Source organism: Engraulis encrasicolus, chromosome 21, assembly GCF_034702125.1.
Source record: "Engraulis encrasicolus isolate BLACKSEA-1 chromosome 21, IST_EnEncr_1.0, whole genome shotgun sequence".
Classification (NCBI taxonomy): Eukaryota; Metazoa; Chordata; class Actinopteri; order Clupeiformes; family Engraulidae; genus Engraulis; species Engraulis encrasicolus.
Window position 1 is genome coordinate 23,110,598 of NC_085877.1, and position 71,900 is coordinate 23,182,497.

The 71,900-nt window shown below is 41.2% G+C and overlaps 4 protein-coding genes across 5 annotated transcripts in view; all 4 read right to left on the reverse strand.

Annotated features, from left to right (window-relative positions):
* Positions 1–13,276: 13,276 nt before the first annotated feature.
* Positions 13,277–31,726, reverse strand: LOC134437297 (uncharacterized). Its single transcript, XM_063186790.1, has 12 exons — positions 31,585–31,726; positions 29,239–29,394; positions 27,379–27,483; positions 18,210–18,494; positions 16,979–17,242; positions 16,584–16,607; positions 16,397–16,483; positions 15,636–15,752; positions 14,516–14,540; positions 14,327–14,403; positions 13,674–13,748; positions 13,277–13,323 (listed from the first exon to the last, which is right to left on the reverse strand). The coding sequence occupies exons 1-12, from the start codon at positions 31,724–31,726 to the stop codon at positions 13,277–13,279; spliced, it is 1,404 nt and encodes a 467-aa protein (XP_063042860.1).
* Positions 31,727–39,522: 7,796 nt separating this feature from the next.
* LOC134437298 (uncharacterized) lies at positions 39,523–58,394 on the reverse strand. Its single transcript, XM_063186791.1, has 13 exons — positions 58,246–58,394; positions 46,088–46,123; positions 45,450–45,722; positions 45,135–45,293; positions 45,008–45,026; positions 44,209–44,276; positions 43,708–43,752; positions 42,972–43,037; positions 42,576–42,641; positions 40,883–40,948; positions 40,248–40,313; positions 40,041–40,106; positions 39,523–39,787 (listed from the first exon to the last, which is right to left on the reverse strand). Exons 1-13 carry the CDS (start codon positions 58,370–58,372, stop codon positions 39,747–39,749), a joined length of 1,098 nt encoding a protein of 365 aa, XP_063042861.1. The 5' UTR covers positions 58,373–58,394; the 3' UTR covers positions 39,523–39,746.
* On the reverse strand, positions 48,906–54,108 carry LOC134436995 (uncharacterized). Of its 2 annotated transcripts, none has more exons than XM_063186426.1 (17): positions 53,765–54,108; positions 53,474–53,643; positions 53,275–53,373; positions 52,941–53,179; positions 52,683–52,858; positions 52,462–52,561; positions 52,204–52,348; positions 51,741–51,940; positions 51,511–51,628; positions 51,316–51,407; positions 51,058–51,169; positions 50,753–50,842; positions 50,472–50,654; positions 50,021–50,173; positions 49,654–49,866; positions 49,456–49,500; positions 48,906–49,222 (listed from the first exon to the last, which is right to left on the reverse strand). In XM_063186426.1, exons 1-16 carry the CDS (start codon positions 53,941–53,943, stop codon positions 49,493–49,495), a joined length of 2,277 nt encoding a protein of 758 aa, XP_063042496.1. In that variant the 5' UTR covers positions 53,944–54,108; the 3' UTR covers positions 48,906–49,222; positions 49,456–49,492. The 2 variants fall into 2 exon arrangements, with proteins under 2 accessions (XP_063042496.1, XP_063042495.1); XM_063186425.1 differs by having other exon boundaries at positions 49,650–49,866; positions 53,765–54,100.
* Positions 58,395–61,090: 2,696 nt separating the features above from the next.
* The window catches only part of LOC134436994 (basement membrane-specific heparan sulfate proteoglycan core protein-like), a 15,336-nt gene continuing 4,526 nt past the window's right edge, over positions 61,091–71,900 (reverse strand). Inside the window, exons 5-18 of the mRNA XM_063186424.1 lie at positions 71,596–71,871; positions 70,028–70,297; positions 69,341–69,613; positions 68,636–68,965; positions 67,695–67,994; positions 65,337–65,582; positions 64,905–65,012; positions 64,548–64,572; positions 63,884–63,963; positions 63,724–63,771; positions 63,503–63,586; positions 63,206–63,274; positions 62,900–62,974; positions 61,091–62,549 (exon numbers count right to left, since the gene is read on the reverse strand). Coding sequence (XP_063042494.1) covers positions 62,542–62,549; positions 62,900–62,974; positions 63,206–63,274; positions 63,503–63,586; positions 63,724–63,771; positions 63,884–63,963; positions 64,548–64,572; positions 64,905–65,012; positions 65,337–65,582; positions 67,695–67,994; positions 68,636–68,965; positions 69,341–69,613; positions 70,028–70,297; positions 71,596–71,871 — 2,192 coding nt within the window. The 3' untranslated portion in view covers positions 61,091–62,541. The remainder of the gene's footprint in view (positions 62,550–62,899; positions 62,975–63,205; positions 63,275–63,502; positions 63,587–63,723; positions 63,772–63,883; positions 63,964–64,547; positions 64,573–64,904; positions 65,013–65,336; positions 65,583–67,694; positions 67,995–68,635; positions 68,966–69,340; positions 69,614–70,027; positions 70,298–71,595; positions 71,872–71,900) is intronic.

A 71,900-nucleotide genomic window follows, 5' to 3' on the forward strand; every position in this document is an offset into this window, starting at 1 on the left:
CATAGCAAACCTGTTCTTCGGAGACTGTTGGTGCGTGCCACAAATGTAGACCGTGGACCGCGGACACTTTTAGAGTTTTCCGTGTAGGTATTAGACTTCGAGAAGGACTTTGTGAAGTCGTCAGGACTGAAATGGTCACTGCAAAGCACCCGGGTAGTCTACGGAGCGTCTCCATCGGTGTGTCGATGTCTAGCCCTGCAGCCAGGAGCTAATAGTTTGGTTCTTTAAACATCTTTCACTGGAAACCAATGGAAACTTGTTGATACCCATCTGTGGGCTTTATTATTGCAGTTGGTATATACACACTGATGTACCATGGTGCGATGTCGTTGGGTTTTAATCCACTATTCGATCCGAAAGCAGTTGTAGAACTAGCCTTGATTTGCAATGTCTCTTGCGGCTCCCTGAAGTGGGTGGGTGGGCTACATCACAACTGAAGAGAGCGAAGTAAAATTCCCGAGAAAATAGTCTCTCAACATGGCAAAATCCACGCAGTGCAAGGTTGGTTTAATTTCAAACTTCATTCTACTAAGACAAACATTTACACTTGCAGTATGGCATAATAACGGTTTTGTTTTGAATGTTGTTTAAACGGGATAAGACTATTTTTGGGGGCAGGCTACCAATAGCCGTTCACTTGCGCTAGCTTAGCAACATGGACATGCGAATTCACAAGGACTGCATGGAATGTGAAAAAAACGTTCTGGACACATTGTTTACACCCTGGCTGACTCAGAAATGAGGTCTGGTGTCCAAAATCCCGGAGGTACACTTTAATGAACCGGCCGCTACTGATCACGTGGTACGTTTTACAAGCACACACACACACACACACACACACACACACACACACACACACACACACACACACACACACACACACACACACACACACACAGACAGACACACACACACACACACACACACACACACACACACACACACACACAGTTGTACACACAGCTCACTGCTACATGTACATTATAAAGCAATAATTATTACTAATACCAGTCAAATAAATATACATAGAAATAAAAAAATGTACCACTTACCCAACACACTTAGTTCATAAGGGTCACTTTCAAGCTCAGTAGGGGAGCTTCCCGTATGAGATGCTACACAACTATATTTACTGTTGTTGAACCTAGTATCAGCCTCAACTTGAATAGTTTCCTTGACATAATACAGTGTTGAACCATCTCTGTACCAGCTGTAACTCCACTGACCACCATTCATTTCTCCTTGCACCTCACATCTAAGGTTGACTTTTTCTGTGTGGAAAACTGGTGATAAATCTGCCTCCAGGATCACTACAGCTTTAAGACTTTCTGAAATAAAAGATGATAAAAAATGCATATAAGCATTTAAGGATTCAATGCTAAAAATGGGAAGTAATGGACAAAAGCCAACATTTGCGTACCTGCTGTGGTGGAGGAACACCACAAGGAAGCCAAGACTAAAAGCAAGAACACATCAATAACAACTATGAAAATATACAGGTATAGGACTAGTTCATGTAACTTATTATCGCCATATGCTGTATGTATGTACAGAATAGTATGCATATATGCATTGTAGTAAAAATAGTAATATGTGGGTGTAGGTCACATGTCATAAGTAACAAGTTCATACACTGTATCTAATATCGAGAACAAGTCAAGCTAAGCTAAGTCTCCTTTTTTTCAAGTCCTCATTAAGTCATATTGTGCTCTGTTTACAATCACACACACAGGCCTATGAATAACATGCACAATAGCACAATCATAGAAGTAGGACCTACCAAGTAATTGAATGAGCTCCATTACAATAATGATCTTGAGGTGTCAAAAGAGTTTTACCATGTGCCGTATGCACTCATAAAGTATATATAGCCTACAGGAACTGACTGCATCTCTCTCTCTCTCTGTGGTCAGGCCCATTTCTGTCTGTCAAACGTGTGAGTTAAAAACACATGCAATGTGGTTAAGCATATTCGAGTTGAGCTGTTTGTGATTTTTACATTTCATGTGAAGTATTGCTTGTTGCTGTTTGGTTTGAATATCGTGAAAAAACACACAGTATGTAATATATATATATGTTGTCCATATAACAAGCCAAGACTGTAGCTTGTTTTCACTTTGAGGGGTCATTACAATCTTACAAATGTTCCAGAAACACTAAGCCTTTTTACCAATGAGTCCTATTAGGTTTGGGTTCGATGACCTGATGACAAGACCTGACCTTGTATTCTCACTGCCTTTTGGCACGCACTGTGGCTAACCTCAAAAGTGCGCTGCTCTTCTGTCTTCTCTGGCTCAGTGCATCATTTGAGATCAGAAATAGCTGCCGGTTAGATAGAATGTATTATTGTACTTACTGTGTAGTTGTGAGTCAAGTAGAGAGGTAGTTTTTTTAGAAGTATGTAGACTATCCTTTGACACTCTTACACTATGCATGTATGCACATATGCAGACACTCACACACCGTCACAACTCGTTGCACGCATGCTCATCACACTGTCATGTTTCCTGTGGGTAGAGTTCAGCTACACAGTAAAAAAAAGTGTTAATACCACACTTAGAGAGCCAATTTAACATATTCTAGATTGTGTTTGGTCTCAGAGTACTACCTAAGAGTTGAATTAACACTGCATGACTTTTTTCTAATGTGAAACAAATCAAGTAAGTGTTTGAGATCTTCTGCTTTGTGTATTCAACTTTTTTATTATTATTTCAGTTCAAAGAATTGAAGCATAAATCAATATGAAAAAAAATCATAAATACAGTACAGATTACTCATTTCATATCATTGGTTACATTACGGGTTCTCTGCTCTCGTTTGGTTTGTATTACCCAGCTGCAAGATTGCCCCCTCTTGTGGTGGGAATGTGATGCATGCAATCTTTTTTGCAGGTCTTTGCACAGGGCCTCTGCCTCTGTTATAACCTGTCACCAAAATTGTAATGCCCAAGTCTTAATCTGTTACATGAAGCCTTATAATGTCATAGCCATGTTCTTATGATGTAATTGAGTCTTTCCAGCAAAGAGTGAATGGGCCTCCATGTGGGCTCATCTGCACAAAGAGGCTACCAGGCCAATAAAACATGTAAGCATTAGTAATACACAAAATAGCATCTATACACTAAGTAAGGGTTAACGTTCGGCGAGAAGGTCGCTATTCCACAAAGCGACCGACTAGCCGAACGTTAACCCGCTTATTATATGGATATACTTAAATGATTCACACATGGCGGGGACATTTCTTTAGGCCTATTTAATGTTAAGTTTATTATAGTTTTTCATTTCAAAAGATTGTTACTGCGCAAAACAAAACAGTGCCGTTGTGGAACACCGCTACAGTAGGCAACAGCTAGGTAGCCAGGACAACAGATGTTGTCTATCACAGCAGCTGATTAGAGTCTTGTTGAAAAGTCGCTTTAGCAGTGAAAAGTCTTGTTGCCATTGACAGCGGTCTGCTATAGACCAACCCGTCCGTTATCGAAAAATAACAGACGTGCGAACGTTGGGGAGCCCCATTGAAATGAATGGAGCATTCGACCGATGACGTCACACCATATAATAATAACTAATAATGACATACTGCCAAAATACACTTGAACACTTTCAATTTCAACTTGCAAATGGAATTCAACCTTATACACACATTGGCACACAGGGCTTTGCAACTGCACAAGAAAGAACATAAGCATTCCCACATCACTGTATGATACAAAATTTGGCAATTGACAAAAAAAGCATGATAATTATGACTATGATCATAATGGCAATGAATATCACTATGAGCATCTAGATATGATGATGCACATGATGATGATGACGACGACGACGACGACGACGACGATGAAAATGATGACAAAGCTAGAATTCAGGAAAAAAAGAATAGGACTGATGGAAGGTCTGATCTTTAACTTCATGAGAAACATAATCAGAAAGCCAGTTAGTCACCAACTAGTCACAGACTAACTGGCTTGCTTCCCCATAGCAACAGTTCATAGGGTTCCTGTTTACATCTTCTTTCTCGCTGTGGCGGTGGGAACATGATTCCGCAGTCTGATACTCACTTAACTGCATTCAGGAAGTGAGCCTCGTGCTGAAAAACAACAACAAACATTTGTTTCATAGGTATCATTTTAGTACAGAACTTCTTTGAACCTGTATTATTCTTGTACTGCATTGAGGAGATGCCTCTTTTTCAATGCAGCTGAGATACATACGTACAGTACAGTAGGTTAGAACATGGCATAGTTGAAGAAATAAAACATAGAATTTTAAAACTTCTGGCGAAATGTTAACATTTTATTACTTCAGTAACAAATACCAATATAATCTTAAAATTGAAGTACATATTTCACAGACAATGTATTTACCATTTTGATCCTGGGCCTTCAAGGTTTCATACACGTCTTCATGAACTATTGGCAGTGGGCAAAGAAGGAGAGAGAGAGAGAGAGATGGAGAGAGAGAGAGAGAGAGAGAGAGAGAGAGAGAGAGACAGAGAGAGAGAGAAGTGGAGAGATAAGGAGGCAGAGAATGAAAGAGATTAGAAGCGAAAAAGATGTATGTAATTATATCTGACATAGGCCTACCCTCTGATCTCATATTACAACAGACATCAACTCACCCTTCTGCAGAGGTACATAGTCAGACTCCCTCAAGGAGAGATGGTCAGATTCAAGAACTGATCGTGAAGTAAACAACAACAGACTTGTTCAAGACTAAGTAGCAAACTTTTCTCTGCAAAACCAATATGGTGTTGTGTATTTAAAATGTATTACAATGTTGTATATTTACCATTTTGATCCTGTGAGTTTATTGTTTCATGCATGTCTTCAGTAACTTTTGCCAGTGGGGAAAATGGAAACAGAGAGAACATAGTGAGAGACCCTGAATAGTGTACTGTACATCAGATATGATTACCTTATTCATTGTAGGCCTATATAAATTATGCCTTTGCCGTCACATTACAAGGAAAGCACACTCACTCTGTTGCAGAGGCAAACAATCAGACTGATCCTCATCTCTTCCTCCAAGCTGGTCAGGGGCTTGGCCAACATTCTGATAGATGCTCTGCACTGGCTGGCCACTAGAAGGGGATAGAGTAAAAATGTAAGCAGGGTCCACGACTGCACTCAAGCAATATACTATGACATATAAAATCATAACCTAATATAAATAATGAAAAAGAAATTGAAAACCTACCGGTCTGATTGGTGCAGACAAAAGCCTAAAAGGACAGATGTAAATGTCTTTATTTAACTTCACTGGTGAGTTAACAGCTTACCATATACAATCACATAACTTGGTTAAATGTTAGTCATTGATTTTGAAAAAACGTCTGACATAAACTTGATTTTGAGGGAGGATTGCGATCCTGATGCATTACTTGGGTAATGAAAGGCATTTTAGATTGCTCCATGTATTGTAATTTAAAGTGAAGTGCAATGGTATATGGAGTTACTGAGTGTGAAGTTCACACAGCATGGTTCATGCCAGGATAGATGTGACAAAGGCAGCAGTTTACCTCTGTGTGTTTGGCAGTAGAGGAATGATGTACTGATGATTGTGAGGACCACACCCACAACCAAGCCTCCTACCCAAACCACAATCATACCATGCGGCTGCGCATCTGAGAAAGGGTTCAGTCAAGAAACAAGGCACATCAGCTTTTACATCCTTTCGCTAAATAATAAAATGGAACCAACCTTGTTGAAGAACTATGAATTATTTTACCCTTAATCTGAACATCCATTGAGTTGCTGAGCTGTGATGTTTTTGGCCTGGCCTGTCGAAGTCCTCTGCACCAGTATTTTCCCTCAGTGTTGGAGGCTTTTGAGAATGCAAAATCACTTCCCTCAAAAAGGAGATTATTTTCCTTGTCCTTATACCACTGATATGTCCACCCACTGTGGGACTCTATCACACATTTCATAGTGACAGTCTGAACAGCCTCAGCATTCTGGGGTTCTACTGTTAGCTTAGCTTTGGGTAGAGCTGTGGACATTGACAAGAGATGGAGACAAACTTTATCCGTCAAATACAACACAGTCCCTTGTGAACGCAGTACATTCTATACTACTACATTTTGTACCTACTTTGTTCATCTTTTGTTTAATAGATGTTTTACGTTCATTATGTCTGACTCTTTAGATAACACTCAAGTTTCTCTTTTACTTCAGACATGTAAAACTTTGATCTTTTACCTGACCTGTTTTGAAGGTTTAACTTCCGTCTTCATCAGATGGTCACCCTCTGATGAAGACAGAAGTTATATCGTCAAAACATGTCAGGTAAAAGATCAAACTTTTACATGTCTGAAGTACAGGAAAAACGTAAGTGTTACTTTGTTTACCGTTCCAAAAATTCTTAAGAATTTGGACACCAATCTGGGTGTGTTTAGTGTTTAGCCTAATTGATTAGCATTCGTTTGACAGACTACTAAGGACGTGTCAAATATCTTGATGAACTGTACATTCTACTAGATGGGTTGAGGGTGGTTTATCATTCCTATTCCCTTGGCACCGGTAATGACCAACAGCTGAGTTGTCAACATTCGCGATGGTTATTGTGTTGTAGGGCTTTGACTTGTGCCCCAAAAGCGATATTCGAATATATTCGAATATTTATCCATATTTTTTTACCATTAAAATTGCCCCAGTTAGACCTGATGTCAAGCTGAAGTTGTTCTTTCCCCCAGTCAGTGACTAGTAAAAGGCTATTCCAACCAGAGATGTAGCCTAATGGCCAGCCATTATTGTTTAGCGATCGTTCAGCACTTTTTAAGAAGACGGTACTTAGAGGTGTGAATGCAGATTAAAACATGGCAAAGCTAGCAGCCATGTCAAACTTGTAGCCCAAGTTAAAATTTGAATTGGATCATATGGGAATCATGAGAATTGAGCACACAGCACCAATATCAACAAATATGTATTTATTTTCTATCACTAATGACGGACATTTAGGTAGTGTGTTTGTAGGTCCAGGTAAGATGACTGCTCTCGTCTAAAAACGAACATTACACAAACTAGCAGTGCGCTAAAAACATGCTAAAAGCATGCTAACAAAATCATCACCTGGAGTCTGCCTGATCTGACACCCAGACCAACGAAGCTAATTTGGTCAAAATCCAAAAAACAAGAAGTTATTATCTTACTCTTGGCGTAATCACAGGTACTTGTGGGTTGAATCACATAATTCCAGAAACTCGTCAACAACTCCAGAAAGTAATGTGATGATGCTTTGTTTATTAACTGTAGCCATTCACTTGAATGGAACTCAGCAGCACTCATCTGCTGTGTTATGCCCCGTGTACATCGGGAGCGACCAACGCGAATGAAGCGACGGAAGTCATTCATTCTCTATGGAGGGTGCGCGACCAGTGCTACCGGAGCGAATTCGCCAGGGGCGAAGCTTCTTGAGCGACCAGGGCGACTTTTGACGATTAAACTCAAGCTAATCTTAAGCGAATTCGCTATGACGCTGTTCGGCGAAAACCAATCGGAACGTTCATATCGAGGAATGTCCCAGGCTGTCAAGACAGAGTCGTTATGTGATTAGCTGAATCAAACATGTCAGTGCAGCGTCCAGAGCGAATAAAATGAATTCATGGCGAAACTTCTTCAACTACCCCAGCCACCCGGTCGCGTTGGTAGCGCTTGATGTACACGGGGCATTATGCGGACTCTGGGGGAGACTGCCTGCCGCAAGTGTCCTGCTACGGAACACAGAGAGATGAGCCACGCACGCGACTCTCCTCAACACAGCTGTAGTGATTAACCAGCCATGGAAAAAAATAAATTGAGACTGTGAATTGCGATGTTTACAAGGAAATGATTTTAATCAATAACAATGAAATACCCAAAAAAGCAATACCCATGTCAGATTCGAATATTAATGGCCAATTAATATTCGTTCGAATGTCTCGAATTTTCTTAACATTCGACTTATATTCGAATATCGAATATCGAAGTCAAAGGCTTATTGTGTTGTTTGGAGATGTCTTGAATGGTTCAGAGCTGCGGTCTTTAAACAAATTGTAAGTCCATCCATGCCGCGATCTGAACACACACTTTAGGATGACTGTCTCTCCGATGTAGATAGGACTCTCTGGCTCCATAACCAGTTTAGCTTTTGGCAGATCTGTGAGGAGCAAGGTGAGAGAGTTTAGTTTAGAGTAGCATTCATATTTAGATGCCATGTACATGTAGTTGCAGGTAGAATAGAAATAGTGTGGTTGGCCGTACATACCTTTAACTGTAATGCTAACTGTATTACTCCATTGTGATGATGATGGACGTCCTTTCCTCTCTGCCCCACAGACGTACTTAGAATATTACCCATGTACCACTTATAGGTCCAGTCACCAAAACTTGGTATCTCACATTTCAGGGTAACCACTTCTCCAGTGTACAGAGGGAAAGTGTCAGGGTGCGTAGAGAGTGTGACTGCAGGAAGGCCTAAAATAATACACAAAGGAATCCGTGTGATGTTGGCACCCCATATGTTGAAAAATATGAATTAAAACATTTTGGTTCGTTTGTGCATCATTTGTACACGATTGTGCAGGCCAAATGAGCGTTTGTGCACAAACCGTCGAAGATATTTACATTTGAAGACCCCAATAAAGGGTGTGGCAGCCTCTACAGATTACCGTGTTTCTAAACCAGTGATTCTCAAAGTGTGGTCCGGGGACCACTAGTGGTCCGTGACAGAGCTCAGGTGGTCCGCAAGGGGATTTCTACTCTTCCCAGACAAGCTATAGTTGGCTATATTTGTCACATTATTACAAAGCTAAACAAAGCTGAAGTCTCATTTTCACCACAATAAGACAGGCTTGTAAATGTGAATAAAAAGTATGTGATCTGCATCGAAATTAGCAGTGCCAAATTAGCACCTGTCAACAGCCAATTCAGTTGACAGGTGGTCCCTGAACATTTTTGGGAGGACGAGGTGGTCCTCGGTCTTAAAAGGTTTGAGAAACACTGTTCTAAACGAACTGTGCACTACCAAAGTTCTCTATGCCTCGGTTTACAGGTCAACAACCCCACAACTCTACAGAATAAATTATTGAGAAACTTTGAGTCTCGTAAATGGGTGGAAAATACAGATTTATAACGATGTCTACTTTGATGCTGACAGACTCGCTGCAAAAGACAAATGTTAGCATTGGCTAACTAGCACTGGATTTCTGAATGCAGGGCATTTAGTCAAGTAATGTATGTGGAAAAAGTTTCCTACTAAAGTGACTTACTTTCATGAAAATAAAAGTTAGGTAGCACTTTACAATAACTTCCTATTCACAGCTTTATAAACACTTTATAAGTAATGAACTAATTATCAACAAAATGTTTATAAATGGGAAAGAAATACTATGTTAACACAGCAGACACAGCACAGTCGCAGCAGTCCAGGAAGGTTGTCCGCCAAAGACCAGATGGCATGAGACCACATAAAACTGACAAAGTAGAAGTGGATTCCCACTCCATTGTCCAATCATAGTTTGGTTATTACTCATTTACAAACATTTGTAAATGCTTTGTTAAATGTTAATTGCACCAACTTTGATGTTATATAATTCCTTAACGACTTAAGCTATGACTACGAAACTTGGTGACTTTTCCTAACATTTAGTTGGCTAGTACCAAAAGATTATGTTTATCATTTTTGCCGTTGTCATGGCAGCGGTTTTCTGACAGGTATGTCATTTAAGTCTCATTATTGCAGTAGGAGTTACATTCATTGGCATGTGGCATGTGCCAGTAACGGAAGTGGCATCAGTGGCATGCTATTATAAAACACATTTTTCCACTAACAGGTTAGGTTTAGGAATGAGTTTTGGTTTAGGCACAGTTCGGCATGTTTATAGGTTGGTGTACACACATTTTTCACTGACAGGTTAGGTTTAGGAATGAGTTTGGTTTAAGCACAGTTCGACATCAACATGCGGAAGTGGACTACTATATAGGCTATAAAACACATTTTTCCACCGACAGGTTAGGTTTAGGAATTAGTTTTGGTTTAGGCACAGTTCGGTTGGTTTACACACATTTTTTCACTGACAGGTTAGGTTTAGGAATAAGTTTAGGGTTAGGCACAGTTGGACATCTTAGTAGCCACTGTAACCTAGTAACCAACGTGACATGCCAACCGTGACGGCGCTTGACATGTCCGTTAACTGTTGTAATTACAGACCTAGAATACATCAATAATTAAAAATAATACTTTTTATTAATAACTATTATTACACTTATTGATAATAATTAGTATAAGTCTGTGGTTAACATAAAATCAATGGACATGTCACTGCGGCACTTCCGCATGTCACTGACACATGCCACATGCCACTAAATGATCTAACCCCCTCTCCATTATTGTTCCTTTCTTATCACATACTACTGATTGTATAGTTATTCCATTACATTAGCAGAAATTACCTACATAACATACCTAATCTAATACCAGCATCATTAATTATCATTCATTTGTGCAAATTTATGCTAATTTGATGACATCGCCACATATATAATCATGGCAGGCTTTATCTTTACCAACGCACATTTCACCTCAATTTCATTCATTCTTTTTATTTCTCATTGCTTAAGTGTGTCATGTATATCATGCCCTGCAAATTTGGTAATGATATATCCTGTTGTTGAGGACTTACCAATTGGCGCAATGTTAGAAGAAACTGAAGCCACTTTATCATATCTATGACGCCATTTTGTGACACATATTTTCTTTTTTTTGTTATAACCATTAGCATCAGACAAATGGGATTAAGTACTTGGCCTACATACTGGGATATATTGTTCTTTTCACTCTGTAAAACTACAATCGGTACAAACCTCTCAATGCAATTCTGCATGTTTTCAATTGAGGTGCATATGCCCACCCAAGACATTGTAGTTAGTTACCGTAAATATCTACTTTTACCAAGACCAAAGCTGTGTCAAACTCATTAAGAACCAAATTGAGAAACCACAACAACACTTCAATATACAGTGTTCACTTCCATTACCTTACCTGTCACAGAAATAACAGGTCTGTTGTAAGACGCCAGTTTCTGTCTGATACCACGGCATTCATAATGTCCAGCATCTTCAGGGAGAGAGACTGTAATGGTTTGGTTGGTCTGACCATTAATCCCATGCTTGTTCCTCATCCACCTATACTCCCATCCATTGCCCTGTGTGTCACACCTCTGAGTAATTTGGCTTCTACTGTAGATGGGTGGCTGAGGAGATTGGATGGTGGAAACAGGAATCTCTGTAGAAATATTGTTATGACAAACATGTAATAAATAAATAATTGAAAAGTATATTTTCCAATGGTATGTTTTACACACACGCACGCACGCACACACACACACACACACAAACACACACACACACACACACACACACACACACACACACACACACACACACACACACACACACACACACACACACACACACACACACACACTAAAAATCTAGAATTATATACACCAATCAAATCAGAGAAGACAGAGATATAAATTCTTTTCACCACTTACCAAACACAAGTAGTTCATAAGGGTCACTTTGAAGCTCAGTAGGGGAGCTTCCCGTACGAGATGCTGTACAACTATATTTACTGTTGTTGAACCTAGTATCAGCCTCAACTTGAATTGTTTCCATGACATAATACAATGTTGATGAGTGGAGGTGCAAAACGCACACCAGAAACAGAGGTGCTGGCAACCAGAAAATACAATTGTAGGAGGAGAGAAGTGCCGCACACTCAAATAAACAGTTTTTAATGTGACAACGTCCGCCTTCTTCAGGTCACGTGACACGTCACTACAGTACAGATTACATTTATAGAGATCATTTTTAATTGAACTGACTGAGGGTGTTGACAACTTCAAACTCTTCTCATCACTTACGGATTGTCTGCTCTTGTTTGGTTTATTTAACCCAACAGCTGGATTCCCCCCTCTAGTGGTGGGATGCATGCAATCTTTTCTGCAGGGCCTCTATTACAACCTAATCGTCAACGAAATTATAATGACAGTCTTGAGCTGTGTTGAGTCTTCACAGCAAAGAGTGAGCGGGCCCACCCCGCAGGCCCATCTGTACAAAGAGGCTACCAGGCCGATAAAATGTATGAGTAATAAAAGAAATATAATCTATCTACTAATGATCCTGAAATCACTCACTCACTCACAAAATCTTAAATTATGTAATGGAATTGAAATATACACTGGCACACTGGCCTCTGGAACTTCACAAAAAAGTACACAATAATAAATGCACAATAATTTGGAGAAAAAAGAAAAAAAGATCAATGACTACCATCATAAAGAACAAGACTATGACAATGAGTAGATATTATGAGTATAAAGGTGATAATGATGATGATGATAATAATAATGATGATTACAATGGTGAAGACGAAGATGGCAACAATGACGATGACTAGGATATGAAGAATTGAACTGATAGAAGGTCTCGCCTTTTTAAAGTCGGTGCTTAAAAATAAATTCAAACCTCCATTTCCTTAAAGGTCAATGTTGAGATAACAGACATGAGCCCATTCTCGAACCTCAAATGACGAACATAATCAACAAGTCTCAATCTTTTCTCAATTTACCAATTAGTTATTCTATCATTCCCCATAGTAACAGTTCATGGGGTTCCTATTTACATTCCTTTGTAATGGTGTGAAATAAAATGGTGTATGATAAAATGATAAAGATGACAATGATGACGATGATGATTATAATGATGTCAATGATGGAATTTATGCGAAAAATAATGGGACTAATGCCAGATGTTATAAATTCAGAACTCACAAACAAATTTAAACCTCCCTTTTTGGAAAGTCCAATTTTGAGAGAAAAGGCACCATTCCAGTTCATTCTGAACCTCAAATGAGAAACATAATCAAATCTTAAAGTTTCCTTTTTTTCATCACTGTCGAAACATGTCAGGTAAAAGATAGAAACGTTTACATGTCTGAAACAAAAGAAACTTTAAGATTTGATATAACTTTAATACATAATGAACACCAAACATCTGAGAAACATAATCAGCAAGCCATGGTGTGTCCTTCCCCATAGCAACAGTTCACGGGATTCCTGTTTAGGTGTTCTTCGCTTGGCCATGGGAACATGGCTTCACAGCTTGATACTCATTAACGAATCCTGTTCTGAGATACAAAAGATTTGTTCTGCACGTTATTTGTTTTTTTTTTGTAAAATTGTAACATATGATGTCAGTTAAAAAAAACTAGAATGTTGGAATTGGACGTTGTATTTACCATTTTGATTCTGGCTTAAGGGTCTTGTACACGTCTTCATGAACTATTGACAATGATGGAAGATGTAGGGATAGAAAGAAAGCGAAAAAGAAAATGGGATGAGTAGGAGAAAGAGACAGATTAAGAAGCAGAGAAATACATTACATTATTGTTATTATTATTATTATTATTATTATTATTATTATTATTATTATTATTATTATTAATAATTATTATTATAATAATATACATTATTGTTATTATTATTATTATTATTATTACTACTACTACTACTACTAATAATAATAAATAATAATAATAATAAATTAATATTAATATTATTATTATTAAATGTTCTTATTGTATAGTATACCGGCAGTAATCTCATGTCATCTACAAGGAAAATGTACTCACCCTTCAGCAGAGGTGCATAAATGGGCTGTGTCAAGCTCAGGTCAGGATGGTCAGATTCAGGAACCGAATGTTGTGCTATAATAGAAAAAAAAAATATTAACAAAGTTTTTTGCAAAACCAATGAGTTTTGAATGGAAGTACAGACATAAGAGATGTGATAGTATTTACTTACCATTTTGAGCATGTGGTTTTACTGTGTCATACACGTGTTCAACTTTTGCCAGTATGAGAAAAAGCAGAAAGATAAATAATTATATAATGATGGATGAGAGTGGAGGAGAGAGACAGACAGAGAGAATAATAGGTAAGCAATTGGAGAGACACAAAATGCTACACATAAGCAGGGCCGGCCCGAGCCATAAGCCATACACAAGCCATACACAATCTACTTATGTCCTTAGCTTCTACCCCTCACTCGTGCAAGTAAATTAAGCTTATGAAGCACCTGGTGCTGATTAGGTGCTGGTGTGTGTGTTTGTGTGTGTGTGTGTGTGTGTGTGTGCGTGTGCGTGTGCGTGTGTGTGTGTGTGTGTGTCTGTGTGTGTGTGTTTTTTTTTGGCGGGGGGGGGCTTAAAGGCTTGGTCCGGCCCTCGGATATGACTGCCTTATCCATATGTATCTTTTATTTTACATTGCAAGGTGAGCATACTCACTCGGCCGCATAGGAACATAGTCCAACTGCTCCCCGTCACTCCCTAAAGGCTGGTCATCATTCTTCACATGTTGGCCACTAGAGGGGGGTAGAATTACCAGTCCATTTATACGTAGGTGAATATGGTGCATGTATAGTGAGTAAATAAATAAATATATAAATAAATAAATCAACAAAATTGAAACCCTACCTGCCTGAATGGTGGACAGAACATGCTAAAGGGAGAGATTTTAATTTTTCTATATCAAGTTTTTAATTCACTGGTGAGTTAATAATGTGTAACTTTTTGCTGACAAACAGAGGAATTGCTTATACATTTGGGTATTGGATTTGCCTAATACATGCTGGAAAATTAACACAGAGTTTTATGAAGAGATACAGTGAAAATCACTTAGGTAAATAAATTGAGTTATTCAAGGAACTGACTAAAGTGTGTGGACCTTTATGTTCCTTAAAAAAATATAAACATGACATTTCAAATATTACATTAGTTAAAGGTCAAATGTCACAAAATGGGGTAACGGTTTATTTAGCTGTTCCTTAAGAGTATCTATATGTATCAAAATGTAATGTCATATTGTACAGTATGTGTGCACTGCACATGCACATATGGTAGCCTAACCATATGATACAGTGCAATTACATAACGCCACATGCTGTTATGGGATCAAACGTTGTTCAATTGTAGGGTGCATTAAGGTAAACTGGGCCATCAGCTAAATTGGGCAGGATAAGCATTGGGTGTCTCATTTCTTTTAATTTTACAGACCAACCACCACAAATGTACTGAAGTTGTTGCAACATTACTACTCTATCTGTTTAAAGTCATTTGAATTGCATAACACTATTTTGATGGGCAGGGGAAACCCTTATATGGAGAGTGACAGAAGATATTGAATTGTCAGTCTTGCCAAAATCAGAAATCGTCTAGATAAAATAAGGATGATACTGTTTTCAGATGTAATGTAATGTAATGTAATGTAACTGATAATTTTTAGGTTTGAATTTATGACACCTGTCACTAAAACTTTTAAAATTTTACATTAATCATCTTGTTTTTTGTCATGAAATGAAAGACTATGAGTCACTTTACGCAATCAGACTTACGTTTGGGTAATGTATTGATGTTTTTCCTGAGATTTTATCAGTCTTTCTGAATCTGAAAAGTGGCCCGATTTACCTGAATGCACCCTACTTTATGTAAATTCAACAGGGGCCTTAGAATAAAGCCTAACCCCACACAAAACCTAAACCTAGCCTTAACCCTGAAGCTACATATTGTACAAATAAAATACCATTGCCGCTGTTACCTTTGGACTTTGCACAGCAATACAGAATGACCATGAGCAAGACCAGGACCAAGGAGATTCCTATTCCCAGGACTATGCCAATGGCAAGCTGATGAGGCTCTGTACGTCCTGGAATAGCTGTCGCAAGAAGCAGAAAGTACAACATTATTACTTCTGCCAAGGAGGTTATATTTTCGGTCACGTTTGTCTGTCAGCAGGATAACTAAAAAAAAAATTATGAATAGAGTTGGATGAAACTCTGTGGAGTTGTTAGTAAGGACCCAAGGAACAAATTCTGCAACCAGAACCTTGACATTTTTTAAGGTTCTTCACCATTGCTGGCCTATAAATCTAGACGCCCCTAGTGATCTCAAATTGAATTGCGGGACAGGGCACAACATTCCAGTTTCTAACTCCACAAAAAGAAGGCAGAAAGGCTTAAAATTAAAATAGGATGCAACATAGTCAAATGTTCTATCAAGTAGCTTCCTTTGTGGAGGTCTGCACTCTCTGCGTGCTTCTAGTTTCACAAAAAATGTAATCCAGTTGATGAATGCATAGAAGATCAACTTGTCTTGTCCATATACTGTATATTTTTGGGGTCATCAAAACTGAGTTTCACCAAGACAATTGTGCAGTGCAGTCATTGTTAAACTCTGCTTACATCTCTATGTACAACCTATAAAAACAAGTGCAATTGATCCAATGAGATTGGAAAGGATAAATACAAATTAAAAAAAAAATGGATCATTGCTACAATGTAGCTACGATCGACATTTCACCTGGCAATGTTGGCATATGTTCAGTGACTCTCTTTCCAGAGAACACAGGACTCCTTGGCTCCACAGTCAGTGTAGCTGTGCGTGGTGCTGTTGATATTAACATTGATATGACATTGAATTTTGTTTTCTCATTAACAAAATAATAGTGTGGAGTAAAGTAATAATTCACTTTAATGACTTGACATACTTGTTAGTGTAGCTGTCGGTACAGCTGTTGGAAGAAATTGAGATTTATTTTCGCGTAGGCCTACTGTAAATGTTTATAACATTGAGCACAGTTACATGCACAGAATATTCTGTAATGGTGCCATTATTTTGACTTGAGTATGAGTCATGCACGACAACTCCTTATTCATTCCGGATGTGACTGTGTTGAACTTTAGGGAATATTCCGGTTGCAGAATGCTGTTCCACACGTAAGCGGAATATCCTGGAACTTGTTTTAAACCAAATAGGCTAATAACAAAGTTCAGTTTGATACCTGAATACTCCATGCATGTACTGTAACTGCAATCATTGAATATGGCTGTTGTTATCTCATTTACAAAATAAAGACAGAATTAGATGTGGATAAAAGTTTACCAGTGATGACAATGACAGCCAGGGACTCGCTTGAGTGACTTGACTTGTGCCTTCTGACGCCAAAACATTGATAATGCCCAGACTCTTCGGGGAGAGAGACTGTAATGGTTTGGCTTGTTGGATCATGAGACCAGGCATTGTTGTCCCTTAGCCACTGATACGTCCAGCCTGTACCCTTTGAGATGTAACACTTCAGGGTGACTGTGTCTCCACTGTAGAAGGGCGGCTGAGGAGACTGGATTTTGAGGCTGGCATAAGGAACCTCTACACAGATACAGGTGTCACAAGAATCTTATTATTTGCAGTAAATATAATATTACCCAGTAATTACACTTCGGAGTGACTGTCTCCATCGTAGAATGGAGGCTGGAGAGTAGTCTAAAGCAAACAGACAGAATACACACTACATGGAAAATGGTTGGTGCAGAATATTTTAAGTTTTTGGTCTCCAAACAAATCCGGCATGAGGTCAGAACAAATGAAAACAATTTTTTGTGATTTTTAATCACTAAAACTTTAGTAAGTCATACTGTATCTCTCCAAAGCATTCACAGAGAGTTAGATCTTATGCTCACAGTCTCATATAACAGACATTATCAAGAAGGGAAATGGAAAAGCGAAAATCTGTTCTTTTTGTCCAGACATCTAACATGTTTCTCAGTGAGCCCGTTTATATGCGCATCAATAAACCGTTTATGGTCAGGTTTTTGGAGTTACCGGTTTATTCGAGCACTCATGTAGCCAAGTAGCCAATCACAAGCCTTACATTCTAGCTTCGTGTCACACACTTTAATGGAACACAGGCAACCAGTGGACTGCATATAAAAAGCAATAAACCGTTTACTCCAATAACCTGTTTATTCCAATAACCCGATTATTGCGGCCATATAAACGGGCTCAGTGGGTTGGGTTTGACCAGCAGCCTCACTAGCTCTACATAATTTGACCCTTGGAGAAAAATAATTGAAGACCACTGCTGTAAGGTCTAGTCTTATGCATGTTTCTGACACTGGAAATTTAATATGAATGTGTTAAGATATGGCCACAATTATTTCTGTTATTGGAATGGCAACAGCTATAAGTAGTAATGTGTAAAGACAGTGTAACACTATGGTGAAGCACTACGGTAGCACAGTAGTTGGTAGTTGAGAGTAGGCAAGGTATAGCTCCTCTGTTTGAGTCAAATGTAAAGTAGGCTAGTATGAGAAAACATGAGAAAATGAAAACTCACTTAATACAACCATTCTGTATGGCAGACTGCCATAGGTTGTAGCATCTCCCTTTTGTGAAACGCTACATGTAAAGGACTTGCGATTATACGTCTCGTCCACCTGGCCAAGTGAGATGTCACTAGAATTGGATGCATTTCCCAGAGGAGCGCCATCTCTTAACCAGCTGTAGATCCAGCCACTGTCATCTTTTAGTTCATGGTGTAGGACACACCTCATGGTGATGTATTCTCCTTCGAAGATCAGAGGCCAGTCTGGCTGAAGTGCCACACTAGGCCTCATGCTCTCTGCAGAAGCCACATGACATTACAACATATTACAGGTAGGCTACACATGGTAGACCCTTGTGGGCTATCAGACATGATTTGGCAAAGAAAGATGGATACACAGAATAGTCAGAATGTAATGGTGGAGGCACCTGTTTGTGAAAAAGGTAACATTTGTGAATGGGTAACATGAATTTTGGATGGACATGTTCAAAATATTACACAGTGCATCTTTAACATATTTTTAATAGGAACATATGTTATCTGAATGGGGTGAAATTTAACTCTTTAAGAGTTACAGTGCACAGCAATAATGAGTTCTACCTTTTTTGAAAAATAAGGTTTTGAACAATATTTCAATAAACACAAAAGGTATTTCCAAAATGTGCATGTGCGTTTAAAACACCTGTGAAGCTTACCAGATAAAAACAAGTTTAATTATATAAATGAAATATTTTCACATTTTTGTGAAATAATGGAGGTGTAAAAGTGAATACACCCCACTGAAAGTCTCATTTTAGTAATTTAATAATCATTAAATCGGTCCCATGAAGTTTCATGGACTCATGACACAGCTGTCTAACAAACAGTTGGCTATAAACAGTATTTCCTGGGCAGGAGCATATTTTGATGATGGTTGAAGTAAGTTGTTTTGCAAGTTCAGTACCGTTATCTAAGGAGGTAGAAATCTAAACTATGCTGATTCTTTCCCAAAACACATTATGCTGCACAAGGCAAGGAATGTCTTATGTGCGTGTCGTCCACCAAAGAAGCTTCGCCTACAGCCCAGTCACAGAAAAGCCAGCTTAGAGTTTGCCAGGCCTCATTCTGGAGTCATGAGCCCAAGATTAATCTTTTTAGAACTGATGGCATCGAAACTGTTTGGTGTTGGAGATGAAGAGTACAAGGCCAGCTTTACACATAGCTGATATCACCATCACTCATTGGCCTTCATTGTGGTTCATTGTGTTTATTTCCAACTTGACAATGACCCTAAACACACACCTATGGCCAATGCTAATTTTCTGAAGACGTGAGACTGATTCAGTGATTAAGTATGACACCTAATGCCAGACATTCACTATGCGACTTTTGACTAGATCTGTCAGTCGCACGACTTTTTGGGAATCGGGACGATTTCTTGCTCAATCGGAGGTATCGTATTGTGTACTGTACATGGGGTAACGGCAAGTGATTTCACCTCAAACCAGCTTGCAATCTGCAATCGTAGGATCGCAAGAAAATCAAAACGATTTGAAATACTGGTTGATTAAATTGCACCGTTGAAGCAGTGCTATGACCAGATTTGACACACATGCAACACAGTTCCGGAAAACAAGCCTGTCGTGTCATAGCCTACAGTGTGGGCAGTCTGCTCGCGTCTGACCCTTTGCTCGTATAGTGCGAGTCGTGAGGTGTTAACTTTTAACCCCATGCGATTCCCTCATTCAGTGTGAGCAGGAGCTGAATACCAACATGATCTCCAAAAATTCAGTGCTCCTGGACACGGATGTTAAGGACACAAAATCCGTGTCCAGGAGCACGGATTTTGCCAATATTCCGTGCTCCTGGACACGGAATTATTTTCCGTGCTGGACACACACTCTCTATACTCCCACAGCTCTATGTTTCCACAGTCTTTGTCAAAAAAAAACATTTCTTACTGACAGGTTAGGGTTAGGAATTGTTTTGGTCTGGGCACAGCTAGTTTTCTTTCATTCATTATATGAATTTGATAGCCTAGCAACCAACTGGAAAAGGTATTTCTCAAAAATATGTCTATAATGACAGGTTAGGGATAGGGACTGTTTTGGTCAGGGCACAACTTAAATTGCTATTATTTTGTTTAGGATTAGTATTTGGTATGTATTTTCTAATGGTAGAGTTAAGACAGTGCTGTAGTATTAGCCTATAGAAAGTACTTCCGTGTACCCATCACAGAAAACAATTCTGTGTCCAGGAACACGGAAAACAATTCCGTGTCCAGGAGCACAGAATTTTTGGAGATCAGGCTGAATACCCACGGTTAAAAATATTGCACAGTGTATGCCTGACTTAATCTGGAATCATTCCAACATAAAGGCAGAGTTTTGAGGAGACAAACTGGACATCAGTCTGGGGTGTAGGCTACTCACTTTTGCACCATAATAGTTTCACAAAAAATGGAAAATATATAATTTAAGTTATGCAATTAAGCTTGCATTTCTGTGGTAAGCTTTATGGACATTGTATTAAACGTGCACAGCTTCACAGATCTATTAAGCTTGGTCTATGCACATTTTGGAAATCATTTGTGTGTTAATTGAAATAGTTGTCAAGATGTCACTTTTCAAAAGGGGTGCACTCATTATTAGTGTACATTTTATATATAAAAATGAATGAGTGAATATAAGTGATAAATAGATGACAAACACTTTATATTTCTATGTCCAAGCGTTGAAAACACACACACACACAGACACACACACATACACCCACGCATACACACACACACACACACACACACACACACACACACACACGCACAGGCACACGCACACGCATACGCATACACACCAACTATGAACATCCTCTCTATCAATCAATCACTAACATGGTTCTCTTCAACGATAATTTTGAAGAAAGCTAAAGGAGAAAAAAAGGTTTACCTGCAGTGGAAAAACAACACAGGAACCCACATACTGAAAAGTAATTCGGAGAGAGAGAGAGAGAGAGAGAGAGAGAGAGAGAGAGAGAGAGAGAGAGAGAGAGAGAGAGAGAGAGAGAGAGAGAGAGAGAATCCTTCCATTAGGCCTACGTATATGCATGCCTTCTGACTGTAAGTGATTCTCCAGTTCAGCCTCATCTCCAACATAGTTATAAATCTATAGCCATTTACACAAACATGTAGTAATCTACTACATAAACTAACATAATTTTGAGTAGTCCTATATAGATAGTCATCTCTTAACCAACATACAGTAGTTGATCTGTGGTCTTTTAAAGCAATAATACAAATGTAAAACCTCTCAGTAGACCTGCTTCAGTAAAATTTGGACAGGTTATATATGTACATGCAGGTTATACTCACTGAGAACTACGAACGGCTCCATTTCCCAGTGTCTTGAAGATTGAAAAAGATCCACCTTTCAAGAGAACTCAATAATCTTCAATAATAGCCGATGGATGGATACATTTTCAGTTAATGTTTATGCAATTTTTTGTTTCTGCATTCATTTGGCTACTTAGGCCTATCAAGTTCACATTTCACTGTGAGTTGAGCAAGCTATCTGCATCTGCCCATGCATGGCCTACCTAATACCTACCACCATACAGAGGCACTTTATGTAGCCATTGTGACTGAGGATATGAGCATCTTGTGGTTTTACCTTCTGTCTTTTTATAGTACACCATATAAACACCCTGCTCACTTGCTCTCAGTTTGCACGCGCACGCACACACACACACACACAAACACACACACACACACACACACACACACACACACACACACACACACACACACACACACACACACAGACACACACACACACACACACACACACACACACACACACACACACACACACACACACACACACACACACACACACACACACACACACACACACACACACACAGTCAGGCTTCATCCAAATGGTTTATGTGTGGGACAATTAAGTTAACAGTTATTTGACATTATTAACATATAGTACACTCATATGCAAACACAAGCATGCATTCACAGTCGTGCACATGTCACGCACACAGTGCATGGACACACAAAGAGACACAAACGATATACAGCCAGGCGCACCGTGTAGGATGGTGGCCAGAGCAGGTCAGGAAAGAGTGCATCTACAGCATGCTCTTTCGGGGTCCCTCACAAAACACAATGGCCTATTATGGTTGTTGTCTGTTTACCGCGCCCACACATTGTACACAATTTAGAGCTGATTAATACATGCATTGTCCGAGTTAGGCCAGCGTGTCCTCTGAAAGGTCACTGCAGTATTTTGGCACTTCCTGTGTATACTGAGGTGAACTGCACAGAACGAAAGGTGTTAACCCGACGGTAGGTGCATGTGCAGGAGCACAGCGTGTGTTTTGTGTGTGTGTGTGTGTGTGTGTGTGTGTGTGTGTGTGTGTGTGTGTGCGTGCGCGCGTAAGTGCGTTAATGGACGCACGTGGGACATACAGACATATAAAAAGATGGAGGTGTGAAGCAAAGAAGAGAGTACCAAACTGACATAATGCTCCTTTGACACTATTACTTTTATTTTTATAAGCTCTTGTCAGCCACAGTTGGATATGATTGTTGAGTCATGTCTCATAAAGCACTCGTGAATGTTTTTAGTGCAGATAATGACAGCTAATATGAACTAGTTATGTGAAGTTATGAACAAGTGAAGTGTTTTTGGTATCACTGTCTTAACATTCCTCTTTAGTTTCATTAAAAAGCCAATAAAAAGTAATTTGAACTCACAAAAGTCTTTGTTCAGGAGTTTTATCGTTGTGTTTTTATAACTGTGAGCCTGAACCTCATTGAGGAGTCCACTGCATCCTGTTTGCACTTCCTGTTGTGTGTGGGTGTTTCTGCTAAAAATAAAGCTTGGGTGCACAACATGACAAAAGGTGTGTGTGTGTGTGTGTGTGTGTGTGTGTGTGTGTGTGTGTGTGTGTGTGTGTGTGTGTGTGTGTGTGTGTGTGTGTGTGTGTGTGTGTGTGTGTGTGTGTGTGTGTGTGTGTGTGTGTGTGTACATGCATGCGTGTGTTTGTTTGGGGGGTGGGGGTTAGACCGCCTGTAGTGAAGACACCACTATGACCACCGCCTCTGTTCTTACGGCTACTACTATTGCTGCTGCTGCTGCTACCGCATTGGCCTGAATATAAGACTTCTTTTAAATGTTAAATGGTGCTTTAAAAAGGAAGTTTGTCTTACAGGACTAGACAAAATAGCGCCAAAAGTAATGATTTGACTCATAGGCGTGCACAGATAGGGACGGGGTGACGCTAAAGGACCTGCCCCTTTGCCCTACTGTTTTTTTTTATAAAGTTGTTCATGTTGACATTATCATCTAGAAATACCTGAAAATTAAAAGTGATGTAATAATGCCCTGCTAATATAACCGGGTCAAAGACGTGCAAAATGGCATTGTCATTCAGTGTAACGGACGCCTTCTGCTGACTGTAACTGTAAAAAACATGACTCTTTTTATTTATTTATTGTTACAGGGAATTCATGAAAGCATCGGCTGTCATCCATTCACTTGAAACAATTTAAAAATCATGTTTTTTTTGCAATTACAGTCGGCTGAAGGTTTCCGTAACACTGAATGACAAAGACGTCTTTGACCCAACCATAGCCATACAATGTCTGTGCACGCCACTGTTTTGGCTTGATCTGAGTGATTTGGCCAAATATGGTCCTGTGCACATTATATTTGAAAATTCTATCCTTGATACATTATGAATAGTAATCGGACACCTATCCGCTCCGCTTCATCTGACCATCTGAAAGTATGAGTTAAAATGTGAAGCGTGGAAAAGGACCGGTGATTACGCGAAAAACCGGTAAGATTTTGATGCTGCGTCAACAAGCGATTCAATGATCATCTGCGCTAGAGAGTGTTGCCTGTCTGGTGACCGAGTGAGCAGAAATGCAGACAATCTCTATGTTGGGGCAGCTGTGGCCCTTTCAATCTATGGGTTGTAGGTTTGAAGCCTCCCTACATCTCCCTACATCTCCATCCATGACTGAAGTGCCCTTGAGCAAGGCATCTAACCCCACTTTGCTCCAGGGACTGTAAGTCGCTTTGAATGAAAGCGTCAGCTAAGTGCAACGTAATAATGTTGAATAGCTATCTCTGTGCTCTCTAGGAATGTGTCCATGGACATTATATTTGTAAAATGTGTTCTATTTAAATGTGAAACAATTCATGAACAACATTTTAAATAAATTAATGCATTAGACATAAATTGGTTTCCCAAGTGAAACAAACTTTTTGCCAAAAAATATGAATCTGCAAAAGGGGAGTTGTCTTAAGGGGGGCCTTCACTTTAAGGGGACGAAATGCGAAAATACCCTTATTGACTCTTTTTCACTGCCGATTTTCTGGTAGGGCCTACTCTCGACACAGCGCGACTCAGCCGCCACTTTTTGCTTTTCTAATAGGCACGACACAGCTCAATGGTGAAGCAAAAAGTGGCATCCGAGTCACGCTGTGTTGAGCTGTAGGCCTACCAGAAGACCGGCAATCGAAAAGAGGCATATATTACCAGTGCTAGGTCTAAAACCACTTCACTCCTACTAGATGACAGGCACATTTATGGTACAGGGTCTTAGAGCAATGGGAAGGTAGGCGCCTTGCTCATGGGGCCACTTCACACATGGACAACGTGAGATTTCAACATGCAACCAAATTTCAAATTTCATATGCCTCATCAATGCTGTCATAGATGTCTTCCGTAACTGTATGGAAGAGAGAGAGAGAGAGAGAGAGAGAGAGAGAGAGAGAGAGAGAGAGAGAGAGAGAAGATTAATTTTATATTAACGCCAAAGTCTTCCAAACCCCTTATTTTTTAGTCTTATTTTTTGTTGGGAGCAAAATAGTGAACACACCAACAGTTCTAAAAAAAGAAAGACAATAAAAATTGTTCCACTTGTTCGGCAGCGGAGTATCTTGCTTTAGATAGCCTACTACTATGCATACCCTTCTGCAATGGCATGTAGAAAGACTCTTCTTCACCACTGGCTGGATAAGGCTCTGGTGTGGACTTGGTGTTCCGCTGCTGTTGACCACTAGAGAGAGAGAGAGAGAGAGAGAGAGAGAGAGAGAGAACGATTATAAGTTCTTTCCATTATCCTAACTTCTGTCCTCCCTTGTGCACGAAGCCTCGTGATGACATCAGGACGATAGTTTAATTGAATTAAAAAGTATTGCTTTCTCCACCATAGGGGCTCGACAGCAAAGCACAGGGCCACAAGCACAAGGTGAGGATGGGAGTTTGGATAATGGACTGCACCCTACATGGGACAACACCAGAAGACATGGAGTCCAACTCTATGCTATCTAACCTTCCATCCTCTCCTTTTGCTTCTGGCCTCGTGTCTGATGCCCCGCCTTTGTGGAGGAAGCAATACTTTCCCCACTGTCAGCCTTGTCACAACAACTTTTGGGGAAATGTCCTACATTCAACATGGTGAATACAAATGCGAAAATAACGTCTGAATGGTGCTTTTGCAAGATATCGAATACAATGGATTGGATATTGATTTGGACCCATGCACTGCCTGTGATGACGAAAGAGGAACTATTCAGAAATAGTAATCAGTTGTTAGGTCAGCAGTGGGGTTATAATGCATTTTTTGTCCCAGTTTAAAGTAAATCTGCTACGGGAATTTGCAAGATTAAAGAACATTTGTCACTGACGCCTTGATCGATAGATAGATAGATAGATAGATAGATAGATAGATAGATAGATAGATAGATAGATAGATAGATAGATAGATAGATAGATAGATAGATAGATAGCAGCTTAACACTTACGATTCTGCACGTGTGAAGCATGGAACTGCAAGGAAGCACAATATCATCAACAGCTTGGTAATTATGGACAGATATTTAGGTGATGCTTGTATATAGAAACCTACATAAGAGCTACATAAGAGCAAGAGTATGCACATCCCACCTCTCTGAGACCAGGTGCAGGACAAAGGCGCATCTGACAGTGAGAAAAGTAGAAGTCTGCACACTGTAGCTCCACTTTGAAATGTATTTAGCTCATACAACCTATTACATACAACCAACAGGGTCTTCATCAGGCAGGTTTGCGGACTTCTACTTTTTCCACTGTATAGATATGGGAGCTTGTGTAAATTCTACCAGGGAGACTCAAATTTCTCGGCTGTCAAACTTACTAGGCTAACCATCCAATCTCCCTTTTGACAGATCATACATGCGTCATCATTGCCCAGGATCGTCAACCAATCTCAACGCGAGATTGGGGATTTCCCCGTTACGCATCACTCATGCATCGTTCCCTCTCAGCCAATGGATCGCATTCACGTTTGTTTAAAAATCAGTCACTCATTCTGTTCTCTGCTTTCCAGTTAAGCCGACTTTGAAGCCACCACCACCCCTCCGTCCACCGTCACCAGTGGTTCCCGTCTGTTAGGGGGCAGGCTACGCCCGCCTCCATCTCCGCTGGAGGATATGCCGTCCTACCCCGGAGTTCAACGCGAAGACGGGAACCTTCGCCAAACAGATTCATGCATTTTATATCAAGTGTAAATTGTTCGCCAAACGGATTCATGCATTTTTGTATCATGTCTATTGTTCAATAAATGTTAATAACGTTCATTTGCCTCTCGAGTCTTCATGGTAGAAACCTAACCACACCTAACTGTAGGTCTATGTACAGAGTGAAAGCAAGCAAAGTGACCACAGTAATGCTCGTTTTTTTTTTTTTTTTTTTTTTTTTAATTGTCTGTTTACATGAATTTACTGCATCATTTTATTGAGTGTAGCAATGCAATGACCCATTAGAATATGCCACGTTGATAAACTGCATTAAACACCCCAAAGTTACATATTGGCAAAGAGAGTACATTCAAAATATGCTGGCAATTCCCTTGCTTTTGGTCACTTCTGGTGTGAACGTACAGTATCATCAGACATTTAGACAACACGTTAAACCACAAATCTTTAAACTTGATCTTTCAATTGCAAATCAACCCCTTTGTGCAAGCCTGTTAGTACTTTGTCATCAACATTGTAATGACCAACTCTTAATCTGTTAAAAAAAGCTCTCTTTTGTCAGAGCAATGTAGTTACGATGTAGCTGAGTGAACTAAGCTGCACAAGAGTTAGACAAAAGTGAGACCAGTACATTAACACGTAAAATACATTTCCCTTCAACTAACCGTTGTGGTCTGTGCATTTATGGATCAGCACGATGATGACGAAAGCAAACACAGAAACGCCAACTCCAAAAACAATTCCAACCACCAGCATTATGATGTTCATTGCTGAAATGAGAACCAAAATACATAGTTTTCATCAAGCAATAGCAATCAATGGTAGTGACCACTGACTGTATTGAATTGTGTAAGCACCCCAAGGTTCAGATGTGTCAGATGTGATAGATGCCTTTATTGTCCTAAAGGGGAAATGTGCTGTCACCACCATCAAGAACTTGTCACATCCAACATGTAGGATACAGAGACATTGAACACATCAACACCATTGAACATCAGTAACAAAATACGTAGACATTATTATACAACACAAGGACACAGTCAGACGCTATGCACATTCCAGGCAGACATGAAGTGCACCCATGGCCTGGTGGTTAAGGAGATGGTCATTAGATCAGAGGGTCTCAGATTAGAATCCCACCATTCCACTGCTCATTTCACTCTGTGACTGAGGTGCCCTTGAGCAAGGCATCTAACCCCACACTGCTCCAGGGAGTGTAACCAATACCCTGTACTTAAAAAATCTGTAAGTTGCTTTGGATGAAAGGGTTAGTGTAAGTTGATGTAACATGAAGACTCAACACCATTGAATGTCTGATGGCGCTAAAACCATTTGTAGCGAAGAGTAGCAGAGTTTCCCAGCTGGGGCGCGAACACGGACCTTCTGGGGTAGTAAACTGGAGCTCTGGCCACTACACCAAAGAGCCAGGCTCATTGACATGACAGTCAGAACACACCCACAACCCTAGTGATGGTCACTCCATCACACTGCCTTTCCCTTTGGCGCTTCACACACTCATGGTGTCCCTCACGCAACTGCCCATCATGCTTCTCCCATCCAGTGTGCCCCATCATCAATGCTTCACCCATCACTGGGGTCCCTCACACCGGGATCACCAATCCTGGGGGTCCCTCAGATGGAATTACGGCTGACACTCAATAGGTACGCTTCTGATGGCCTCAAGGTAGCCATCCCACTTCTGACACCATTTGTAGCTAAGATGTAGTTGTTTTAAGAACACGCTATCTTAAACACGCTATGTCAAGCTCCTACCAGAAAACCGTCAGTGGAAAAGAGGCATAAGTGTCCTGAACCTACGGCCGGCTGGAAGCAATGTGAAGTGTGGGTAGAGGGGGCGAGTGTGATCCCTAATTATTGAATGTGTACGCCATGTGACAGCTGTAAGATTGAGCTCACTTGGGTTGTGTGTGAGGTTGTAAATGATTTTGGATTCTCTACTTCTCAATGTCAAGTGTTCTAGCCTTGCTAGGACGTGAAACGCTTAGTGATTGGATACTCCGCAAAGTTCACCAAAGCAAGGATAGAACACTGGGCATTGAGAAAGAGCCTCTGTGTGTGTGATCATTGTGAGTTTGTTTCTGTTGGGGATCAGGGTGAGCAGTACAGTAGAATGGGCTGTTTGATGTTGAGTAGGCCTACCGAAGGGAGAGGAGATTCATAATTTCTCATAGTGCAAACACACTACACACTACTACTACTCACTGTTTCCCAAAAGACACTTTTCCACATACAACCTGGCTGAGTCGTGCTGTGTCCTGTCGAGCTGAGTGGTGTTGTTAACTCAGCCTGGTTTGTGTTTCCATTTCAAACCATGGTACCCAGAGTATGGTTAGAGTTACTTGTCAGAAAAAACAACATACCATATACATACTATGTTTAAACCTGCATGGCTTTTCCACACCCGTAATAAAAAAGAGGCTAGTGTGAGTGTGAAGGATTGAGAGAGAGAGAGAGAGATGTCAATAATAATGATTGAAAAATAACAAGTTATAAAAAAATCTTACAGGTCAGGTCATCTTGTCTTTCTTCGTCCTGGCCACTGGTGATGTTCAAACCCCCATTATAATCTGATGTAGCATTGTGCATATTGTCAGTTACACCACTAAGAGGCGACACTGACGGCTCACTTATGATTGACCCTTCAGGCCAGGCATGGACACCTAACATAAACACAGGAAACAGAGAATGCAGAGTGTGTGTTTGTATGTATTTGTGTGTACACCATTTGAATCACACACACACACACATATACGCACGTACTTACGCATGTACGCACGCACGCACGCACACACACAGAAACACACAATCTTTGTACAGTCTTCGCCAAATTACCCTTATTTGCTGATTATTCCATAACTTTTTTATATTCAAGACTATCCTCTCAAGATGTTTATTCCCATGTGGAATCACCTAAACTAAATATGGAATTAGGCCTACCTACAATTTAAGAAATCATGTGCTGAAACATCTCTAGAATAATTTCATGTCAACACTGGTTTCTTGAGGATTTGTATAAGTTGCAGACTAATGCACTCAGAGTTATATTTAATTAGTTTAATGTTTTAATAGGTTTTAATCATCTTAAACTGAAAGAGTGTGGAAGCTTACTTAAAAAATATATGGATATAAGAAATGAGTTATGAAATGAAAGGAACCTAACCAGTCAGCTCAGAAAGAAGCTCACAACTCTCACTTCACCCTGTGGGGCTATCAGTGATGTAACACAATAAAGCGTAACAACTGGTGTGTAACACGGTAAAGATGTTTAAGGTGCACTTGTGTAAGATGGTGGCCAAATTAGGTATTGTAACTATTCTGCTGATTGAAACTGTGCTGCCTGTTTGCAAGTTTAACCTTTTCATGAATACTTGTAATAAACTAATATTAACTAGTACAGTATGACCAAAGTACAGTAATTTTCACAGCTAAAAATGTCTATTTCTGGACATTCAAAATTGCAGACAAGGAAAAGATCCACTTTTTCATGAATTAAATCTGCAGATTTCCCAGTCATAATAAATAGTTAGAATATGATAATGGTGGTAAGTATATATGAAATATATGAAAGAAGGAACATTTGTGAATGGGCAGTGTGAATTTAAGCAATAAGCCACAAGAGGCCGTGGGTTATGCTCGATTGATAACGGGTGAGGGGAGGTTTTCGGCACTCCGCGAAATCAATAGAGCATAACCCACGGACTCAATTCATGCTTATCTAACACTGTTACACTTCATTGCTGACCAAATTTCTTTAAAAACGCTTTAATAACAATTAATTTGATCCGCGACGTTCAGTTGACAAGTTGAGGAAGTGATTGTGGTTACCCCGGCAACGTTACTCGGCGTGCGTGCGTTTGTCGCGCTGCCAGACACACAAAAACTCAACAAGGGGCGATAAATACCGCAGGAATGAAATGTCTTTGCAATCACACTGATACCCCAACCACAGGTGGTGCAAAGATGTGCTCTTCTTGCAGACTCCATACCCCAACTGCAAAATATTGTAATTTCCAACGTAGATGCGCTGGGTCTAACTTAGACGCGCATAGAATCTTCAGGTGGAAGGTGTAGGTTTACGCTCAATTGAACATGGCTATCAGCCAATCAGAATCGAGAACTGGACCGCAGTGTTTGATTCTGGAAATAAACAACTAAAATATTACACAGTGCACCTTTAACAAACTGGTTATAGAGAAAGCAATCCGAAATAATTAAAGGCATAGTAGTACCTTACCTTCAGATGCTGCAAAACATACTAATCCCATAATCTGGAAAAATAAGGATGACATGTCGAATACTATATGTCGGACAAGACTGATGACCGTGTGACTGTGCACCAAACAGAGTAGAACGGTGATGTGTGCTGGCTGAGAAACACTAAACGTGTGTGTGTGTGTGTGTGTGTGTGTGTGTGTGTGTGTGTGTGTGTGTGTCTGTCTGTCTGTCTGTCTGTCTGTCTGTTTGTCTGTCTGTAAGAGAGAGAGAGATCGAGAGAGAGTATTTCAGACAAAGGCCACAGGATAAATAGAGCTGTGTGTGGTTTTATGACTAGTACATGTGGTGGGGTTACTGAGGTAACCCATATTCATATCTGAACGTCATAGTATGTGACAGAGAGATACAGAGAGAGAGAAAGAGAGATGAGAGAGTTGTGTTCAGCTGCTTAGCTGAATGTTATCAGCACTTCATTTGAAGGGGTCTACATATGGTTTTCGTGTAACCAACATAAACCACACCATGAAAAGTCATGACACGTTACTGATTATTATGACCGTGGTCATAATGCATCATTTGGTTTGTGGAACGTCAAGTTGACATTATTGAAGTGTCACCAAAAAAAAAAGACTCACTGGTCAGGACGTGCCGGTCTTCGTCCCAGCCTCTGGTGATTTTCAACCTCCAATTGTAATCTGATGTAGCATTGTGGACATTGGCAGCTAGACCACTAGGAGGCGACACTGACAGCTCACTCAAGGGTGACCGCTCATTCATTCATTCAAATGAGAGGAAGCATGCCTAAAAGGCATTTAATTGTAGCACCTTACCTTCAGAAGCTCCAAACCATACAAATCCCATAATCTGGAAAAGTAAGGGTGACATGTTGAATACTGTAGTCGGACGGATGACTGATGGATGACGTGACGTGAACCAAACAGAGCAGAATGGTGATGTGTGCTGGCCGAGAAACTCTGACCGTGTGTGTGTAACTTTTTTCTGTACTGAAGATGTTATATTTGGAGAAAAACATGTTTCCATTTCAGACAAAGGCCACAGGACAAAAGGAGCCCATTACGCTTTTATTACTGAGCACATGTGGTGAGGGTTACTGAGGTAAGCCATATTCATATTTGCATGCCATATCATGTGTGTGTGAAAGAAGGTGAGAGTGTGAGTGTGTGTGAGAGAGAAGGTGCATTCAGGCGGCAGCGAAAATACATGGAAACAGATCTGTCCTTCCACAACAACACGGTGGTAGTTGGGCATTTGAAAAATCCAACTCGAGCGAAACTTTGACAGCATCGTCAAAGTGGCAAAGTGTGTGTGTGTGTGTGTGTGTGGGAGGAGAGGGGGGGGGTGAACAGGAATGGCCATGCACGCGGAAAGGCTGAGAACACACTGGCTGAGAGACCGCTGTCTTCTCGCTGCCGCCACGCCATGCCCTGATGTAAAACTGGCCTTTGGCTGGAATCTAACGGTATATGGGTGGCCTTGTCTAAAGTTTGTCTGTAACTGTAGACCTTCTGTGGTGCAGGCTGTAGCTGGGCTGTGACGCAGCCTCTTCAAACGCCCTGTTTCTAAACTAACTGTGCACTAGCAAAGTTCTCTATGCCTCGTTTTATATGTCAACAACCCCGCGACTCTACGGAAAGAAGTTTTGGGCAACTTTGAGCGTCATAAATGGGTGGAAAGTAGAGATTTATAACGATGGCTAAATCTATGCCCTGGTGAACCACAGCAAAAGCCCAATGTTAGCATCAGCTAACTAGCGCTGGATTTCTCAATGCAAGGCATGAATGGGGTTCAGGTATGTGCCCAGACTTCGCCCTGAGCATCATGTCTTAACACCATTTAAGCCATTTTACACAGGATTTCCCCTTTAAGGTTGATGAGATACTTATTATTGAAAGCACCATGTGCACACAGCATGTACATGACGATGGGTTAAGTCAGTACTGACTACAGTATGTCATACTGTATCAGGTCTACTAATGACATGCCGTGTGAAATGCCTATAACTGCCACCAGGTGGTGCCATTAAGCAGCTGATGCCAATACAGTGCTTGGGCTGATAATGTGTTGAAGTCATTGATGGTAATGGCATTCTATATTGGGGGCAATAATAATGGGGGACGTATTCAGCCTCTCTGTGGAGCTGTTTCCACGTAGCAGGATATTTTCATATGCGGATTATTTTTCTCCTGGTTACATTGGTTTTGGCCTTCCGTTTCCACGTAGCAGATATTTAAAATCCAGATATAAAAAAGCAGGCTTTAGGGAGCTGAAACGCATTTGTTACAATGTAGGATTTATTTTTATCCACATGTTGCGTTTACACCTAAACAGGAGAAAAAACACCCTGCTAAAAAAGATCCTGCTATGTGGAAACAGCACATGTGTCAGTTGTAACTCACATTCCCTTCATAATGACAAGAGATGTGTTGTGGTATGTTTAAGCCCTACTTCCGGGGTCAGTATATAGCATACTAAGAGTCACAAACTAAACTAGACCCTAGAACAAAATGTTCATAATGTGTACTGTAAAAGAAAAGTACTGACCATACCATAGAGGTAGAAAATAACACTAGAGGCGACCCCGCCCCCCTTCTGACGGCAATCTGTGGCGGCCATTATCTGTAGGTAGGTCTGATAAATGGAAATGAATGGACAAGGAGGCTCACCTCTGTCAAAAAATGGCTTAATAATGTGAAAATGTCCATGAACACACTCTACAAGGACAATAGTTGAAGTTTGTTGCTAAATATGTGCAGAATTAATATAATTTGATTTTTAGATGTATTTTATCGAGTCATATGAATTAATTAGATATTTATCCTGACATTTCAAATCTGGTCTTTGATTAATGGGTGACTTCATATTCACACAGTTTTAGTCCATTTTTTAACAGAGGTGGGCGTGTTCTCCATTGACTTGAATTGACTGAAGGTGCCTACACTACCTACAGACAATGGGAGGCGCCATGTGCCACTTCCCAGTGCTGTCGTGAATTGCCATGTCCACTCTAGTGTTATTTTCTACCTCTATGGACCATACACAGTAGCGATGTAGCCAGGCCGTGCCCTCCTAGTGACGTAACACCTTCAGCGTTGCTACTAGTCAGGTCAAGAGCAATGCAAGCAGCCTACTCTCTGAGCTCCTGTAAAATCGGGAACTCCTACCACTTTGTCGGGAAGAAAATAACCATAGCAAACCAAGGGAGGCGGGTCAACCATGCCATTTGGGAGACGTTAATTGTTATGCTCTTGGTCAGACCAAGTCTCAAAGAGATTTGAAAGTCGATAATAATCAGGCTAGTAGTAATGTGCATTGACTTGAGTCTCTTAGGCCTAATTCGCCTTACATGCCTTGTCTATTGCCTAGGACAAAGTATTCAGAGGACCAGATGTCAAAGGCCTTGCAGGCCCTACAACACGGTGGCGGCAGTCTGCGTCAGGTGGCCCGCCGCCTATTCGGCATGCCGCACACCACACTTCAGGACCGGAGGAGGGGGAAGTATGCCCACCTACCCCACCCCACCTGGGCACTGCTGCACGAAGAGGAGGAGGCCTTGGTCAGTTACATTTTTTGGATGGCGTCGAGGGGATTCCCCATCACTCAGTTGCTCCTGGCCACCGAGATTCTGAGAATGTAGTGGTGACGTTTTTGTGCGCGCCACCCCACCGTGGCGTCCAGGAGGCAGAATTTCTTGGAGCCAAAGGGTGTACGGGGCCACAGAAGACAGAGTACAGCATTTATACCACATTTGCGAAGCCCTGTATCAGCAGCATGGCTTCAGCAGGACGCCGGTTCAAATATATAATTATGATGAGACCGGCTTTGGGGACCTTGGCTCATCCAGGCCCCGGATTCTGTGCAACAAACAAACCAGGAATGTGTACAGTCAGCAAGCCACTACACGAGAACACGTCACGGTGCACTGCTGTGTTAACGCGGCAGGGGAGGCCATCCGCCCCTTCATCATCTACTCCAAATGCCTACCTCGAAATGCCTACGGCCTGCAAGGCCCCCCAGATGCACTGTATGGCGTGTCGGACACAAGCTATATGGACTGGGAGCTCTTCCTCCAGTGGCTGGAGCACTTCGTCCGGTTCGCCCGACAGGAGCCTTGTCATGGATCAATATGAATTATTACTCCTGGAGTGGTCGACTTATGCCGGGCGAATCGGATCGAGGTGGTGTGCCTCCCTTCACACAACACTCATGTGCTTCAGCAACTGGACTGTCTTTGTCTGTCTACGGCCCACTCAAGTCCGCATTCAATGAGCTGGCGATGTCTATGGGGCTGGTGAGGGGCAGTCTGAGCATAGGGAAGAGGAACATTGCACTGGTGCTTCACGCTGCCATGGAGAAGGCCATGACCCCCGACAACATAAAAAGTGGATTCCGCAAAACAGACAATGACAATGTCAAGGAGTTGTATGGTACTTTGTACGGGTCAGTCACTCACAATAACCATATTCACTGTCTGTGTTTAATGTCTTTCAGCTCGTGAAAGGCCTCCAAGATCCGCCTCCTAGCTTCCTTCCTGGCACCGATGCGGACAACCCCACTGCCTCCACCAGCTCAGACGTAGCCGCCGCCGTACCCACCACCTACTGTAACGCTGTCCACAGCTCCATCGCCATTATCGGAATGGCGGTACGTTTTTTCTTCTCATCATATCTCCTTTCTGACAGCCTGAAGGATCACAGCCCCTCAGATTATTAATCTCAGTTGATGAAAAGTGATGGCACATAGCAGTGGTGTAGTCTACGTAGAACGCTGGTATACGGAGTATACCCACTTCTAAATTTCAGGGATTTCAGTATGCCCACTTAAAATTGATTGATCCATTGTTTTGAATAGCACAAATATATACAGTATACCTACTTCAAAAAATGCTCAAATATACAGTATAGCCACCATAAAAAGTAGACTACATCACTGGCACATAGTTGTCACGGGGGGCAACTGCCATTCCAACATACCGCCATTCTGACAGTATTTAATTGTCATTCTGAGCCATTTCGAGTTATTTGAACAATGTTGCAAGTACGTGAACGTTCTAACTCAATTGGCATTTGCAACAATGTTGCTACATGAGCGGAAGTGGAGAGAGTGACAGCTCAACTACAGGATTAGTGTAGAATTGAGTGTCTAATTTTGTCACGGTCCAAAGGTAGGGTCTGAAAACAGTTCCTGTAAGCTGGAATAATGTTTTTTGCAATAAAAAGTCAATGTCGGAATGGCGGTATGTCGGAATGGCGGTATGTCTGAATGGCGGAATGTAACCGTTGTCACGTTGCCAAGGCCGTATTTCGTTTGGCAGTGTAACTGATTCAGTGTCTCAAATGGCGTGCAATTTACAAGGAAGGTGAAGGAAATCAACACGAGATCGTAGTAGAGTCTAGTCCTCACCTGGAAATATTGCATGCAGGCATTTAAACGGCACAAAATGGGCCTCATATAGGCTACATCTATTACTAGCACAAGTGGAGTGTTTTCCAGGAGGCAATGGAAATGAAAAGAGAGATTGTGAATTGACCGGCTATATGAGATAAAAAGTCTGGGCAGAAAGGTGGAAAGCATCACGTAGCTGCCATGTCAAGAGTGCCAAAACGTTGAGTCAGACCGAAAGATAGTGACAGTAATGAAGACCAAATGTATATGCATGTTATATGCCTGAAAAAGCCGCCACAGCTTGCCTATCATCTCAGCTACTGCCATTATCCTCGTAACATTCATTCAGCACGATGAATTGCAGTGCAATAGACACAGCTGACTTCGCGTGCGTGATAGGGGGTGGGGGTGAGGTGAGGCGAAGTTGGAAGGGATGCACCAGAATAATGCAATGTTTTAACCATTTTGTGAGTGAGCATGCAGATATTTCCAAGCACTGAAAGGTTTTCCCAAGCCTGTCATGCGCAGAGATGTTACATGTCAGTGTTGCGTTCGTATTGCTTTATTGTGTGTTCGAATGTCGTGCAAAAGCACATGATACATTAGACTAGTATGACATAGCAACTGTTTTCCGTCCAGCAGTTGGCGCTGGTTTTCCAGGCTAGTTCATAGTTATAGTAGGGGGAAATGTCATACACTGACTGTAATTACATCCGAATTTAGTAGACAGTTGACAGTTGGTCATCATATTATAAACACCGCAGAGAAAAGAGACATTTCAAATTCAGCACTGCATAACCTTGTCCCAGGAACATTCTGCAAAACACCCATGCACAGCTCCCCTTAAAAGTAAGGTGAGGGGATGTGTCCATGCGTCAAGTGTGAAGGTTCTCCTTTCTCAGCAATTAGGCTGGGCCCTACCATTAGCCCTCTTTCTATCTGGTTTCAATGGCACCTCTTACAAATTGTGTTTTTTAGGCCAATAGCAAAATGAGCCACACGGTGTTGCGCAATGTCTGTCGAGTTAGGCGTGCACGTTGGGCATCCAGAACTGAAAGGAGTGTATTGATATGTGATAAGATTGCAAATATTTATTCGAATAGTGCTCCCCCAGCCTCTCATGGATACAAGATATATCTTCTCCGTGCTTCAATCGGAGCATACACAGATTTCAGCACCACGCACGCGGACAGCTCCGGACACACCGATGACACTAGCACGAGGACAGCTCCCCATAAGAGTAACTTGGTGTCGGAAAGGCGTTATTAAAAACTGTGGAGGTATGTTGGAATGGTGGTTGCCCCCCAGGTTTTTAGTCAACAGGGGCGGCAAAAAGACACTAAATCTAGCGACAAAGTCGCTAATTTGGCAACACTGGTGGTTACAGGGCCCAGGAGTAGTGGGGGGTTGCAGGAGTTGTGAGGTCCGACTGCAACCGCATTGAACCCGCAAGAGTTTGACATCATGACACGTCACATCGTCGTCGCAACAAGACTGACATTTCGGAAGGCGAACAAGATTTCTAACCATCATGCAACATTTTCATCCATCGAATGCAGCCACTGTGATACTAGAAACTGCAATTGGTTTCTGAATGCGAGTGGCTGCTGCAAGTTCCAGCCCCCGTCCAAAGAGTATGTCAGGTTGTCAATGTTCAGTTTTGCCGAATTAACGGCAGCTGTCAGTCAGCGTTAATTTTGTGTTTGTGTGTGTGTGTGTGTGTGTGTGTGTGTGTGTGTGTGTGTGTGGCAGTAGCAGGGGGATAATTAAGGACAGCTGACAAAAAAATCACTGTGTCCTATGACCTGTTTCACAACGGCCCTGATAGTAGTGGAATTGCACTTAACCATGCCGCCAGTTGTTTTATGACATCAGTAAGCTGTCTTTCTCTATACTGTCTTTGCTCAAAATGAAGACAACAGAGACAAACACACAAATATGCTTTTTCAAACTTAGGTTTTATATAGGCCCCAGGTCTATTGACAGAGGCCCACCACAAGGCAAACGTTGTAAACAAAAGAAACAGAGAAACAGAAATGTTAAAACAAAAATTTAACAGAAAAAATAATGGGCTGCAAACAGCGAAGCCAACAGAAATGATAAATAAAAGACTTTTCCCTGGTGCAGAGGGGTGGTGGAGGATCCCCAGCAGAGTCTGGGACCCACTGGTTTCGCTCTTGGACTTGGACCAATATTTGAAAACCCCTGATGAAATGTTTTATTTTGATTTTGATTTATTTCAGATGTTATAAGAGATTAATCAAAAGCAACTCGGTCAAAATATCAATAGGGGAAAGACAACCCTCTCAATACACCTGAAAAGGAGTGGGAAGAAGCAGTGCTTGTCAAATTCCTACACATTCAAAATATATTACATAATGTGTAATCCAAATTTCCATGTAATTCAAAACTATAGAAGTTACACATTCATATCCAGTCACCAAGAAAAACAAACAAATGATGTGATTATGATGTAATTATATGAACAATTACAATGTCAATGTGAACATAAAAAAGTAAGTTAAAATGATACAGTTTACTACTGGATATGGAGCAAATGTTGCATTTCTTTCAAATTTTAAGCAATACAAATTGATCATCAATCATAGGCCCATCTGTGGTTCTATAGAGGCAGTCGGTTGGTATGCAAATTAACCTAAAATGTACAGGCGGAGCATTCGGAGGGTCACACACAGCCTCAAAATGAATGACAGTGAATGAGAAGCCAGCGCACTGGAGGGTACTGTAAACTCTACTGTTTTAGACTTTTAATCTTCGGGAAAGCTTTCATTCAAAGTCCACTGCCTGCGTCGTGAATCCAGGGAAACGCCTATGAAGTGGCAGAACCATATATATGTCCGAACGACCACGGGCAGTTGTAGAATCCACAGCCCCCCCACCAACACTCAGTCTGACAGCTTAGTTTTGGTGGGGGGACTGTGGATTGGTTCTGTCACTTCATAGTTGTTTCCCTGGATTCACGACGCAGACAGTGGACTTTGAATGAAAGTGCTCCCGACAAGTCCAAAAAAGCAGAATATACCCTCCAGTGCGCTGGCTTCTCAATCACTACCATTCATTTTGAGGCTGAGAGTGTCTCTCCGAGTGCCCCGCCTGCTCATTAGCATAGCAGCCGACTGCCTCTATGCTAAATTTGACCTTGTGGGCATTCAATAATCAGGAGAACAAAGAGAAAGCACCCAAGAACAGCTGGGACCTCAATCACTTAGAGAAAACACTTGGTAACACGTAATACCACAGAGGACTCAAATCCTGCAGTTTTACCCCACGCATTGTGTGGTTTGTAAGCAATTGGAATCCATGTATATAGAGAGCTGCCTGATGTGGTTTCTGACTGCATAAGCTGAGGTTGGACAGCACAGGTTACATTGGATCAGTTCACTTGAGTATGGCTGAGCAGTGGTGCGGGGTCACCTATGATGGAGAGATGGTAGCTTACATGTTATTTGCCATTTAGATGAAGACAAGAATCATAAAGACCTTTGTGCATGTGTGTGTGTGTGTGTACTGGCTAACAATATGTTCTTACATTGGCCAGTTAGTATTTTGCAAACAAACAAATTCACAAGAAACAACCTCTGATGACAGCATTTCCTCGTGGGCAGGGAGGGTGTGTTTGTGTGGCACTGGTGCCAAAAGGAAAGCTTTCATATTCTGAGTGACTCACCACAGTCGTCTGTGGTATTAGGTGGTGTCAGAGTGACATACAGTGTATGAGGATGTCTTTGTTCATCTGAGATTGGGGGGAAAGTGATGCTTTAGTTTAAACATAACTGTCAACAATACTCAATACACACGATACTCAACATCACAATCATGATGTACGAGAGAGACAGAGAGAGAGAGAGAGCAAAACTTTACAATAACTACTTACCACAGTAGTTTGTGTTCAGAGGATGTGTTAGCTTGGCATAAACTGTTTTAGGGTCTCCTTGTCCATCTGAGGGTGGGGGGAAAGCAAATGGACCTTTAGATCTTTATGAATGGTTATGTATAATATTTGATTACAATCCAGAAATGTAATCGCCTGAATAAGATGGTTATATTGCATTTCACAAATGGTCTCCCGGCTCCCATAGAGGATATCAAGGTCGGAAAAATGTGTTGAGATGGTATTTTACACTGAGTGGGTTCAATAGTATTGACATTATGTCTGTTGTCTTTTTGGGTCTTTTTCTTCTCTTTCACACCAAAGTTTAGAAGGTGATCATACATAATTTAAGATGGGTATAAATCAAAACGTTCCCAAACCCTTGCGTATTTGCCAGATGCTTAATTGTCAATTCTGTTTTGCCTTACTGACGTACTCAATGATCCAAGTCAGTAAATAAACACCAAGGAAAAACTATTGTGGGAGCATTCTTATAAGAGAGGATATATGGTTAATGTGGTTTGGATTGGGCTTGTGGGTGCCTCTACATCATCTTACTAGTGTCCTGAATAAATTGCAGTACACACCTTAACTTTCTGTTTACCACTATTACATTTTTCACTTCAGCAACAACTTACCAGAGTTATTAGCGGCCTCGGGTTGAGTCAGTTTTGCATATACCGTATGTGGAGGTTGTGGACCATCTAAGGTGAAGGATAAACCAAATTCTTAATTATTTTAAGCTCAGCAAATTATTTTCAGATACTTGGCTATAAATGCTTAACCGGACTGTCACCATATTAACGTGTTCAATCATCTGGAATACGTATGCCATTTGCTCATGAAGGCATGTTTATTTTTTGTATTTATCTTTATTTTGATAGGACTGCAAATGATGGGACAGGAAACGAGCGGGAGAGAGACAGGGGAGGACCTGGATATCAGCCAGGGTCGGATTCGAACCCGAGTTGCCGGTGCAACTGTGCAGTGCCCCACCATTTGAGCCATAGCAGGGACAAAGGCATGGTTTTATTTTTTAAAATCCTGCACGTGATTGATTCTGTAATTTCAACTGCGGTTTCTCTAATGTCGATGAGTGAGTCCATGCAAGTGGACATTGTTGTCTGAAACAACGGTCACATTTTGACATGTCACATCTCTGAAAATGGCACGACCTTGATTGGTTTCTCTTCATGGCGGTTTGGGAGCTGGGTGCATCTGAATATCCTCCAGTCCAGACCTTCGAGCAACCTCATGAAACCAGGGGCGTAGGCAGAAATAATAAAACAGGTGGGCCCAGAAAAAATCGGACGGGCCCAACCCGACAGCGTGTAGATAGATATTATGAAACCGCGCTCAAAAATGATACTTTGAAATTGAAATCTTAGAAATCACAGAAGATGAACCAGACTTTTGACAAAATGATTAATAATCGCTCAGTGCTATGCCATTAATTATATTTCAATGAGGCAAAAGTTGACTGTCCAGTGTGAATGGGGAGGGCCTGGATGTCAAGTGGGCGGGCCCAGGCCCACCCAGGCCCACCCTTGGCTACACCTATGCATGAAACTGAGCGGAATTACAAGAGGGTCTGGAGATATCCAGGTTAATGGGGCACATAAGTCACTAGTGCCCTTCTACTCCTAAGGTGCTGTTTCCACGTAGCAGGATATTTTTTTAGCAGGGTATTTTATTCTCCTGTGTAGGTGTAAACGCAATATGTGGATAAAAATAAATCCTCCGATGTAACAAATGCGTTTCAGCCCCCTAAATAGGATATTTTTTTCTCCTGCTTTTTATACCTAGATTTTAAATATCTGCTGGAAACCAATGCAAAACCAATGCAAAACCAATGCAACCAGCAGAAAAAATATCCACATATAAAAATATCCATCTACGTGGAAACAGCACCTGAGTCACTAGTGCCCTTCTACTTCCGGGCCATGGGGCTTTAATTTTTTTTTTTTAAATAATGGGATAGAATGCGATTGACTCAAGCTAAATCTTGATTTCGTTTGATATGTGCTCTGGATTTCTCATAAAATAGCAGTGAAAGATAAGGCAAATTATTATTTGTTTGTTTGTTTGCAAGGCTAGCCCCATGACATGACCATCTCATTTTCAAGGGGATCATACGCAGTGGCAATACAAACGGAAGAAAAGAAAAGTTGAAAAGTAAACAGTCTGTCTTTTTTGAACATGCTTATAATAAGCCTGCCAACACCCCCCACCCAATATCATGGTAATAATACTGCCCGCTCCCCTCCCTCAGAGAGAAAGGAGAAGAAGAAAAAGAGGAAGAGGGAACAATTTGAATAACCTACAACTTACCACAGTCATTTGTGGTTGTAGGGTGTGTTAGCCTGACGTAAATGGTTTTTGGGTCCCCTGGTGCAACTGAGGGTGAGGAGACAGCAAATGTTATGCTTTAGATGTTTTATTTTTCGTTGTTCTTTTTTATGTACAAATGTTCGAGATAATGTCACATTTTTCTCCGTGAACATTGAGCAACAATGAATAATGAACATTGAACAATGAGCAATGAACATTGAGCAACAATTTACCAGGAACCATATCGTTTTCAAGGGGATCATACGGAGTGACAATGCAGAGGGAAACTAACGCGGCCGAAAACATAATCTCCTTGGCGGAAAATAACACTGCTGCGCTCCGCCCCCAGAGAGAAAGGATAAGAAGAGAGAACAATGTAAATAATCATCAACTTACCACAGTCATTTGTGGTTGTAGGGTGTGTTAGCTTGACGTAAATGGATTTTGGGTCCCCTGGTGCAGCTGAGGGTGAGGAGACAGCAAATGCAGTGTTTTATTTTCCATTTTTGTTTTAATTATATTATAAAACAACAACTGAACACATGAAGCAAACCCTGATCAGCATTTCCTCCCATCCAGAAAAAAGTCCAAATGTAAAGAAATACGGAGGAAAGTGCAGAGGCACTCTGAGATTTGAGAAAAAACACTGATGCGTTGTGTCCATATTGGCTACAGCGCCTTCATCACCTGATGAGGGCCACTATGGCCGCCACGTGTAGGCATATGTTTTTTAAATTCTCAAATCTCCTGTGCCTCATTCCTGTCTTTAAGACTTTTACTCTTTTTTTTACATTAACACTTTGCTGACGCTTCCATAGTGACTTGAGATATGTACAGGGTATTGGTTTCAGTCCCTCGAGCAAAGTGGAATTAGGTGCCTTGGTCAAGGGAACCTCAGTCACGGATGGAGGTGTGGGATTCGATACTGCAATCCTCTGATCTACCTAACCATTAGACCATGGCTGCCTTGTACACTCTGACTCCACCTGGTACAGATGAGATGAGCACCTGAGTAATACTACCTGCAGTCTTAAGCAGCTCTTTTTGTTTTCACAGTGAGAGATGCTTTGTAGAATAGTGGCAGCTACAGGCAATGTAATGTAATGCGACAGGACTGTGGTAGTCACTTTACCTGCAGTGGGTTCATCAGGGAGGTTTTCACTCGCATGTTGCACCACTGTGAAAGAAGAAATGCAGATGAATGAGGTGTAGACTTTTATTTCAAATCAAAGAAATGGTATAGGCAATGTTGAAAGAAAAGTCTGAACAGCATTACTAGATTTTTAGAGCAGTAGGCAACATGGCAGAAATCTATTAAGTTCAGTGAAAATGTTAAATCACTGCAGTTGCTGATTTCAACAACAGTAGGCTTCATTCTAAGCCGTCTTGATGCCCACACCAGTAAGTATTCTGTCACATTTCACTGTATTTTAATGTCATTTTGTAACCAGGTATGTTCTTTATTGTCAGATTTACTAAACAGGCCATACTGACAAATCAAAATATCACCTTTAAAAAAAACGTACACTGTACTTTAAAGGTAACACAGAAGATTTTAGGCTTAGTGTACAGAATAGTACATGGCCACATATGGCATGAAAGCAAAATGAGTGCAAACTTCACAAGCTCTTACCGCCATTCTCCTGGGGTTCTTCAATGCAGTCAACAGCTTTAAACTGATCACTAGAGGGTGCCTGAGAGCTGCATGAATAAGACAAATCAAAACTGAGTCCGTCATGATTGGGTAAGGTCATACTAGTTTTATTTGTTGGAAGTCCGTACACCTGAGATTTTTTTCTTTCCTGTGTATTATTTGAGGAAATATGAGGTATTTGTTACCCAAGTTCACTTCAAATTCTTTCTGTATCTGTATGGTGTTTGTCAGAGGTTTATACTATATCACTGTTTTTTATGAGTCAAAACACGCACACGTAGGCCTACCATTCATAAAAGTGCCATTTTTTGTTAGAAATCAATGACATTTAGGCTACATAAAAATAAAACACAAAGTACGCAAAAGTACTTTTGTTTCGTATGTTTAATTTTCATTTTTCAATATTTTATTACTCTGCAATCCCTTGTAAAACCTGCTGTACTAAATACAAACTTTGACTAAAAATGAGAAACTCACTGAGTGAACTGAGTAATATCATCATTATATGGAAGAACATATTCAAATAGGACCTTTTTTAACACCTTCAACTCTATATGCACTTCACCATCTCTGAAGCTCGTCCAAGTTTACTTTTTCTCTTCAATTTGTTGATTAGTTTTGAGTCTGCTAGTGTCAACCAACCATAACATGTCAACACTGTCACTTTTGTTTAAATTTTTTGATTATTTTATTAGGTTATATACTTTTTGAGATGAGGTGTGATATACCAAAAAAACAGAGCGAACACAAAATGGCTAATCAGAGGGACGGTACTCACCGTCTGCAGAACCACAGTGCTAAAAGAGAGACACAGTCGCAATGAATTACACTTGTGACTGATACACAAATTCTAACATCATCGTCATGTATTGCATTGATTTCAATCAATGTTTGGGTCAGTTTACCTCTTGATGGTGGCAGGCAACGGCCCCATATCCTTAAGAGAAAGAGAGTGAGTGTTGATCCCAGTAGAAGTCCAATGGCAATGCCTACGAACAGTTGGTTACTCCCAAGTTTGTTGTGTTTGTCATCCCCAAACTGTTTGGTCCTTGGTGTGGTACATACTGTTTACACAGATATCGGGGGAAATACCTTTACATTATTTGATAAATCTTACTATTGGACATTTCTGGCAAAGTAAAACATGTTATTGCAAAGTAGCAGTCATGGATTGGGATGCTTTCCATTAACGGACAACAAGGAGTCATTGTGTTACTCACTAGGAGGAACATACACCCAGTTGCTGTAATTGGATTTTGTGTTGGGAGACAGGCTTTCTCCCTGGCACCGGTACAGGCCTGCACCCTTGGACGTGTCCACACTATAAGTATTGTATTGAGACTTGACGAATGGACGGGAGCTGTTGTGGTTTTTATACCATAAATATTTCCAGTCCTTGTCGGGCTCAACAACACACTGTAGCATTAGGCCCTCTGTGTTTGTGCTTAGGTCAGACGTCTCTGGGAGGATAAGAAGCCTGGCTGAAGCTGGGTCTGTGGAATAGCAGCAAATCAGTTAGGCCTATATCAAAAGCTAATTATTGCTAATTGTGTAGTACTACTGTAAAACATTCTGTGGTTCTGTAATGCTGAACATGTTAAGCTAATATGCCAAACTGTGTGTGTGTGAGTGTGTAAGTGGTGCATTCACAATTTGCCAAGTTTGAGACACTGTAATGTATTGATGTAAATGCATTGTATTTGCAATCATCTCATCTAAAGCCAAGACAGAAGGATCCGAATAATTTCTCAAAGAAGTAGTGTGAGCACTGAAACCATTGGTAAGACAGCCATGTTAAATCAACTAACAAGCATCTGAGTCATTTGTCATTGAAGCAGCACAAGTACAAGATCATTACCTGTCGCGTGACCACAGAATATCAAGCAGGCAAGTGCTGAAACACAGAAATAGTAATAACTAGAAATGCATTCAGAGAACGCAGACCTCCGCCAAGGAAGTTCAGTTCGTTTTGGACATAGGTGTAGAGTCATGATGTGGTTTCATGCATTTAGGCCTATAGGCTACATAGCATTTGTGTTCAGGTAATTGAACCGTCAAGTCGTAACCAAATTATAGTTCTATCTGTCTCTTTTATCATTTCCATGTCCTCTAGCTGTGGTCTGTTTAGTTCACCTTTGATTGTTTTATTGGCAAAGTGATTGTTCATGCTATGCCTTCTGTGATTTGCAAATGCACTTAAGCCTTGAATCTCATTGCTACATATTAGTCACATTGTTGATGATTGGCAGCATGCCTTTCATTAGGCTACCATCTAAAACAAAATTAAAATTAAAAAGCACAATTTTCATTGGCCAACACCCGTAGTAGGCCTACATATTCTACAGTAGTGCAGCGGCCCATAACTTTGAGCCGTTCACTTAATTATTGAATCAGAATGAAATGTGCAAGAATCCCCTTATCCAGTGGCAGTGCATGGATGGTTGTGGAGTGTCAGTTATTGTTGGCTATTTCGTAAGGCTAAACACACTTTTGAGATGTAAATCCACTTCTATCATTTCTAGCTGTTTCAATATCGTGGGGTACAAACGCAATTGCTTAGCGAGAGACATGTTGACTCGACTGGTCGCAGCTAGCGGAATCATTGCCTACCGCGACACTACACTTGTTGGAGAAGTTCCTCCTACCTGTGAATAGCCTATGGGAATCCGTTCATGAGGGTTATTGCGAGCTGATCTTGGCGCTGTGGGCAGTTGATCGGCACCCGGGCCTGCTCTCTATTTCGTATTGAAAATCACTGTTCACCGCATCTCCAGCGTTCATTCGTTACGAAGTCTAGTATGGAATGTTTGTAGTGCTGATGGCTTCAGTGCGCGGGGATTGGGGAGGCAGCAAATCACCGTGGACTAACGCAATTCGCGCGCGTCTTTCTTTGAGCTTCATTTTATATGAATGTTTTGTGACAGCATTGTGAACTTAAACGATATGCGAGGCTGTAGCTAAGGCTGCTTTTTGATAGCGATTTTGACTGCGGTAATGCATTTCACTTCAATGCTCTGCCCCGGTGTGTGGCTGCGTGAAGGTGGCTGCGGAGCCCTATCTCGCGCCAGTCGTAAAGTCTTCACGAAAAAAATGGGGGAATTTCTGGGGGAAATTGTGTACAAGGACGTGGTGAATTCACGATATTGCCCGTGTTTCGTGGTTGATTTACGGTTTCAGTCTCGTGGTTGATTTACGATATGCATTGAAAACTACGTGGTTGATTTACGATATGCATGCGTTGGCATTTGCGCATCGCTTGAATTCCGGTGCATATAACAAAAGCTGCCACACCGGCCGCCTCCCGATTTAAAACACAGCTGATAGCCTGATTACACTCATGCCCGTAGCCCTACTCCACACCGCTGATAGCCTGATTACACTTCATTTTATTATTGCCCGTGTTTCGTGGTTGATTTAAGATTTAAGATTTGGCATTTGAAAACTACGTGGTTGATTTACGATATGCATGCATGTAGTCTACAACTTCTGTTTAAAATGACACGGGGAGACTCATGCCCGTAGCCCTACTCCACACCGCTGATAGCCTGATTACACTTCATTTTATTATTGCCCGTGTTTCGTGGTTGATTTAAGATTTAAGATTTGGCATTTGAAAACTACGTGGTTGATTTACGATATGCATGCATGTAGTCTACAACTTCTGTTTAAAATGACACGGGGAGGGAGTGACATAAGCCGCCTCCGGATTTAAAACACCGCTGGTAATTACACTCCTGCCCGTAGGCTATCTTTGAATTTACATGAAGCCGCCCACCGGCGATTTGAAGCCACGGGTAGGACTACTGCGACAGAAGATTTGAGTCTCGTGGTTGATTTACGATAGGCCTATGCATGCGTTGGCATTTGAACACTACGTGGTTGATTTACGATATGCATGTAGTCTACAACTTCTGTTTAAAATTACACGGGGAGGGAGTGACATAAGCCGCCTCCGGATTTAAAACACCGCTGGTAATTACACTCCTGCCCGTAGGCTATCTTTGAATTTACATGAAGCCGCCCACCGGCGATTTGAAGCCACGGGTAGGACTACTGCGACAGGGCGGTGGGTTAGGGTGCGGGGTTGTCCACCCGAAGTCCGGACAGATGGTCACCCTATGATCATGCCCAGACGTTGATGCTCCACTGATGGTGATGCACGCACCACTCCTATTCACCTTTTCTCTGAAAGATGCTGATGCTGATGTAGGCCTAGTCACCACATTGACCAGTGGTTTTCAAAGTGTGTGTGTGTGTGTGTGTGTGTGGGGGGGGGGGGGGGGGGGGGGGGGTGGGGGGGTGTCACAAAGTGTTGATTACTGTATTATTTTATGTGTTCTTTCTATCTATGGGGTTGTAGGTTTTAATCCCACCCTAACCTCTCCCTACACCTCCATCCATGGCTGAAGTGCCGTTGAGCAGGACACCTAACCCCAAGCATTGCTAGAGGGACTTTAACCTTGAAAAGTAATACCGGCAATTCATAATGTAATGTTTAAGCCTTTAAATGGGATAGAAGAATTGACTATGAATATTAGGCTATTAAAGACACACTATACATTTCATATGCAAGAACCTACCAAGTAAAGAAACTCACACGAGAGGCATGTTCAAACATTCAAGTATTTATTTACAACACAAACATACACATGCAGCAGTGGAAAAAAAAAAAAAAAAGCCCCCCCCCCCCCACACACACACACACACATACACACACACAGCACATTCCACTGGCTGAATAACTCACAGCAATCACTTAGTTCTTGGTGGAATGGCAATAGCTTAACAGAGTTTTTTAACAGTTTAATTTAAATGTTGTGTTTTCTGTCCTGGGTGCTACTGAGGGCATGAATGCCAGTGCTGCTGCTGGGGGTGACATGGATGGCACTGCTGCTGCACTGGAGATCAGGATGGAGGAGACAGAGGAGAGCAGGACAGAGAGAGGCTGTTGGTGTGTTGGAGAAAGCAGGAGAAAGGAGACAGCTGCGGGTGTCTTGGAGGAGATGATGGAGGGAATAGGGATAATAAGTAAATATACAGCAGTTATAACTTCATGCTGTCTAATGTTCCTTGTGTCAATATCATTTTAAGAAATGTCCCATTTAAAGAAACACTTACAAAAATGCAGACAAGTGAGAAATGTACTCACTTCTTTTATATACATACTACAGTAATTACAGAAGATATCAAACATTGGTATTCAAAGTATTCTTTCAAAACACTTACCAAGGAATGATGATTGATGATTCCAAACCGTCTCAGATTAAAGAACTAGAAAGATGACAAAGACAGAAAATGGATTAGGGAAAGATTAGTAGCTAAGGGATACATTAGCATGCCCCTTCACACTCTGTGAGGTAAAACAAAGTAAGTTGGACATTGTGTTTTTCCCATGCAATGTTTGTTTCTCTACACCGTACCTACACTCCGTTTCTTCCTCATCACTGGTGTATGAGAAATCACTGCTGTGTACATCGTCCTCATTCCCGTCATCTCCCTGCCCTTCCTCACAAGATGGCCTATTGGTCCCCTGTGGGCTTAAAACAGCCCTGTAGCTTGCCACAGCAGAAAGATGGACGATTGTCAGGTCATGAAGCCGTCTTCGACAGAAGGCAGAAAGGCCCTCATTTTGTGACTCTGCAGATGCAACATCAAAAATACGACGACAAACACATGGCATGTCAGAATACAACCTCCAAGTTGAACAGTGCAGATAAATGTCAAAGAAAGCAAAATTCTCATTTTTTTATTTGATGGTACATATACAGTAGGTTTGACAATTGCAACTTACCTGCCGATGACATCTTTGCTTCTAGACAAGACATCAATCTTTTCAGTGATGTAGTGTGCTGTTCCATCTCCTTCACGAGGATGCCTTTCTCTTCTTCCAAGCGCTTCCTGCGCATCGAGGCCACAAAGTAGGCATGCTTGTCCTCAAGTCTGACTGAAAGGCAAAGAGTAGAGTAGAGTAGAGTACAGACATATTAACAGCATTGTTGTTTCCTTACAAGTGTGAAAAAGTACTAGTAAATTAATCCAGTTTCTGTTGTTTGAATACTAATTAGATGGGCCTGTAACACCCTTGATGGCCCCCACCCCCTGTCACTTTTCCATGTGGTAATTGTCAGTATGTAATTGAAAACTGGCAGTTTCAAGATTTGTAATGGTGTCACTTAAATGTTTGAATGACAAAAAAAAACACTTGAGTAGCCTAAAACAGAATAAATGAACAATTCTCTTACCACTCCCCTGCACATCCCAAGGCCAAAAAACAGCTGGTCCATCTCCTGACAATGATCGCTCCACGGTTCCAATGTCGATTGTCGTTGTTGGCGATGCACTGTTGAAGGTGGCAATGTCTTTAAGAAGCCTGTTCTTAACAACAGTCATCTCGCTCCGCAGACGATGACGCAACTGACCACTGTCTGGAAAACAATCAGAAAATACAAGGACTGAGAGGTTATGCGTAAGCTGCACTAACTAAAAAATCCTGAAATACTTTCTATGGACATTACAAAGATACCATTCTTTCGGTACAGAGCTTGCTTCCTCTGTCGAAGGTTAAGATAGCGGCCCTCTATGTCCTGCTGCAGCTTCAAAGGGCGTGTTCTTACTGTGAATATAAAGACAAACCTGTGAGTTGTCAAAAGTCAATGAATCTGCCAAAACTGTAGCTGGTAAATGTAAGACATTAACATTAGCTCAAGATAAAATGAAATACAATACAGGCTGCCGTTTTCACACCATCATTTCAGTGAAGAGTTTGGAGGATCCAATTTAGGAGGAAAGAAGTATGGGAGAACAGAAAATAATAATAGCTGCATTTACCGCGGGTTGCCCATTCCTGCACTTCAGCAACCCATGCAGCTCCATCAGTGCAGGCCAGATCCTCCTTTTTCTGCTGCTCTTCCTTCTCAGCTTCCGTCAGCATCTTGCATGTCTGGAAAAAGCAATACAAAAATACAAAAAGATACAAAAAACATCCATGAAGGCTGTAGTGCAGTGCAACAGTACCACAGAAGTGTTTCACAAGCAATGTTGCAGCAAAAAAAGACAGCCTCAATGACTGTGAAATGACGGCCTTACCTTGGCATATCGGGAGCACAGGGCTTGTTGCAGTCCAGAGGTTTTCTTCTTGTTCCACCCTAAGGCATGAACAGTCAGCATGTCCACACGTGCTGTCAAAAGACAAAAGAGTTAAAATGGACATGAAGGCCATTGTGCAATGAACAGCAACAAAAGCCCAGAAACATGTAGGCCTATAGCAAGAGGAGCAAATACCTCCTTTGGACATGTACTTTGTTGTCAAAGCACAGCGGGACAGGTAGCTGTTCACTTGCTCTACTTCCTCTCCCGCAGTAGTCCCGGCACCCTCAATGTATTTTCCACTCCAAGCAATCTACAAAGATCACAACATGGCATTTCAACACTGACACCATTTCAACACTAACACCTGACACGAAATCTATTGCCATTTCAATACCCGTACACATGAATACATCATTACTTACCTGACACTTGGTCTCGTGGTTTTGTGCATGCATGACACTAAGGAGGGGTGTGGAATTCAAAAGCTCTAGGAGCTCTGGCAGGTGGTTGGCAGCCTTCTGAAGGTATGGCCAGTACTTGCAAGCCACATCCATTGCAAAGAAGGTTGCGTTGCATGGCATTAGCGCTTTATGGAGAAACATTGGATAGGCGAAGATCTCCCCTGTGAATAAATTGTTGTGCACGTTATGAGACAGGTATGGCAAACTTTGAAAAGGTTACTAAATGTTACTAAATACTAAATTGCACAAACCCCCATAAAATACAGGGTTTGTAAAATACAGGGTTTAGGGGAGGCGAATTAAGATTTTGTTCAGGTAGTAGGCAACTGTTGTAAAGGTAGCTGCCGTAGCTATTAAGTGCTGGGGTCTGATATTGAAGAGTTTAATTGCAAAATGGTGTATTCACCCAGTCCCTTCATCTTACCTCTGTACATATTCAGGGCTTTCAATAGAAAGCCATGCCTACAAACAGCAACTTCCATGCCTTCTTCGTCCATCTTATTTGCCCTCCTAGAAATCTCCTTCGCTGCAGCCCAGGATGTCCCCCCACAGGTACCCTGACCACGTGTCTGAAGAAAAACAATATAACATGAAGACACGAACATGACATTTTGTGTCAATGTTTTACAAATTTTGGCATAAGTTTGTTTTACAAAGTAAATGAAATAACAGGTATAAATACCTGTTTCACTGCACGATGTAGTGTGCCGACAAAGTCTGCAACAGCCGCATCCTCTGCCACAAACACACCATCAAAATAGGGCTTGTCTGCAGAACAAGCACTGTAGAGAGGGAGAAAAAGAAATGGTTCAAGACAAATGATTCAAGGCATTTCAAGACATGTCATAATGAGCATTAAGTTGTTGTTCAACATGCATAATAGAAAGAGCTGGGGAAAAGTACCTTCTACTTTTGAAGCGGTAAAGCTTTCTGTTACCATCCACTGCCACAGCTACCATGTCCGGATGACATGCTGGGCATGATAGGGAGGCTTCCCCTGTTTGCTGCTCTTGCTCGTACTGGCAATAGTAGAACTCCAGGAAGCTCCTCTGCAGACGGTCGCCAGACACAGGTCCTGACTGAGAGAGGACGTCAATTATTTGCACATGGAATGGAGTAAACAATATGATTTAAAACATTTCATATATGGTAAACACTTACCCTCCCAGCACATCTTGTTCTGTGCTCAAGAAGTTTGGCGAAAGCCTGTCTGGACAGTGTGGGGGCAATTACTTTCAGCTCCTCAAAGGAACTGAACAGGTCCAGTGTGTAATACGTCTTGTTCTGTGCACAGATGGAGGCTGGCCAGTACCCACTTCCCACCACATCCCCAAACTCGGGATACCACTTCTGACTGCATTTGTGGCACTGAAACAATGGCAGATGCAAATCGTACCTGCCTTAGGAAGAAAGAGTACAATAGTTAGGATCGGTACAGCTTTGAATAATAGCCATGCATGGAAAATATAGAAATGTTTGGTGTAGATGACTTTACCATTGATCGAAATCAAAATGACAGCCTTTCCTGGCGACACAGATATATTGGGAAGGTTGCAGGAGCATTTCTGACTTGCCTTAAATGGCATTATACATTCTATAAAAAGAAACATAACACAAAAATATCAGTTGATTCAGTTGATGGTAAGTACAGTCGGTCAATAAATCAAGAAATGTACAAATATGTCTGTACTTACGTTGCTCCTGAGCTGAAAAGCCAGCATCTCCCTGGACGATGACTGTGCTGGGAGGGATGGGCTTAAAGAAGCCCTCATGGATGCTCTCTCTATTGTGGAGAACTGCCTTCTTGTGGAAAGTGACGTCACATTTGCCACAAAACCACTCACTGGGCAGACAATCTCTGCACCTAGTAGGATATGTGAGAAGTACACACGCACACTGTAAACCAGTCCCAACATACAACACCAATAAATCAAATAAGTCAATCCATACAGGCAAAAGACACTATGAATAATGTGGATGCCAACCTAATAACAGCAGTCTCGTTGCAATGGGTGCACAATGGATGGCCGACACGATGGGATTCAAAGAGGCTCTGCACGTGGAATTGTCTCGCAGCTTTCCAACACTCTGCAGCTTTTTTCTGCCTCGAACTCCAATCATTAGACTTTGTGGGCTCTTCTGGTGCCTCCTGTAGCTGTTCCATGTACCTTTCTTTAAAAGAAATGTTCTGTATTACTTCTATATCCTGAAAGACCTCTCCAAAGACACTTGCCTACCAATTACACGAATGGAAAGTTTAAACCACTTTCCCTATCGAAATCGCTCAGATTTCTTGTCATGGTTCACTACTGCTGACACACTACCGTAATGAAGGAAATCATTTCCAGATTATGGAAACTGTCCGCAAACGTGTCAGCTATAAAATTGTATCTCACCAAGTTCCATTTGTAGGTCAACACTGGGAACAGGGAGTGTTCCAAAGACTTCTGAAATGGGAACCATGCCCAGAATGGTAAGTACTACACAGCAAATTACTGTTACGATAGCACTTGTACCCTACTTGTGACCTAGTTAATGAACTGTTAACAAACTCTTTTTCAGCGGGAAGGATTTCGCTCCAACCTGGCAGACAGTTTAAGGTAATTATGTTGCATGTTTCATTGATGTTACATCTACAGTATCCAAGGCTTTGAACCAGATTTTTTTTCTTTACTACTTACACTATGTATGTACATGTCACTATGTATGTACGAGTACAACTTGAAAACTAAACTAAAAATAAACCTCAACATCAATCACAGTCATTTAAAGGGACATAATTAACCATTATCAACTGGTCACAATTAATTTTGTTTACAGTTTTGTTTCAAATGTTGAGAAATGAAACTGGTGCTCCTCTTCCTGCAAAATGGCAACGTTTAAAATGTGTGAAATAGTAGCAGTGTGTTGAGTAACAGCTCTAAGTGCACTTAATGGCTGAAAGCGACCGGGTGTCATAACAACCTTACTTGCAAATGGGTGAGCGACTTGCAAATTACTGTGTTGACATGAATGGCCCAGCTACACCAGTATTTTCCAGCGGAAAAGGCCAGATTCCCTGCTGTCATGTTGCTGTCTCCACATATATATTCACATGCAATTGTGGTACAAATTAACAATTATAGATTTGGTAGAAATGAAAAACTACAGAGCTGTCTAATGTTTACAATTCTCTCTCTCTCAGTGACCTCAAAGCTCCCCAGCACTCGCCATGAAGGGAGGCACCATGACGCTGGCCTGATTATCATCGACATTCAAATCTATTTCCAGAATTCATGCTGCCCTTTCACTAATGTTACCTTTTCATGAGTACACAACCACCATCAAATTCTAAGTATTCATTATGACTGGAAAAATTGCACTTTTCATACATGAAAAAGGGATCTTCAACATAGTCCGCCATTTTGAATTTCCAAAAATAGCCACTTTCAGCTGCAAAAATGACTGCACTCGGACCATACTAGAAAATATTTGTTTATTACTTAGTACACTTTCATGTAAAGACCAAATTTGGCAATATGCAGCCCAGTTTCAATGAGCAGCATAGTTGCAGTACCTTTTTTGACCATTTCCTGCACAGTGTCCCTTTAACATTTACCAAGTACTTTACTCCAGACCTGATTCACAAGGAGGGCTCAGTCTGGCTACCGTGAGGCACATTTTAGTTGTTTTTGTGTTGATTTCTTTTGTTTTTATTACTATCATTATAGTGTTATTATTATTATTATTCAAAGCTTATTTGTTTTTTTGTGTGTGTTTTTTTTAAACAATGCACCTGCCCCCCAAAATCTGTGCACGCGCATGTGTGTGTGTGTGTGTGTGTGTGTGTGTAGGAGCTGTGTGTGTGTGTGTGTGTGTGTGTGTGTGTAAGGCACATTTTAGTTGTTTTTGTGTTGATTTCTTTTGTTTTTATTACTATCATTATAGTGTTATTATTATTATTATTCAAAGCTTATTTGGTTTTTTTGTGTGTTTTTTTTTTACAATGCACCTGCCCCCCAAAATCTGTGCAAACGCATGTGTGTGTGTGTGTGTGTGTGTGTGTGTGTGTGTGTGTGTGTGTGTGTGTGTGTGTGTGTGTAAGGCACATTTTAGTTGTTTTTGTGTTGATTTCTTTTGTTTTTATTACTATCATTATAGTGTTATTATTATTATTATTCAAAGCTTATTTGTTTTTTTGTGTGTGTTTTTTTTAAACAATGCACCTGCCCCCCAAAATCTGTGCACGCGCATGTGTGTGTGTGTGTGTGTGTGTGTGTGTGTGTAAATAAATACTGTAAATAAATACTTGAAATCGTGTGAGTTTCTTCTATAATATCAGTGGTAAATGCACATTAAATGTTAGTGTATACCGTGTCTGTAATAATCCTGGTCAATTCTTCTGGATGGAGATGTAGTGAGGTATCAAACCTACCTATACAATAATAGTCCCATTGAAAATACCGCCCATTGAAAATGAATGGGAGCTCTTGCACCATTCTAGAGTGCCTTATAATAATACAGTAAGAGTAGTGTTAAGAGAGACCATTTAATCAACACTTTGTGACACACACACTTTGAAAACCACTGGGCAAGGTGGTGACTAGGCCTACATCAGCATCTTTCAGAGAAAAGGTGAGTAGGAGTGGTGCATCAGCATCAGTAGCATCAGCGTCTGGGACCCACCGCCCTGACGCAGTAGGCTACATATGCATGTGGATACGGATACGGGCAGGAGTGTAAATTCAAAGATAGCCTACGGGCAGGAGTGTAGCCTAATCACCAGCGGTGTTTTAAATCGGTGGGCGGCTTCATGTCACTCCCCGTGTCATTTTAAACAGAAGGTGGAAATCAGGAAGATGCGCTGCCATTCATCAGCTGCCAAAACACGTTTTAGTTGTAGACTACATGCATGCATATCGTAAATCAACCACGTAGTTTTCAAATGCCAACGCATTCATATCGTAAATCCACCACGAGACTCAAATCTTAAATCAACCACGAAACACGGGCAATAATAAAATGTTTTCGCTTTTCATTGCACCTAACTCCTCACTCCGATATTTTCATTGCACCTACCTCCGCATTCCAATAAAGAAGGCACGAGGGGCTACTTATTTATTCAATCGTTATTTTATTTTATTTTTACTGGGAAGGAGTAGGCCTACGGGCATGAGTGTAATCAGGCTATCAGCGGTGTTTTAAATCGGGAGGCGGCCGGTTCTGTCATGGCTACAGTGCATTTGATGTAGGCTACTTTGATCAAAGGAATGTATCTGCAGTGTTCTGTCGCGGCCGGTGTGGCAGCTTTTGTGATATGCACCGGAATTCTCATCAAGCGATGTGGGACAAATGTATGGCAGGAACCGATATCGATATGCACCGGAATTCGGCTATATTTGATTTACCCCACTGTACGGCAGGAACCGAATTGTTACACAGGTAGGCTATATTTGATTTACCCCACTGTACGGCAGGAACCGAATTGTTACACAGGTAGGCTATATTTGATTTACCCCACTGTACCCTGTACAAGGCGGATGAGAATTCCGGTGCATATCACAAAATTGTTACACAGGTAGGCCATATTTGATTTACCCCACTGTACCCTGTACAGGGCGGATGAGAATTCCGGTGCATATCACAAAAGCTGCCACACCGGTCCCTGGTTCTGGTTCTGTCGCGGCCGGTCCCCGCCCCTGTGCAAAAATGCCAACGCAAATGCCAACGCATGCATATCGTAAATCAACCACGTAGTTTTCAATGCATATCGTAAATCAACCACGAGACTGAAACCGTAAATCAACCACGAAACACGGGCAATATCGTGAATTCACCACGTCCTTGTACACAATTTCCCCCAGAAATTCCCCCATTTTTTTCGTGAAGACTTTACGACTGGTGCGTGATACGGTTGGGCTGCGTGAAGGTACACCAGTGGTGCTGCTCAGGGCTCCTCAGTGGTCCTTGCGCACCCTGTGGCAGGCCATGTAATAGCAGCGTGACGAACACACACTGTGGCTGGCTATGGAATATCAGCGTGACGAACACACACTAGGCCATGTAATAGCAGCGTGACGAACAGACACACAAATTCGGGCGATCACATAACCTCCTGGCGGAGGTAATGATGACGAAGAAGAATGACAACAAGAAATGGAGATGGGTAGAACTCAACGTCTAAGTGTCGATTCTGTGTTTGCCGGTATCTTCAAAGTATTGGCCTCCAAAAGTTCACGTTCATGAATTTGGCAGAGAATATTTGATCCGTCTGCCTTAAAGTTGCCACGCATAAAAAACTGGATTGATGAGATGAAAGACTGCAGAACAGTGTCCGAATAATAATATTTGAAATAAGAAAGTGTATTCACACAATACTGTACAATTGATACAAGACACAGCTCAAGCATCAGCAGCTGAGGATGTAAGTGTCTAAAAAGTCTTATGTAACAATAACAATTAAACATAAAATATTGCATATACTCACATAGTAAAGAAAGCATCTTCCAGGATGCCTTTGAACGAGATGACCCTGCCATGCGTTCAGCCCATGGCTGATGAAGACACAGTGGACTATCTATGGTCCAATGGAAAATCAAGCATCTCCGTGTCATAATTCCAGGACTCAAGGCCAGATCCCCGCTCACACCCCCTCACTCCCGCTCACACCCACTCACCCACTTTTCAGTAGACTGTTAGTGTAAAGATATTTTATTAATAATTATCTGACCTAATGAAGCAAATGTATTCAGTATGCATAACTCTGCCCTCAACATTACATAATCAATTACTTGCCTGACACCAGAGATAATGATGCTGTCACTCAGCACTCTGTCAGATTATTTGCTGGCTCTGATGAAGAAAAATAAAAGGTGGTGAACCGTGAAAAAGCAGTGTTGCGCTCTTCCTTGTGAAAACTGATGACTGAAGTACCCTGAAAAGCTGCACCTGCTGAAAAAGAAGCCTTCGAAGTGTGCAGGCTCTCACAAAACTCTGGCTGTGATGTTTACCGTAGCTGTGTCTCATTTCCTGAGTGAGACTTCACTTGGGGGAACTGTGTGTGTAGGAGGGATATGGGAGCGAATGTGGCCTGTGAGGCTAAGGCCATCCAGCCCAGGTTCTTGCATCTAGCTTCCTCTTTTACTGCAATGAGTTTCATTTTGCAGGCAGCCAAAAGAGATCACAAGGTACCGTCAGGCCTGTCCGAACCAGGCAAGCAAACTAGGCAATTGGCTAGGGTACCCGAAAGCTGATAATGAATTATGTGCTTGTGTTGAAATGACAGCAATGACAACTTTGTGAGGGTGGCAGCGCTTCCCTAAAATCAATGACAGAAAAGTCCAATGATACCGCTATTGAAATTTCGAAGGTCGGGGGTGGGTGTGTGAGGGATACTAGGGCCCCACGTCCTTCTTTGCCAAGGGCCCTCAAACATCTTGAAATGGCCATGGGTACTGTACACTAAACCATTCAGGTTACCGCATACTGTTTATTGTTTTGCAGTCTCAATGAATTGTGCTTTGTTGGAGGTCAAGAAGGGCATGTTGTTATTTATCCTCAAAGGCAGTGATCTTAAATGTTAAACTTGAATGATTTGGGCTTTTGAATGGTTTGTGGAAGAATGTATGTATGGTAATATGGAGTATTAACATTATATGGAGCCCAGCTTTTAATGACCTAAAATTGGAAATGCACAGGGGCTGACCATAAACTTTTTATTTCCCCACCATGTAAGATTTGATTATGACTGTGACACATACATGCACACGCTGACACGCACACCATTAGTTAGGGTCGCAAAGGATCGCAAAACGGCTCCAGGAATGTGCTCATTTTTTTATTTATTCTTGTCTCTTTCGGATTGACTAAGTGTTTTCGGATTGACTAAGTGGCTCAACTTCCTTCATTTGGCCAGTGTTGCCAGATTGGGCGGTTACCTGCCCAATTGGGCTGCTTGTACTGGCCATCTGTGGATAAAAACGATAAAAAATCGGCCATTTGCTGTGTTTTTTTCTACTGTTTTGTGCCCGTAGAAATGAATGCAATTTTTTGAAATTGGGCGGCCTTTTGGGCAGGATTTGATCAGACACATCTGGCAACACTGCATTTGGCCTGCCCTTGGTGGATTCCAATATGCAGACTCTTTCCTCGTTTTTCCCCGCTGTCAGCCTAGCCACAACACTATTTGGGGGGACTGTTCTTCATTCACCATACCATTTGCAAATGAGGAAATGACATTAAAAGCTGAGCTTTTGCGAGATATTGAAACACAATGCTGTTGTCGATGACGGCATCACGAGGCCACGAGAGGGCAAGTGAGCAAGTGAGGACGGGAGTCCACATATTGGAATACACCCCCTGTCTCTGTGCTGTGCGTCATACAAAAAGGATGAAATTCATGAGGTTTCTTCTGAGATCTCAAACACACTACGCACACACACAAAGGCAAAAACATTGTGGATCTGTTTTATAATGCACAGAAATAATAGGCCTAAAGGGGAAGAACATCTTAGAGAAAACTACCCTAGAAGAAAATACAGAAGAATGCACAGACAAATGATGAATTTCACATAAGCTTGATGGCATGAAGGATTCAGCATGGTATGATCATAGACTAAGTTTATGTTTTTCTTGGTAGGGCTATACTGTCATTGACCTCATTGCCTTCCAGATAGAATATTGAATATTGCCTTCCAGAAAGACAAAAGAGGAAAACACAACTACACAATACTAATCTGCTTTGTGTGCAAACTGCAACATTTTCTACACACATGTATGGATATGCACACACATGAACGAACACACACACACACACATACATGCGCACACGCACACGCACACGCACACACAGTTATTTTCATTTGGGATTAGTTAACTCTACCAGACCCGCCTGAAGTGCCCAGAAATGGCCTGCCAAAAAAAAACAGATGCCATTCTAGAAACTGAACATCAACGTTTCTAAATTATTTATCCAGTCTACATCATCTTGCTTCAACATTTCCTGTTGTATGTAGGCGGGTAGAATGGTACATAGGAAAAACAAAAGATGCTGACACTATTTTTTCACTTTAATAGACGCACATTGGCCTACTCATGACACAAGAACATGTTACCAAAGACAGACACATTTGCATGAATATCCATGCACTCGCACCGAGTCGCACGCAGGCACAAACGCAGGCAGGTAGGCAGGCAGGCCGGCAGGCAGGCAAGCACGCACGCACGCACACACACACCCACACACACACACAATCATGAAATAACCATACTTTATACTAAATATATTACTGAAGAAAGAAAGAAGAATGACAAAAATACAAGCACACCATGAATGCATTTTCATTGATTTGCCTTTACTCCAAATGTTATCTTGAAAAAATAGGACTTCAAAAAACAAAACTAATAAGGATTAAACATGTACAGTGCCATGTGGGTATATGAGAGGCCAAAGAAAAAAACAACAACATTGAATTAAAAAAAAAAACACACACAAAATACTCCTACCAATAGTATATATTAATTTCATTAATTACACTACTTCCTTCAATGAGATGCTACCTCTGTTAATATGGTTGAGGCACATTCTGGTAGTAAGGTAGCACACAAAGCTCCAAGCAGTTGAGATAGTCCTCATTCGACCCAATTTAAAGGACAACTTTTGGTAATTTCAATATGCTGTTATATTGGTCACGCTACCCTTGACTTGTCAGCTGCCTTTTTCGACTCAGCCCTTTCCGAGATTCTAAAGGGTGCAGATTTTGCTTACATTAAAAACTTTCTTAACATAGGCCTACTCCAAATATTATTCCACAAGGTATTGCTGTTTGCTAGTTGTCTGCTGATGTTGCATAACCTTTTAGATGTTATTGGGAATAAATCAAGATGTCTTTTTGAAATATAAACAAACGCCTCCCAGAGGCTTCTGTGTTGCTGCCCCCACCCTTTGGAACAGTCTACCTCTCCATATCCGTCAAGCCCCCACACTGGCTACGTTCAAGAAGCACCTAAAATCACACTAACGGTAGGGACACATACACGCGAATTTGCAAACTTTGCCATTCATTCCTATGAGAGAGGCGAAGGCAAGCGCACAGGAGCGAAGCGAAATTATTAAAGAAAGTTTAATGTTATGCAAATGAGGAGCGAATTCGCCTGCCGCGGCCCAATCAAATCAACAACATAACTGTTCCATTCCATTTGATTCGCCGCGACGACCTGATGACGGTTGGATTTCGCCTCTCTTCGCTTCACTCGCTTCGCCTCCTATGTGTCCCTACCGTTATTCACTGAGGCCTATGGTCCTTAACCACCCTGCCCCCAACCCCACCTCTAACCCCCTCCTCTCCTCTCTCTTTATTCCCCTGCCCATTCTCCTTTTGTAAAGCGACCTTGGGTTACTTGAAAGGCGCTATATAAAACCAAGTTATTATTATAACTAACAGGATCTCGGAATAGGCTGAAGAAAAAAAATATCTCAGGTACTGACAAGTCTAGGGTAGTGTGAGCATTACAATTGGATGTCGAAGTGGGCAGAAGGTATCCTTTAAGCATCAGGCTGATTTGTTAAGGTAATTAATTAACTCAGGAATGTTACCATACATAGTGCTCCGTTAATTTCATTCAGTGTTAGGATAAAGATGAACACACACACTGTAAAAACTATGTTCCAGTCCCGACCGTGGCTCATATGAAAAAGCACTCCTATGTAATGAGATTCTTTAGTCAGTCAAACTAGTTTTTTCCCCACCTTTTCACATCTCAGTATTACAGAGAGAGGTAAGACTCATGGATCTGCAAAGCGAAAAAAACAACAACAAAGCAAACAGTAAATAAAGTAAACTCATAGGAAGAAAGTAAAACTAATGTGTGGCTGTAAAAATAACAACAACGATGCAGAATTCATACAAGATGCAGCTCCACAGTTTTTTTTTCATTACATATAGGATAATCATTCTTTAAGTACAGTTTTTTCAAGCATAGCATATGTAAAATATCATGTTCACAGTTCTTGTGCTCATGTTTGCATCGATGAGGCACGAGTCTGTGTTAGGGTAACACAGTTAACCGTGGTGGAGACTCCAGAGGTTTAACTGGGGTGGAGTTGAAAAGTAGAAAATTAAAGGAAAATGATGATCACCAACCTTGTCTGTGTCCTGTTTTTGCTTTCAAATTGACCACAGCATATGTGACATTTTCATTAGTTGATTCACCCTCAACTGAAATATAAAAACATGAAAAATACAAAATAACGAGATAGCACTTAGGATATTGCACTTTTGTCTGTGTGATGATCAATGGGACTTTCACTTTCAACACTAAAACAGGCTCATTGCACACAATAAATGTATTTGGCCTTGCCAGACGTAAGCTCTACAGGCAAAAAAAATAAAATAAATCCTTCCAAGTTATGTCTGAGGCAAGTGTTCTGAGAGAGGTTTGAACCCTACCTTTTGATTGTTGTCTCTTGGCTTCAAGATCAATGGACGCATACATCACATCGCTGGGAGCATGTTCATCTACAGGGATTGGGGACAACAATGTACACAGTACAGTTATCCCCACAACATATCACATAACACAAATCTATTTCATCTGTGTGTGTGTGTGTGTGTGTGTGTGTGTGTGTGTGTGTGTGTGTGTGTGTGTGTGTGTGTGTGTGCGTGTGTGCGTGTGTTGCGCGTCCTTAAACATGTACATTTCTGATGTGTTGCATTGGTTAGTTATTGATTTTATTCTAAACTCACCACTATTGTTATTGATTTTCTGCTCATGTCTTATTTCTTCCAAATTAACCTGTGCGTATGTCCCATCAGATGTCTCAGCTTGATCTGCATATTAAATCAGGTATGTTCAATCCAATTAATTTCAGCTCACACACACGCACAATCAAATGTCACAACGAAAAAAATGGATAAATAAGCAGGAAATTACTATAATAACAGAAGCAAAATCAATTGCATCATACCCTCTTCCGCACTTTGTACACTGACTGTGGCATAAATGTGCTCAGTGTCTGGAATAATGAAGAAGAAAAATGTGAATATTGGCATGAATGAGATGACTGTTCACTTATGAAACAATGTATTTTAACCATTATTGAACAACATTCTGAACAATAAACAAACCAGTATCCGTATGTGTAGGCCTATGTATGTGCTGGTTCTGCTGACTGCTGTTCTGACTCTGGCTCTGCAGTTGGCGAGCACTAGAGGGAGAAAGATTACGTAAGATACATAGAAGTTTTTGACTGATTACTTCCTATATGAAATAGACTAGAAATGGAAATAGAATGCCTTTCCTATCATTAAACAATGAGATTTGAATTTTCAAGGTGCACACAACATATAGAGGGTGTCCCCAAAAAAGATATACATACTTTAAATCCTTGTTACGTAGGTATTTATCAGAATTCTTGTATATCAGTATATATATAAGTATATCAGATTTTACACACACACAATTTTTTGTCACCACTTACATTCTCAAACTGATGACCGAACTCCAGTCACTGGAAGTGAATTCAGCCATTGAAAGTAAAAGCACAAAAATCCCAAGGGAATTGTTTGATTCACATTCTCAGCAGGGCCTGGCCCAGAATGAATGTCAGTTTTAGAATACGTAGGTGGTGATAAAATAACAAAATGTGTCTGTAAGTTCTATTCCACTTTGAAAATAACATGATGTTAAAGACCATCTGCTCCACAATCATCTGAAGTATGTATATATTTTTGGGACGCCCTGTATGAAGACAAGATGAATAAACATAGAGTCACAGAATGGGAATCTCACCGGGCTAGTCTCGATCTGTGTTTACCTACAAAGACAAAAATGACCTGATGATTCCAAATGGCTGGGGAATTGACATGTTGACACACACAAACAGATGGACAGCCAGACACACGTCCAGCCTGCTGGACAAGCAAACAAACAAGCAGACAGAATAACAGACATACTAAAATATAACACACAGACAGACAGGGAGACATTCAGGCGAACACACACAAACAAATACACAAACAAAAAAAAGCAGGCATAGAAGCAGACTGAAATTTGACTGAAAGAGAGGCAGGCAAACAGCCAGACAAGCAGACAGAATGACAGACAGATGGACATCCATCCAGATATAGTCCTTTGCCTTACCATTACCTTTTGACTTCCTGTACTGGAACAGCAGCACCAGTATTGCGATCAAAATCAAAAGTGTCATCAGCACCACCACCACTGCTACCCATGTAGAGGTACCATGCCCTGAAGCTGTTGGAATAAGCATAGTAACTATTTCACAGGATTAATAAAAGTGGGCATGTGGATTACAAAAACACTGTGGGAGGTGGGGTTTAGAAATCTACTCTAAAATATATTTTTAGTGAGCTAGAACTCCATTTATGTGAAAACAAAAGGCCTAAACTGATGTGTTACAAAAATATCCATGTAAACAGGGTCTAAGTGTTTTTTTATTACATATCTATAAGCATTTAATTTAATATCTGATACTACAAACACAATTTGTTCTGAGGGTTACTTGACAGAGAGACAGACAGACAGACGGACAGACAAGTAGATTATTTTTGACCTCACGTTTCACTACCACCCAGGCGTCTGGTGATATTCCTCTCTCTGTGTTGTCGCACTGATACACGCCCTCATCTGACTTTGACACGGAAGCGATGATCATTTCTCCATTCGTACGACTAAGAAGAGGTGACATGTCTTTGAAGAAGCCTGCACTGAAATCCAGTGGGGGTGTGCGGTACAGGCAGCGCAGGCTCAGCGAATGGCCCTCTTTCACTGGATAGGCAGGGCTGTCCATGATGACATTACCATCTGAGAAAACAAGAAAAAACTATGCTGTTTTGACCAAAGATGGGCTTGTAGTAGGGGAAACGGTCAATCCAATTTAACAAAATGTACAGTTGCCAGGATAAATCATTTTTCTTGACAAAAACAATGCTGTTATTCAGATGGAATTGCAATAAACAGAAAGGTTAAGTGTCCAACTGAAGAGAATGTTTTCAAAGGTTTTCAAAACAGCTAAGGTCATTATAGCCTGGGAGATCCTATACTGCTTTCCACAATTGTTCTGGTCTGAAAGACAGCACGGAAGCAGAAAGTGCTAGCCTGAGGTAGGGAGGCAATCCAAGAGTGGGGAGTGGTGGAAAAATCTGTATTACTCGACAAATGGAAGCTTGTACTTTGTTTGAATACAACTGACACAATTGGCTATTGGGTAAGTATAGTCCAAATTATGCTTTCATAATGCCAAATAAATGGCCATGGACAATCATACACCACACCTCCCCTTCAAGAAATGATATGTAGTGCTATGCAGTCTGGTGATGAACAGGTAAGGTCCATTAACCCCTGAAAGGGGTATGCCACTATTTGCAGACATGCACCCTCTTTTAACTTGTCTTAAAGCAAGACAACGACTTACATGAAAAATAAGACATTTTAACACCTTTATAAACCCTGGCCAATGATTTTAACTGTATTAAGCCCCAAAATAGTGCCATGCCCCTTTAACGCAACGGCCTCTGTTACCTTATTGTCACCAAAATGGTAATAACCAATCGGTCTTAATCGGTTACCCAAGACTCCTTGGATTGTCATAGCAATATTGTTATGATGTAGTTGAGTGTTTTCAGCAGAGTGAAATGGCCCATCTACAGTTAAGCTACGTTAACATACAAAACTCGCCTCTCGCTCACTTGCCCATTCGCCACTTGCTCATGGAATGTTTGCTAAACGTTCTCGCGGGTTTAACTGCCAATGCAAAAGCGAGAAGTAGCGAATGCTGCAATCCAATTGGTTACTCGCGTACTCACCTCGCTCTAAGTTTAGAAGGTTCTATAGTCAAGTCGCCTAATTCCGCCCATCTCGCAATTCCGCCCCCCTATTTAAAAGTGATGATAGTTAATTATTTCTCCACTGTTCAAGTCAGGAACGGATATTGTCATGATACGGAGTTGGTATGCTTATAATTTGAAACAGTAAAGACATTTAAAACCGAGTCAAACGGCCATAAACAGCATAGTAATGAAGGCTGTCCCGTAACGGCAGCACGAGAGAGATGGAACTCTAATTTCACGACGACATTCTGGCTTCAAACTCGCTCTGGACACTTCCCCTTTCCCCTTTAGGACCAAAACTATTCAACTGTTTCCACAGTAACGTTCAAACTAATCACAGTTCCTTCATCGGTAAAGCCAGGACTAGAAGTGTGAACGAAATCAGCACAACAGCGCAAAGGAATAATAAACAGTTAAGGAAATACGGATATGACCTGAAATCACGCGGGTGAAGTTAGGAGCCTCTCGCCGGTGAATTGTGCTGAAGCTAGATTTTGGATGTGCTGGACGTTAAACGCCAAATTACGATAGAAAGGGCAACCAATGTCAGCTATTTACCTCATCTACACAGTTGCCGCTACCCAAAAATGTACGGTATCATAACTAAATAGTATTTGAAATAGGGGTATTGTCATGTTTTCAATGAAGTGGGCGGAATATGGTGACTTTACGATAAGTTCCTCTAAATATTTTCAACTCGGAACCCATCGACATCGCATTGCTTGTACACTCCTCGCTAACTCGCCTCCTCGTCTCGCTGGGACACATAGACATTCTATTGACTTACCTCGCTGAGTGAGTAACTAGCAGCAACGTGTGTGAAGGAAGCTGAAGAAGTCACAAAAAAATGTGATACAGATGTGCGTTCACCATGCTTAAGATTTTCTTAGTCCCGATAGAACATCTCTGGCTATAGTTAGCATAGCATACCTTAAATGTTACTATTGTAAATAGCATAACTGTTAACACATTCACATAGGATTTCTTACTGTGGACATGTATGGCTTTTCTCATCTGTGTCTGACACCAGTATGTGCTAACTATTCATGTAACTATAAATTACATGCGTAACAATAGGATTTCTTACTGTGCACAGTTATGTTGACGGCCTGGCTTTTCTCGCCCGAGTCCGACTCACACCAGTATGTTCCACTGTCAGACCTGTACAAGGACTTAGCGGCACAGTCAGGTCCCAGTGTGATTTCCCAGGTGAAGGGACACTTGTTCGACTCCCCTCTCTGTGTCTGCCACCGCAAGAACCAGCCAGTGGAGTTTCCATTGGTGTCCGAGAGGGGGGAGTCTTGGGCCTTGCAGTTTATGGACAACTGTTCTTTTGTGAAGTGCTGAGATCTGCTGGGAGTAACGACTAGGCTGGCCGAAGAAAGACCTTGGCAAAGTGAACAAAAGTCAAAACTGTTAACTTCAAAAGTCCAGTATGTAATTTAAGATGTTCTTTTTATTTATGTATATTTTCCCGAATATTTACAAAGTAATAAACTCATGCATTTATGTATGTATGTATCTATGTATGTATGTATCTATGTATCTATGTATGTATCTATGTATCTATGTATGTATGTATGTATGTATGTATGTATGTATGTATGTATGTATGTATGTATGTATGTATGTATGTATGTATGTATGTATATAGGCTATACAGTATGTACAGCATGTACGTACATTACCACATAGTATTCCAAGATTCAAAAGCTTTATTTTCTGATATGTTGCCATGTTAGAAATTTGACTTTTGATTGAAGGCTTGAAGGTGTGTGTGTGTGTGTGTGTGTGTGTGTGTGTGTGTGTGTGTGTGTGTGTGTGTGTGTGTGTGTGTGTGTGTGTGTGTGTGTGTGTTCGTGTCCAGTCCAGTCCAGTCCAGTAGAGGTGACAGATGATAGCCTAGTTCAGAGGCACGGTGACGTCACAGATGTGAGAATGAAAACGGGCACGAGATCCAGATGTATGTGTATTTTGTATACATGTAATGTAGTATTACATTACATATTATATGTGTATTTCCCTCACCTGCTATAAACAGTGACTGAAGTTGGCTAAAGTCGGTGTAATAATCTCCTCTTTCTGCTCTGCACACATAGACTCCTGTGTGTCTGAGAGCAGCAGGGTTGAGAGTGTAGGAGCCCCCAGCTCCTCTGCTGCTGTCTGGTAGAAGCTCTACGTAACGGTCTGCTTTTTCCCGATTGATAGTAAACAGCCCAGACCTGTAGGGGGCAGTCTTGTACCAGTGGAATGTCCAGCCTGCAGAGGAGCCGCTGACCTCACAGCTCAGAGTCACTGAGTCTCCTTCAGTCAGCCAGCTCTGTGCAGGTCCTCTGAGAACTGGCTGTGGTCTTTCCTCTGAAACATTAGTGTTAAAGACAGCCAATAATAATTGTCTCAGCTGGTTTTCAACTGATGTTTCAGTGTTTCATAGTAGTAGTAGTAGTAGTAGTAGTAGTAGTAGTAGTAGTAGTAGTAGTAGTAACAGTAATTCTAGTAACTTAACACATGAAATCAGTGTACGGTCGATTCTGCAGTTGACCTGTGTAATTTCAGCTTTCAACATTTACACAATATTGAGTAGAATTAACTATAATGTCACAATGACCAGAGTAAAATTAAAACTATTTTAAGTGGGAACAAATGTTATCTGAAATGGAGTTAATGGTCTTATTATATTATATTAACACTGGTATTTCAGACTGTGTTTTAATGTGTATTTACAGTACTCACCAAACGTGTTGAAAGTTAAAGCTTCACTCACGTCTGATTCCATTCCACCACCTATCAGTCTTCCTTTGCACGAGTATTTGTCTTTCTTGTTCACATTATCAACAACGAGGACATACAGCTGATGATTACCATGAACAGACTTTCCATTTATGTACCAGCTGTATTCCCACTTCTGGATTTCTTGTGAGTGTATGTCACACCGTAGTGTGACTGTCTCTCCACTGAAGACTTGAGTCCAGTTAGAGAGTGAGGTCACCACAGGTTTGGGTCGCTCTGAGGGAACAATGAGTACATGAGCGAAACATTTGAAAAGGGGAAGAGGGGGAGTGGATCACCACTGTATGTCACTAGGGCCCTACAATGTACATCACGGGGACCCACATGCCTCACAGCCAGTACCAGAGTTAGAATTGTATGGTTGTACGCAGGGTCCAGAATTAGTTCTACATCCTTAAATACAACATACATACAGATCAGGTAATCATGGAAAAACAGTAAGCTTGAGTAATTCACTTGCATTGGTGAGTAATTTTCTACATCGAACTACCAATAAAACAAACCCTGCCAAAATCATCTACCTCCTTGGGGGAATCAAACAGGCTATAGGCGTATACAAGACAGAAGAAAAGATGTGATACATGAATACAGTAATTATTTGGATTGTAGCACACGTGTATTCATACTCACCAGTGACATTGACCCAGACGGGATTGCTGTAATGTGTGTAGTAGTCTCCTCTCCCAGCTCTGCACCAGTACTGTCCTCCATCAGACACTTTAGCAGAGCTGATGCTGTAGGAGTATAGTTCAGACACACTAACAGGTGGGGAGTCTGGTGTGGTTTTGTAAAAGTAGAACTGCCATCCATCAGACTCCAGCTGACATGTTAGGGTGATGGGTTGGCCGTTGAGAAGGGGCAGCTGGTCTGATAGAAAGAAGCGTGGCTGTGCTGGAGACTCTGGAAGAGAGCAATAAATGAGTGACAAGCAGAAATTTTCAGAATTTGTATGTTCTAAATACCTTTAGGAATAACATACAAAAGTTCCTGGGAATCCCCTTGGGCTCTCTGGGAAATTCAAGATGGTGTCCAACATTGATGATATTCTGTATGATTTAATGCAATTACTTTTCAACGGGTGGATGGATTTGCACCAAATAATGTGTGCTAACGGTAATAAAGGTTTCTCTCTCTCTCTCTCACACACACGCACACACACACGTCTACGTTGTCTATCTTGTTCTGTCTCAGTAGTTCTCTCTCCCTCTCACACAAGGATGGTCTCTGTCCTTCTCCAAATGACTGACACATTTTTACAAGTTACTGTCTATCAGACCGTAATATGTTCCAATTTTCTACTCTCGTTTATTCGAAATTCCATGTGTGTTCAACATTTATTAGTAACAGGCCTGAAGTAAGTAATACCATGATAATACAGTCAAACTGTATTGACATAATATAACATCTTGCTGTGTTCACAAAGAGACGCTTAAAGCCACCCTGACTCTAGGGTCCTTGTAATGCAGGGGTCCCCAAACTAAGGCCCGGGGGCCGGATGCATATACGCCAGGCCCCTTTGACCGGCCCTCCACCTCTCTGCATCTGACCATTTGAACTGGCTCAAAGAAGCAATCCTCACAGGAAAAAAAGATACAAATATATTTTTTCAGTATTTTATTTTGTTTATCAACAGGCCTTCCTACAGTTTATTTTTCACTAACTTAGTGTGCATCACCAGAAGTTTCTTGTCTTGAGTTTCTCATCTCATTGTAATATAAACAGGCCTACCATTTCTATTGTAGGCCTATCACTCCTAAACTGTCAATCACCTTATTTTTCTAACCTTTCCTTGCTATTATTACATGGTTATTGGAAATTAAAAGGAATGCCTGTGGTATTTCAAATTGAAAAACATGTGAAGCACTTACTCACTTCTTTTGCAAATCACTGGTAATGATGAACTATTTTGTGCTAGAAATTATGAATGAAGGAACCGTAGGACAGTAGACTACTCCTCAGATTTTTCTGTTTATTTGCCTACTCGTTTCGGGCAGAGCCCTTCTTCAGCATGTAATGGCGATTACCATGCTAGAAATTATGGCTAGAACAGGCAGTGGCCTATTATACAGCCCACATGATTGATGCCGGCCCCTGATCACAGTCAGGAACGATAATGTGGCCCCCAGAGAAAAAAGTTTGGGGACCCCTGTTGTAAAGGCACCCTGACTACTCCTAATATACTGTACAAGGAGGCTCACCGTTCACGTTGATCGTTACCAATCGACTCTTCTCTGACGTTGTGGGCCTGTCAGTCTTCTCTCCCTGACACCAGTACTGCCCCTTCTGATCCTTAGTCACCCTGTCAATGGTGAAGGTTTTTCCACTCGACTCGAACACTGGATTCAGACTTAAGTCTTTGTACCATTTGTAGGTCCAGCCAGTGTATGTGTTAATCTCACACCTAAGAGTGACAGTCTCACCAGGGAACACAGTGCTTCTTTGGTCCATTAACGTTATCCTCACACTAGGCAGATCTAGGGCAATGTAAACATTAAATTATGGC

Bases quoted from the DNA above. Each gene is read 5' to 3' on its own strand.
- LOC134437297 (XM_063186790.1), bottom strand. From the start codon at position 31,726: ATGAATGAGCGGTCACCCTTGAGTGAGCTGTCAGTGTCGCCTCCTAGT. The intron at 16,608-16,978 runs GTAAACTTTTAT...TTCTTCCAACAG, and splicing joins GGCTGTCATTGTCATCACTG to CTGTACCGACAGCTACACTA. The intron at 16,484-16,583 runs GTATGTCAAGTC...TAATATCAACAG, and splicing joins ACCGACAGCTACACTAACAA to CACCACGCACAGCTACACTG.
- LOC134436995 (XM_063186425.1), bottom strand. From the start codon at position 53,943: ATGGAACAGCTACAGGAGGCACCAGAAGAGCCCACAAAGTCTAATGAT. The intron at 51,408-51,510 runs GTATTTGCTCCT...GTCTTTTGACAG, and splicing joins AAAGTACATGTCCAAAGGAG to CACGTGTGGACATGCTGACT. The intron at 51,170-51,315 runs GTAAGGCCGTCA...TGCTTTTTCCAG, and splicing joins TGTGCTCCCGATATGCCAAG to ACATGCAAGATGCTGACGGA.
- LOC134437298 (XM_063186791.1), bottom strand. From the start codon at position 58,372: ATGACACGGAGATGCTTGATTTTCCATTGGACCATAGATAGTCCACTG. The intron at 45,294-45,449 runs GTGAGTAACACA...CTGTGTAAACAG, and splicing joins CTGGGTGTATGTTCCTCCTA to TATGTACCACACCAAGGACC. The intron at 40,949-42,575 runs GTAAGTTGTAGG...CCTTCACCTTAG, and splicing joins TACAACCACAAATGACTGTG to ATGGTCCACAACCTCCACAT.